Source organism: Mustela erminea, chromosome 8 (genome assembly GCF_009829155.1).
Source record: "Mustela erminea isolate mMusErm1 chromosome 8, mMusErm1.Pri, whole genome shotgun sequence".
Lineage (NCBI taxonomy): Eukaryota > Metazoa > Chordata > Mammalia > Carnivora > Mustelidae > Mustela > Mustela erminea.
In genome coordinates, this window is record NC_045621.1 from 102,334,390 (window position 1) to 102,405,661 (window position 71,272).

Sequence of the window (71,272 nt, forward strand, 5' to 3'; positions counted from 1 at the left end):
ACGCCACCCCCACTGCCCGCTGCCACCCGTCATCAGCCTGCTGCGTCAGCATTCCCGGGCCGCACCCCAGCTCCGCTGTGGCCAGAATCCCCAATGCCCCCTGTTCCCCCAGGAAGGTGCCCAGAGCTGGCTCCAGGTTACAGATGCAACTTGCTTCCCAGAAATGTTCCCTGCTCTAATCACTTTTTTAAACTCCACAAACACAATCTCTGCACCGTGATCAATTATTCAGCAGAAAATGATGCATCGTGTTAGCAACTAGATGGCATTTAATACGCCCCCAGCATTCTAATGATGCGCCATCTCCATAGGCCTCATGCAAAGTCTCCCGGCCCGTGTTTCTGAAGACTTCCCAGTGTGGAGAGGAGCCAAGATTTCTCCGCTCTGGGTGGCCGTCGGACTCAGGCGGCCTCCCGGAATGTAATCAGCCCAGCCGCTGCCACGCCGTGTCCTTGCAACTTATTTGTTTTCTTTCTGCCTCGCAAATTACTCCTTCTGCAAGGCTGTTTGTTCAGTGTCAGGAGGTTATTAAACAAACTTAAGGCTTGGAGCCCTTAGTCAAATCAGCAGGAGTGGAACCAGGGAGGGGTGATTCAATATTTAAAAGGCCACTCCTTCTGCCACGCTGCTCCAGAGCTAGGCGACGGGCTGCTCAGACGCCCTGGGCTGTGGGGACACGTGAACTGCTCAGCCGGCCCCTGAGGACACAAACCGGTGTGATGAGAAAGTTCTGGGCTGCCTCCTATTCTAACACCTGAGCCCTGGGCTGCTCCCCGAACAAGGCATCCGGATGGGCAAGGAGAGACACCAGGATTTCCGTGCCCAGGGTCCTTGGCTCCAGCTGTCCTAAGCGCCTGGTCTCCTGTCTGCACCTGAGCTTGCTGGCTAAGAAAGGCCAAGTGCAGGGCTCTCTGGCAAGCATCAGTCAGGATCCTTGTGTCCCTGGACTCCGACTTCAGAAGGAACTCCTGCTACTTCCATTCAGTCCAGTTTTGTTACCATTTCCTGAGCATTTGCTGTGCACCATATACGCCATTCATAAGTCACAGCGATGACGACCCTATGTTGAATACCTACTGTGGCGGGGGCGGGGCGGGGGGGATGGTGGGTGGGGACCAGCCAAGGGTTGGAGCAGATCAGCAACACCTAGGCCCCTTACTCCCACAGGGCGCTTAGATTCTGTTTCAGTTAACAACAAAGTTCACACGGACTCAACTACACAGCCCAATGACAGAGGCATCCCAATGTTTTATTTAAAAACATGCCTGGGTGGCTCAGTCATTAAGCGTCTGCCTTCAGCTCAGGTCGTGATCCTAGAGTTCCAGGATCCAGTCCCACATCGGGCTCCCTGCTTGGCAGGAAGCCAGCTTCTCCCTCCCTCCCTCCCCCTGCTTGTGTTCCCTCTCTTGCTGCCTCTCTCTGCGTCAAATAAATAAATAAAAATCTTTTAAAAAATAAAAAATAAAATAAAAATGTACATCTTACCCATGTCATTCGCCATTCAGGAAACGTAGATTAAAGCCATTGTGTGTGGGAGGCTGCTACCCAACTACCAGAACAAGCAAGATAAAAATACCAACAGTACCAAGTGCTGGCGAGGAGCTGGAGCCACAGGAACTCTCACACCCGGCTGGGCCGAATGCTACAGCCGTTCCGAGAAGAGTTCAGCAGTTTCTTCCAAAGTCAGGCACACATTTACCATGAGCCTTAGCAATAATGTCACTCCTGGGAAATTTATTCCAGGGAAGTAAAAACATGCGTCCACACGGAGATCTGTACGGGATTGCTAGTACTCACCAACGACTGGAAACACTGTGGCGGTCAACCCATCAACTGATGAGTGGATAAATAGAAGGTGACCTATCCATAGAGTGGATCCGTACTGCTCAAAGCTGATACTGATGCAGGGGCTGGATGGATCTCAGAGGCATGATGCGTCATGAAAGAAACCGGTGCGCGGAGAGACGGCAAGCAGTAGGAGTCCATTTATGAGACTGAGGCTGCCCAGGGAGAAACAGATCAGTGGAGGCAGAGGTTTGCAGGGAGGGTAGAGCACAATGAGGAATGGAAAGTGCAAGGGAATTTTAGGGGGTGATGGAGCTGTTCCGTATCCTGACTGTGATGGCGGTTACACCCAGCAACACATGCGCTAACACCCACAGACCGTCCACCTGAAAGTCAATTTCACTGAATGGTCACTTTGCAAAATATAGTTAATTTTACAAAGAGCAGTATGTCTGACACAAGAAAGACTGCATTAAGTGAAAAAGAAAGTAAGTCTGAGGAAATGACCCATTTATGTTTGTAGAAAACTTCTGTGTGGTGTGAGTTTGCATATGTCCTGTAGCTCATTTGTAATATAGAGAGAAAAGGTCAGGAAAAATTAAAGCCTTGTTTATTGACTGTGGTTACCTCTTGGGGCTGGGAATGGCCAGGAGTAAAGAAGGACTTTCATCTTTTATTCTACATACATTTGTATTTGAGTTTTCTGATACTGGCCAGGCATTATTTTCAATAAACAAACAAGGAAGGAAGGAAAAACACAAGTCAGCACTTGTTAATTGTTTAATGTTTTGAAAAAGGATGTCTTAGAACTCAAGATCTATTGTATTTGTCAGTACAAAGATGGCTGCTGAGAAGGGGCACTGTGGGTGGGTAATGATAGAAACAATGGCCCCAGGGTGGACTTGTTTCCCAAGAGGCTCCCACTGTCCCATTTCACAGACAAGGAGCAAATCAACTCTACCAGCAAGCTGTGCCCTGTCTCTGGGGGAGACTATAGGGGCTTATGCACACCTCCCTCCTGAAAGGACCTGAGACTACTGGTCCTACTGGGAAGACAAGATGAGGGAAGGAAACCCATTAACAGAAGACAGAGAAGCCCAAGAATGGCAGGAGCACTCCAGTTGCCTGGTTACCGTTTACCGAGAGTCCTCCCTGAGACAGGTGTGTTTCTTGTGTCACTTTGTGTACCCCTCTAATGATCCCACAAGGTAACTGGTATTCTCTTTTTTTTTTTTTTTTTTTTTTTTTTTTTTTTAAGATATATTTATTTGGGATGCCTGGGTGGCTCAGTTGGTTAAGCAGCTGCCTTCAGCTCAGGTCATGATCCCAGCATCCTGGGATCGAGTCCCGCATCGGGCTCCTTGCTCAGCAGGGAGCCTGCTTCTCCCTCTGCCTCTGTCTGCCTGTGCTTGCTCTCTCTCTCTGATAAATAAATAAAATCTTAAAAAAAAAATAAAGATATATTTATTTGAGAAGTCCCCAGGTGGCTCAGTTGTTAAGCATCTGCCTTTGGCTCAGGTCATGATCCTGGGGTCCTGGGATCGAGCCCTATATCGGGCTCCCTGATCTCTCTTTCTATTTGCCTGCTGCTCCCCCTGCTTGTGCTCTTTCTCTCTGTCAAATGAATAAATAAAATCTTTTAAAAATTTTTATTTATTTGAGAGAGGGAGAGAGCACACAGAGGCAAGGGAAAGGGAGAAGCAGGCTCCTTGCACAGCAGGGATGCGGGACTCCAACCCAGGACGCTGGGATCATGACCTGAGCCAAAGGCAGAGGCTTAACAGACTGAGCCACCCAGGTGTCCCAACTCCTATTCTGTTTTATACATGAAGAAATGGGGGCTCAGTAGGGTTTAGTGTCCTGCCCTCACAGGATACTAGCATCCTGGTCACAGAGCCGTCAGGAAGAGAGACCTGGATTCCAACCAGAGCCCATTCTCTTTACAAAGATCATTCTGTGACCCTTAACTAGTAGCTGGTCAGCACACACAACCTAGAAGACCAGGACCACCCCCTCCCTCGGTGGATGGAACACAGCTTTCAATGGGATGATTAAAGGAACAAGAACAAAGTCCCAAATCCTCCCCAAAGACCAGCGAATAATTCATCATGAGCATGTGTGGAAAGTAGAGATACATACTTCAAAAAATATAATTTAAGAAGAAGCACACTGCAAAGCTCCATACAGCATAATCATATTAAATATTAGTTATCCAGGGAAAGCCACCTAAGAGACATTCACTTCTTTGTAGATGAGGGGATTGGGCTCAAAGAGGGCAATTGGTTAGTCCCAACCACACAAGAGAGCTGCTGACCCAGCACTGGAGCCAGGCCTCCGGAGGGCCTGGGGACTCCTTGCCCACCACTAGACTACCTGAGAGTAACCAGGGGTCTTCCTTCTCCCTGACCCAGATCTTCCCTCATTAACCCAAGTTGGGAGTCCCCACTTACAATAATAACATCATCTCATTCCTTGACATTTTGTTTAATCACCCTTGTGGTGTAGAGTGGGTGCCCAGCCGAGGCTTCTGATCTCAAAGATGACTTCCAGAAAAGCTGATGTGTTGAATTAATGTAAACTTTTTCAGATAATCTCTTTGAAAAAAAAATTATCCTGGTGCTATGCTATTCATATATTGGCATGAAATCCAGAACCATTGGATATGATTCTGTTCACCTTGACCTCCTCACAGCCCCTCCCTCAGCCAGATGAGATGCCCATCTTTGGGACAGGGATGGAACCCTGTGGTCCCAACTGGGTGTCTATGGGATACTAGAAACAAATCTCTATGACCCTTCTGTCCACAGAAAGGCAGAGAGTGGGAAGAGAGCCTACTTGATGTGGATGTTTGTGGATTGGTTGGATGGAAGTTCCCAGGGACCTCTGATCCCCGCTGAAGCCAGAATGAATAGTATCCTGGGTCTCACTTTGGGTCTGGTCCTCTCCCTCCAGATCCAGTCACAATCCTTGATTCTAAACCCTGGAATTAGGCGAGAGTATGAGAGAGTGTAAGGAAATAGGGAGGATCCCCACATGAGTCCTGGATGGAAGGAGTGGCTGTCCGCCTGAGAACCTCTGAGACATAACCATGGACAAATGCTTCCAAGACTTTTGAGTCTGTTTTGGTTTTGCCCTTTGGCTACCTCCTTAACTGGAAGCCAGTTCCATTTCTTTGGTTCTCTGATGTTCCATGAGAATTCAGCCACCATCATGGCCATCATCAACATCTTCAGCAGCCACATGGTCTCTAAGGATGCTGGCCTTTAGGAGCTGCTAGACCTGCCTTGCTCTGGCCCTGACCACCACTTCTGAGCTACATCGTGACCATGTCCTGTTACTGCTCAACCTCCTCCCAGAGCTGTTGGAAGCTCATAGCATCATAACACATGTCACTGGTTGTATTAGTCATCTCAGATTGCCAGAACAGATTACCACACACAGGGTGGCTTAAACAACAGAAATTCCTCTCTCACAGTGTTGGAGGCTGGAGGTCCCAGAGGGAGGTACCAGCTGATCTTGTGTCTGGTGAGGCTCCCTTTCCTGGCTTGCAGAAGACTGCCTCTTTGCGGAATGCTCACCTGGTAGAGAGTAAGAGAGCAAGCTCTCATGTCTCTTCTTATAAGGACACTAATGCTGTAGGATCGGGTCCCCACCCTTATGGCCTCATTTAATTTTAATTACCTTCATGTAGGCCCTACTCCAATATAGTCACTGGGGTTTGTGGCTTCAACTTTTGCATTTTGAAGGGTCACAATTCAGTCCATAACTCTGATGAAAGAATCTTGGGGACTTCTCTGACACCTCAGTCTCAGGGAAGACAGCATCTTTCTCCAGATGCAACCAGTGGCCTCCTGAATTCTTTTTGATGGGGCCAGATAGGGCTATTAGTTCTTCAGCTGGGATCTGACCAGAAGTGGTTGTTTCTTGGTCCAAGATTACCCCTGGTGGCCCAGACTGGCACCTCTAGTTCCCTTCTCCCCCACCACCCTCCCTCCCTTAGTCCCTAGCCAGGGCAACATGAGACAAGCCAGAGCCCCTCACCCAAGCAGCCTTGGCTGGATTGGCGCCCAGACCACAGCCTTCTCCCCAGGTCCTGAGTCATGTCTCCCCTTGCACTCCAAACACCAGATGACAGCTGAGTACTTGGCTGTATACACAGGCCTGGCACGGGCTCCATGATTCCTGATCCCTGACCCTGGTTTGAGCTGAGGCCCTCCCCCATCCAAGCCTGGAGTGTCTATCACTGGAGAAGTGGATAAGAAGAGGCAAATGCTTTGGGGCGCAACCACCCCAGAAGCCCCCAGGTCTTATCCCACCTGACCCATGGGTGGAGATGATGGGCTGGGTGAAGCTCTCCCCACCCCCTGGAGAACTCATTCAGCATCTTGACAAGAGTCCACTTGTGCTGCTGATTTCTAAAGAGGGCACTAATTTCTGAGTGTTTACTTGATGACTTTAATTGAAAAATAAAACCACTCAAAGCTAAGTAATTAAAACCTCCCCGCCTGGATTTACAGGATTAAGACTTAGAGGTGAAACCCTTCCTCCTCGCTTTCTATCCCTGTGAAGTGTTGGTCTTGGCCTTGGTCCTCTGCACAGTGGCACAAAGGTCCCTCGTGTGACCCCTGGTTTCTCTCGCCCCTCCCACTTCCTGTTCCAATCCTGGGAGCTCCAGCCTATGGGGTGTGCTCACTCATTTATTCACTGCCCCCTGAGCACCTCCTGGGAGATGCCAGGCCCTGAGGAAGCAGCAGTGAATTGGATATTACCCCTGTCATTGAGGAGCTCCTGGTTCTGTTCTGTGACCGTGCTGACCAGGACCTCAGAAAGAATCCCAGGACCACGGATGCCAGAGCCCCATGGGCCGTTCAGCTGTCATCTTACAGAGGCCATGGGGGCAAGGCTGCCCCCAAACTCCACTCCTACTCCCAGAAGCTCTTCCATAGCTAGAGAGCCCCCACCTGAGACTTGGACCCTTGGACCAGAACCTCCTATTCCCTTCCCCTTCCACCCCATGGAGTTAATGATGGCACCAGTCCCGCTGATAACTAACCTTGGGCCTTTCCCTTTATCCCAGGGGGACCCCCCACACTCCCCATCCCCGACCTAAAGCAGTTTTGCTCTGGCCTTGGTGGAAACTGTCAACATCTCCCACGTATCCTGGCTTAAGTTTCTCAAAGTTCCTGAGCTGGGAAACTGCACTGGCTGACTCAAGGGTGACTGATAGAGCCCTGGGGGGACTTCCTAATAGGAACACCCGGGACCTGCCTCCTTGGTCCGCTGTCAGCTCCATCAGACCCTGAGACTCCAGTCTCTCTGTGGAGTTGGAGAAAGAAAGACATGCCTTTGAACTCCCACTCTGCCCTTATTAGCTTTGTGCTCTGTAAGATGAGATCATAGTTACCTTACTGGGTTGTGGTGGGCATTCAATAACACAGTCCACGTAAAGCACTCAGTATGGACCTAGTACAGACCAAGTGCTCAGATCGTGTGAGTTCTTTTCTCTGCCCACCCTGTATGTAGCCCACAGGCCCAGCACAGCCTTTGGTATACAGCAGATGCCCCGTGCTGGTGACTGAGTGGCCCAGCCCAGCTAGGACGGACTACATATAAGCCACGCTGGCTGTTGGAGGAGAGCACAAGGGGCTTCAGGCAGAAGCTTCCCAAGAACACTGCCCTCTTTGGCCAGCACCCTGGGACACTTCCTGCTCACTAGAGCCTCTGGGGCAAACAGGAGAGTAACACCTCCTCATTGGGCCTCTGGCAGCCTAGTGGTACCTGCATTCTTCTCTCCCATGCCCCATCAGCTTTCTGGACTCAGCTCTGTCCCTTCCCCTGCTCCCTCAGCTTTACAAATCATCAGGAGACCACAGGACCTTTGCTCTTCTCCAGGGCAGGCCTGCCCTATATCCTGGGCCCTTATTCTTTCCCAGTGCTTTTGTAACCCCTTAACCCCATCCCTTCCCTTCTTCCCAATCAAGGACCAGCCTCCCTTTAGCCCTGTGGCCAGAAGTAGGGTAAATATTATTTCTAAATCCAAAAGCCATCTCAAGGAAGTACAGTTCAGAAGCAGCAGAACTCAGCGTCACCTGGGTGATTCAGTTGATTAAGCACCCAACTCTTGATTTCAGCTCTGGTCATGATCTCGGGGTCATGAGATCCAGCCCCAAATCAGGCTCCACGTTCGGCGTGGAGTCTGCTTATCTCTCTCTCTCTCCTCCTCCCTGTCCCCTTCCCTTTAAAATAAGTAAATAAAATCTTTGAAGAAGCAGCAGAGCCCGTCAGGGCCAGGGAGAGACCAGGGAAAGCCAGTGTGTTTGGAGACAGTGAGGTCAGAGCTGGTGTCCAGATGGGCCCCAAGGATGAGCCTTCATGAGGTAGGTGATGGGGGATCGAGGGAGGATAGACAGGGCAAGTGTCAGGGGCCTCTCTGTGCGGTGAGCCGGGTACCCATGTGAGGGGGGAAACCGGAAGAAAAGGAACACAGGAGCTTTGTAGACATGTGAGTAAGAGAAGAATGGGGAACCTGGCAGACAGCAACATCTATAAGGATGGAGAGAGATAGATGTGGGGAAGTCTCTAAGAAGGACCACAGACCTGAGGACATGGGAGGTGAAGGTGCTCAGCAGCTGTGGCCCAGCACTGGGGGAGGGGCAGAAGGAGTGGGGGTCCCAGGGGTGGGGGCAGGAACTGGTTTGCAGGGAGGAAAAAGTAAGCAGTGCCAGGCTCTCATGCTTCCCCCAAAGCAACATATTTCCATAGTATCTGAATATTTTCATGGGAACATGTAGGACTTTTACAAGGCATAAAAAAAATAACAAAAACCATTCTCTAATAAAGAGAAAGAAAAAGAATATTCTTGACCCTCATTTGCTTATATATATATTTTATATATAAAATATATAAATATATATAAAATATATATATCCAGTCCTTACCCAAAATAAAAAAGTCCCTACAGGCTTAGGGACGAAAAAGGCAAGATGAAAATGTGTTCTGTCGAATTTGTAAACATTTAGAGGGATGGAAAACAGAACTGGGGAGGCTCCCTCTTCCCCACGGTGGGTCCCCCACTAGGATCAGCAGACCTCCTAGGTCATCCATGCCTGCCCTGCTGTCCTGGAGAGAAGCGACCGAGCTGTACTCACAGAGCATGAGTCACAGGTCCCAGCTGTGGCCAGCTGGACAGCAGCCCCACCAGAGTGGCCAGAGATGCAGGTCAAGTCATAGCTTCATGTTGCTCCAACATCGGGGGTCCCCATCCTGGAGAGCCGGAGCCGCAGACCATGTCCCAGAGCCACACCAGGAGCTGTGATGGCAGTGGTGGAACCCAGCCCCAGGGCTAGCAGGGAAGGCTTCCTGGAGGAAAGGACTCCCTGGTTGGCTTGAGGGACAAGTGGAAGGTGACTGAACAAAGAGGGGGGCACTTTCCAAGCCACAGTGACTGGATGGAGACAAGGGGGCTGAGGCATGAGAGCGTGTGGCATGGGACTCAGGCAAATGTCAGCCGTTTGGCTTGACTACCACGTGGTGGGGAGGACACCCGGAGCCGACGGGGGCAAGGGAAGGACCTGTCTGCCGGCTAAAGACTTCAGGTTACCCAAGTCACGGGAGGCCTTTGGGGCAGTTTATAGGGAATTGAGGGGGTAGGAGAACCATGAATGGTTTTGTATTTCTAGGAGGTCATGGGCCACGGTCCTGAGCAATTTCTCATTCTTAGCGCCATGACCTCCCAGATGGTCAAGAGGGGTTGGGTACGAGGAGCACCTGGGTGGCTCAGTTGGTTAAGCATCTGACTCCTTATTTCAGCTCTGGTCATGATCTCAAGGGTCGTAAGCTCAAGCCCTATGTCAGCCTCTGCATGGAGTGTGCAGCCTGCTTAAGATGCCCCTTCTCCCTCTCCCTTTGCCCCTCCCACTGCTCACACACACCCCCACTCTCTCTCTCTTTCTCCAAAAGTAAATAAATAAATAAAAGAGTTATTGGGTGTGTGCACTAGTTTCCTATTACTGCTGTAAGAACTCACCCATCAATGGCTTAAAGCCACAGATACTAATGCGTTCTCACACAATTCTGGAGGCCAGGAGTCTGAACTGAGGTTTACCTAAGGACCCAAGGAGGGGGAATGGAGGGGCTTATGTCAAGGCGTTGGCAGGGCTGGTTTCCTCTGGCTGCTTCAGGGAGTCTGCCAGCCTCTGGTGGCCACCGGCACTCCTGGGCTTGTGACGGCCTCCCTCCAGTCTCTGTCTCCATGACCTCACGGCCCTCTCCTCTGCCTCCCTCTTTTAAGAACACGTGTCATTACCCTGGACTACCCAGTTAGTCTGGAATCATCTCCGCATCTCACAGTCCTTAACTGAATCCCATCTGCAAAGTCGCTTTTTAAAGTCACTTTCACAGGTTCAGGCTCTCTAAAGATTAGGATCTGGACAGCTCTGGTATACTAGTCAGCCAGCCGAAAAGTATGCCATTTATGAGGGACAGATTGGGTGCCGGGCTCCGGTGGGGAATTCAGCGTGGCACAGGAAAAGCGGTGCCCTCTCTCATGGAGTCCGAGAGCTGAGGCAGGGCCTTAGCTCAGCCTTGTGTGTAGGAGTGGGGTATGTCCATGACGCGTTCCTCTAGATGTTTCCCTGGGCACCTGGGGCGGTGGTGTGCTGTTCCCCTGTCCTGGGAGGGAAGAGTAGCTTGTGGGTATGAGTGAGGGACTGGAAGTAGGAGGGCATATTCAGCCCACTTAGAGACCTGTGGGCATTGACACTGACCAGCCAGAAGAGCCTTGGAGCTGGACCCAACTGTGCCAGTGCTATACCCTCTAGTTGCTACAGTGTGGGGAGGTTTAGGGGTCCTGGGGAAGAGGCCAGGGCCGGTGGGGTGGCTCAGGGCTGTGGTTACCCACCAACCATTATGAAAGTATCTACGTATTTAAGTATCTAAGTAAAAATGTAAATATCTTAACTTACCAGCATGACCCTCCCAGTATCTACCAACTGGCTGGGCGAGGGATTCAGAAGTTTGCTTCACACTTATTGGAATGGAGGTGGCAGTTGAGCAGCTGAGTGAAGCTAGGCAGGAGGCTGGGACCAGAGGCTTCTAGCACCGGGTGGGAGGAGAAGAAGTGTGCACAACGGAGAGGCTAGCATCCCGCACCCAGTCCCCCACCCCGTAGCCCTCCTAATACCTGGAAGAGTGCGTCATTGAAACTGGTTTTTCTTAGGCATTGATGGAGTGTGAACAATTGCATTGCCTTCTTTCCCCAACCCCCTAGCTTTCCCCTAAGCACTCTGTATTTTTCTTAAAAGCCCTTTTATTATAGAATAAAATGTACCTGTCATCTAACTGCATTTTGCTGGAGCCAGCTCTCAGGACTGCTAATCTTCTTGCTCCGGAACCAGCCCCTTTGTCCCTTCTTTGTGGGACCAAGGGGTCTGGAAGGGGGCCTCAAGCACCAGTGCCCACTCTGGTGGGGAGGGAGGTGGGGCAGGTTTCCAGTATCTCCCATTCAGGAGAGCTGAATGCTCAGTAGGTGATAAAGATGCGGGGGAAAGCCAAGGGTGGGAATTCCAGACTGAATTCCCCTGGAAAGAATGACACATAAGTTAGGCTTCATGAACTAAGAAAACCACCCATTTTGGAAGTTTCTACCCACTTTGTTGCTCGGTAAACTGAGTCCAAGTGATACGGATGTGATCAAATATTGCAAGTGTTTATAATGAAGGGTGATCTTCTGGACCATTCGAGGCACAACATTTTTTTGGGCCTTGCATTCATTTGTAAAATACATTTGAGCACATGTGAGCCAGCCTGCCCACTGGATCCCCAGCTCACACAGGTCCCTAGTCCCTTCCTTAACTCTCGGCTCCTGTTGCCCTAAAGAGAGCCCCAGACTGTTGATGGTCTGTGAGTAGAGCTCCTGGGTACTCTGTTGCACTTGGCACGGGGTGATGGCCTGCAAGCCTGTGTCTCCAGCCACCATGAACCAGCTCTTGTGGAAAGAGTGCATCTTCGATCCAGGGGGCACTCTGCATATATTCACTCAACAAATATTTATGAAGTGCCTCTTCATCATAAGATAGGAGGTAAAATGTAGAAGCAAACAAAGCACGGGCCCTTCTGGAACTCACTTTCTTGTCGGGGAGACAGGCAAGGACAAGTGAAGAAGTGGCAGGCATAGGGATAAGAGCTTTCAAGAAAGCTACAACCAGGGATGTCTGGGTGGCTCAGTCAGTTAAGCGTCTGCCTTTGGCTCAGGTCCTGATCCCAAGATGCTGGGATGGAGTCCCACATTGGGCTTGCTCAGCAGAGAGCCTGCTTCTCCCTCTGCCTGCTGCTCTCCTTGCTTGTGCTCTGTCTCTCTGACAAATAAATAAACAAAACCTTAAGAAAGAAAGGAAGGAAGGGAGGAAGGAAGGAAGGAAGCAAGCTACAGCCAGAGAGGGGACGGTTGGGGAGGTCCTGGAAGGCCCCTCTGAGGAGGTGGTGTTTCAGTGGACACCTGAACGGAGTAAGGGAAGGAGCTTTGGTTACCTGGGGGGAACAGTATTCCAGACAGAGGCGCAGCAAGCCAAAGGCCAGGAGCGGGAGGGTACTTGGCCGGCTACAAAGCATGGGGAGGTCAGCATGCCCCAGCCAGCTAGTGAGTGAGGACAGGAGGCCACAGGGGGGCAGTGCCAGATAGCAGTGATGACCCCATGAAGGAAGGAAGGAAGGAAGGAAGGAAGGGGGACTCCGGAGAAGGGAATCTAAATCCAGGCCGTGGGTCACTTACAGGATCCGGCGCAAGTCACTCTAACCCTCTGACTCCCATCCCCCGCATTTAAGAGAAAGAAAATCATCATGGGAGCCCAGCTCATTGCAATGAGAATTATACTCCCAAAAGAGCCAGAGCTAGGGATTGAGAGGACACCGTCCAGAGTCGCAGTGTGGCTGTTTTCTAGCCGGTGACCTTGGACAGATCATTTCACCTCTCTGAGCCTCAGTTTCCTCATCTGTAAATTGGGAATCACGGCCCTGCCCAGCCAACTCAGAGGATTGTACTCTGTAGTCCAACGTCATGGCCCATGTGGGAATGGTTTGTACACCGCACCTGTCACACAAATAGAGGGGCTTGCTGAACACCTGTGAGTGGGTGAAACCTGATGTTCTCACCCTGAGGGCCAAGGTGGACCTCTCCCTTGGGCTCTTTCTGGGACAGCTCTTCCTGTCCCATTCTCACCCTCGGTGTTCTCTAGCTGCTGTTTTTTTCTCCAGCTTTTGTGTCCTGTCCTGCAGAGAGTACCCTATTTGCCCTATAGAAAATGGGGTGCCCTGTCCTGAGGGGAAAAGGGAACCATCTTGCTCTCCTCCATCGACACTATGTCCTGAAGTTCTTTCAACATGGACACCAGACCCCATCTACCCCCTGCTTCCAAGCCTTCCCTGGTTCCCCAGGTCCTCAAACATCTCAGCTTCATCTCAAGTCACACAGCCTCTTGCTAGTATCTGGCTGCGTAGAACCAGTTTTAATTTCTCTAGACAGTATAGGTAATTTTCTTTGCCTGGAATGTCCTCTCCTGTGCCGCTGACTCTTACCCAAATGCCTGGAGAACTCCTGTGCATTCTGCAAAACCCAGTAGATCTGTCTCTTTGAAGTCATGCCTCTTAGAACCTCTGTTCTTTCCTTCACGGATGTCAGCTCTTCCTTCTGCTGTCCTTCCTTCTAGGCCCTTCCTTCTAGACCTTGCCCATGCTTCCCTCATTGTCCTTATGCCATGATGCCCTTTGACATGTCTGTCCTGTCCCTGCGCCAGACCACACACCATTCGGTGGAGATAGCATCCAGGGCTTTCCTGTTACAGGACTTGGCAGTAGTAGATGGTCATGAAACTTGATTGAGAGGAAATGAAATGCACCTAGGGAGGTGCATCCTGGGGGAGACAGTCTCTCTGCCCTGAAACTCGAAGCAATTTAGAGTGATCTCCCCAAATTGTATAGGTGTGTGCTAGGTAGTCTTTTCCTCCCTGCTGTATGTGGCAGCTCCCAAGCGAGGGGAAGGCCAGTCATCTACATTCTGAATTTGGTGAATATTACAAATGACCACATTAGTGAGACAGGCACTGGTATTGACCTAGGTAAGAAAGGCTCTAAATTTAGTGCCCCAAACACAGAGGCTGGTGAATTTGTAGCCTCGCAAACGATCCACGTTGAGTAGGCAGCTGAATTCGATTTGCATGTCAGAGGAGCGTTATCTGGTACCTGATGTAAGACTAATTTTATTATTAAATTACCAACACTGATTTACTGAGAAATACGGTACTGCCGGGAGCTATTTTTAACCTCCCGCCTCAGCCCCGCTCAGCAAACAAATCATCCTTTGAAGGACACTGCATTTGCAAAAGTGAATTAGGTGAATAAATATCCATCTATTCATGAAGTTTCTTTATTGAGAAATAAATAAATAACGGCCCTTGAATGCCTTCATTGTCCCCCTGGCAGGTTTCCACTGGGATGACGGGCGCTGCTCAGCAGCCAGGAAGACCGGAGGGGCAGCGATGGGAGGTGCTGGTCTGGTGGGAGAGTGAGTGGGAGAGGCACAGGTCTGGGGCCTGTGAGTCCTGTGAGGCTCAGGACCTCCCCACCCCCTAGGGGGCCACCCAGCAAAGGCAGTCCTGGGCCACCACCCCTCGCTACCTGCTAGCCGGGAAGGATACGGGCTGGGGTTCTGAAACCAGCCGGTGATGGCTCTGCCACTTACTATCTCTGGCACCTTGGGCAAATTACTTAGCCTTTCTGTGCCTCAGTTTTCTCTGTGTAAATTGAGGATGATTCCTACCTCCTTATTGGGTGTCTGAAGGGATTAAATGAAGTCACAGGTGTAAAGCACTTGGAAGAGTACCTGGGGCATAGCAAGAGCCCAGGAAACTGCACTTACTGGTACAGTCATTGTCATTGTTGGGACAGGGAGGAAAGCAGAGGCAGAAGCATCCCTCAAAAGGGAGTCATATCCCAGCAATCACACTACTGGGTATTTACCTTAAAGATACAAACGTAGTGATGGGAAGGGGCATGTGTACCCCAGTGTTTACAGAATGTCCACAATAGCCAAACTATGGAAAGAACCTAGATGTCCATCAACAGATGAATGGATAAAGAAGATGTGGTGTGTATGTGTGTGTGTGTGTGTGTATAATGAATACTATGCAGCCATCAAAAGAAATGAAATCTTGCCATTTGCAATGGTGTGGATGGAACTAGAGGGTATTATGCTGAGTGAAATAAGTCAATCAGAGAAAGACAATTATCATATGATCTCCCTGATATGAGGAATTTGAGGGGCAGAGTGGGGGATTGTGAGGGATAAGGAAAGAAAAAAACGAAACAAGATGGGGTCAGGAGGGAGACTCTGAATCTGAGGAAACAAATTGAGGGTTGCTGGGGGGTGGGGGGGCCAGGGATAGGGTGGCTGGGTGATGGACATTGGAGAGGGTATGTGCTCTGGTGAATGCTGTGAAATGTGTAAGCCTGATGATTCACAGACCTGTACCCCTGAAGCAAATAATACATCATGTGTTAATCATAATTAATTAATTAAAGAGGGAGTCTTTTGATGTCTTAAAGGAGGCCTTGGAGTCGGATCTGGGCTTCAGTTTCAGACTCCACCCCCACCCAGCTGTGTCACTCCGGGTAAGCTGCTTGCCCTTTCTGTTCTTGGATTCCAAATCCGTGAAAGAAGCGTCATCACGCCACCTCTGCAGGGAAGAAAAAATGACATCAGAAACGTGAAGCATGGTACGGGGCAGTGAGGAAGTGCTCAGTAAACAGGAAGTGCTCAGTAAACAATGGATGGTGAGTGACAGGAGGGTTCTTCATATTAAGATCAGTGCAGTCAATCACTCCACCCTGAAATCTCAGGGCTCCATTTTCCCTCTTCTTGCCTGCCCCTTCCACAACCTGGTGCTCCTCTGGGATAAAACAAGAATAGAGAATCTGCCCTGAAGGAAAAAAGATAAGCTCCATGTCTTGAACTGATGGCACCTTTTTTAAAATTTTGAGATTTTGTTTACCGCGATTGCAATGATTTCGAGATTTTAAATATTGTATTAAAAGTATTTATCTTAATTGGAGGTTTCTCAGCGCCCTCTGACGTTTGTGCCTCATCCTGGTACTGGCCCTGCGTAGAGGCAAGAAAGAGCCTCCGTGTGGGGGAGCAGAGGCTCCATCTGACTACAGTGCGTGGGGAGACGTGGGCTGCGAGGTACATGGCGGGGTCGCACCCCTCCAGCCCACCAGCTGTGGGACCTGGATGTCACCCTGTAAATGCAGGAAGACCTGGGAGGTTTACCAAACAAGGTTGACCACCCTTCGATCACGCTCAGACTCCCTTTGTCCCATCTCCTGGAGTGCGAATATTGGAAAATTATTTAGGGAAACCCGGCCCCCAGCAGCCTCCAGCAAACACTCATGAGCTGGGGTCCCCTCACACAGTGAAAGCAATTATTGGCTGTTTAAGGGTGGGGGCTAACATAGGGTCCCTAACTTGGCAGCCCCGTTATTCCAGTGATAGAAAGGAGGCAGCTGAAAGCAGGCGGGGGGATTTCGTTAGCCAGCTGCCCCAAAACATGCATGTTAGAGACAGGCTGTCATGTTCCTCGGTCCTGGAGCTCAGCTGTGAAAGCGCTTTCCCTCTTGGGCCCCAGACTCGTGTGCACCAGGCTAGGTGCTGGCCTTGCTTCTTTTTTTTTTTTTTTTTTAATTATTTTTTAAAAATATTTTATTTATTTATTTGACAGAGAGAGATCACAAGCAGGCAGAGAGGCAGGCAGAGAGAGAGAGAGAGGAGGAAGCAGGCTCCCTGCTGAGCAGAGAGCCCGATGCAGGACTCGATCCCAGGACCCCGAGATCATGACCAGAGCCGAAGGCAGCGGCTCAACCCACTGAGCCACCCAGGTGCCCTGGCCTTGCTTCTTTATTTCCTCAAGAAGCTCCCCTCTTCAATTAGCAGCTTAACAGCCGAAGACACAGCCCTAAGTTTCTCCTTCAGCAGCCAGACGTCCCAACACAGTCATGACCACAGTGTAGGACTTGTGACATACTCCTCCAGAAATGGGGGGCTCATGCCAACCACGGTCATCACTTCCCACTCGGCAATGGCGGCTAGCTAAGCCAAGGGGACAGCCTGCAGCCACGGGCCAAGCAAGGGCTCCCAGGGTATGTGATGCAACCAAACTCGAGGCATGAGGCATGCCACAGCCCCAGATGCTCACTGTCTTGCAGATGTGGCGGGAAACACCTTGGGTTTTGCCTTAGGAGAGGAGCAGAATCCTTGGCTACCTCATCAATTTGCAGGAGGCTGATCATGCCTCACAATTTTAGCCTCACTGGTGGCTAACAGCTTGTTGTCCGATGCCGGTTGCCTAGGAGTACACCCATCAGAGGTTGCCATGCTTCCTGCTAGGTGGGCTCACTGATGGATGAGCTGGGCAAAGGGCTCTACCTCCTATCTCTCTCAGAAAGGAGCCATTTCAAGGAAGTGAGAAAGGAGTGGATGGAGGCTTCTGGAAGCTCTGCCACTTGACTGGGAGTTCTTTCAGATAGAGATCATCTCACTGAGGCAGGGCCTGGCACACAGGTATGCACATGAATGATGGTTGGATGGATGGATGATGGACAGGTAAGTGGGTAGATGGATGATGGGTGGTTGGTGGGTGGACGGGTGGATAGTTGACCTACTGGTTATACCCAGAAGGTTATGCGAGGGTTGGGATATATGAAAGGGTTCTGCTCTAAATAGCCTGGAACAGGGGTGGGAATCTGCCTTTTTACTCCCTCCTCCCTCATGACTACCACATCCGGACCTCTCCCATTGAGCCAACTGAAGCTCTCAGAGTCTAACAGGACTGACTGGGCGGCTATACCTAGTACAACTACCTATCAGCTGTGTGGCTTTGGAGCCGAGATTCCTTTATCTTAACTTATCTTGTTTATCTTAACCTATCTTCATTACCATATCTTATCTTTTTTTGGTCAATGCCAGGCTCTTTACAGGGATAAAATGTGAAGGAGCTTTCCATAATCTCACCACTGGGTCAGAAACAACACAGGCCAGAGCTGCTAGTGTGCTTCGGGGAGTATCAAGTAAAATCCAAGCCTTAAATTGCTGTTGGGTCTCACCCGGGTATCTGTGACAGTGTTTCCGGGACATCCTGACCTCAGGTCGCTTAGGCACCTCCAGCTGAGTTATCGCTTCTCCCAATCTCCTCCATCCTGCAGTCCTTAGGCTCGGACCCCACCCCACCCCCAATACAAACTCCAAACACACTTCCAAGACAGGTGGCCACAAAGTTGACTACGTGTGTTGGCAGCCAAGGGGAATGACCCAACAGCATAAGAATCTTCCATGTTTCCAATGTGGGGTAGGAAGGGCCCCATAAATGGGTGTTCTGGACCAGATACAGCACCACTGCAATTGATGCTGTTGTCCACCCCCTCCCTATATACAAAAGCACCCACATACACACACACCCCATCCCGCTCACAAGCGTCCTGGCCACAATAAACCTGAAATATTCTATCCCCCAACATAAATCACAACTACTTCAACACACACATTCCGTATGTGCAGTGCATGCACTCACACACAGGGACCGAAAGTCTCCACGAGACCCCTCTCAGTAGCTAGCCCCACTCCGATGTCTTTGCCCATGCTGGTCCCTCCCCACCAGAATAGTACCTCAAGCTCTTTCTAGCCCCGGTCCTCAATCCTGCCTTCCAAGAGATGGAAGACTCCAAGCCTCTTTGTTTCTCTCTCCTGGCCCCATGCTGGGCTCAGGGACTCAGTCTTCCTCGAGGTCTCCTCACTGCCCCCAGCTGACAGGTTCCCTGCCCTGGGCCCCACTCTGGTTCCTCTTCTCCCCTGAGAGTTTCTGTCAGGGAACTGGGTCAAGTCTCAGGACAGTTTGGACCCCAGGCCCACCACAGAGCTCAATGTAGATCAATCAATAAATCTTGAAGAATGAAAACCTAACCAGCAAACCTATAGTGTGAGTCTTTTCTGCTCAAACTCACTGTAGCCTCATAAGGATGATGATATGATTTAGATGGCAAACCCCAACTCAGAGGTCACCACCACCAGGAAGCCCTCTTGATCACTCCAGTCCCTCCCAGGTTCTCTCACTTCCAGATGGAAATCCCCTCTACCAGGGCAGCCATCTGATAAGTCCTTCCCCATGTGGGCATGGTCTCACCACACACCTCAGCATCTCGATGGGGCAGAGGAGGGGCTCTGTTACTAGAGAGATCTGGCTCGAACTCAGGCTCCATGACTCCTTAGCTATGGGTCTGTGTTATGGGTTAGTTAAGTTCTCAGGTCTTAGTACCCTCAGCTGTGAGATGAAAGGAATAACACCCATGTTGCAGGGCCACAGGGTTTTAAATGAGGACAACATTTATGACTGGCACCTTCCAGAAGGTACTGGACAATGGAGGAAGTACTGTTGCTATTGTCATTGACAATCCTTATTCCTATCACCACCCAGACTAAAAGGGTAGCCACAAGGCCCCCTGCCGCAGTGCTGAGCACACAGTAGGTAGGAACTAGGCACATTTTGAATAGAATGGGTGGCAAACTGGTTTTCAAAGTCTGGAGGCCAGTGGATGTCTCCTATCAGACGTCTCCCATTGGACTCTATGCCCTCCAGCGGAGTCTGGGTCTCTGGGGCGTGCATCCTGGAGCTGGGGAAAGAAAGAAGAAATCAACCTTCCAAAGACTTCTAAGGTCCACATGGATCTCCTGGAGGCAGGACAAGACTTGCAGGAGTCCAAGACCTGGGCTGCACGCCCTCCATGTACCCTCTTGAATGGGCTGTGATGAGCCTCTCCCCAGCCCAACCCTGGAAGCTTTAGCGGGGATTAGTGGGTATTCTTACTGGGCATGGCAGGAGGCCCTGTGCCACTGGGCTCTGCCTGTCAATTTCACATCGGGTTGCGATAGAGCTGGGCGTCGATGGGAGTTTGCATATTCATGTAGCAGAGCCTTGAGATTTTTCATGGCTTCAGGCCCAATTATGCAGTGGCTTATTAGCCTGGGAGTCAACAAGGGAGCCCCAACAGGCTCTGCATAGGACCACTGCATACATAACCAACACACAGGGACGAGGCCAGGCACCGTTTACCACGTGGTGCCTCCTCTCTGGGAGGCCAAGCCATGAACCGTGGAAAAGGATCCAGTTTGAATTCTGGCTTTGACGTTATGACTGCTGGAAACGACCTCTCACCCCCGCATCTGTGAAATGGGTGCAATTATCCTTACCTCACAGGCTCACTGAAAGGATTGAAGAGGTGTTTGGGATGCCCTTGGCAGCCCCTAAGACACTGATGCACTCCTAGAAACCAGCTGTTGTCATTGAAATCCTGCCCCTTCTCATTCCAAGCAGCCCTGGTTTGGTGCTTCCTGGAATGTGTCCACTCAGGACAGAAGAGAACAGTCCCTAACATGCCTACCATCCCCAGATCTCAAGCACTTAACTCTGTGCCTCATCCTATGTTATAACATCTCATTAACTCCTCCCGACTATCCATGTGGTAAGAGTACTAGCCCCATTTTCCAGATGGGAAAAGTGAGGCTTAGCCAGTTAAATATCTGTCAAAGTCTAACAGAGCCAGTTTATGGGGAAGGTGAATTTGAATCCAAGTTCAAAGACTATTGTTGAGTTCCACTGAAGAGCAGTGGTTTAGAAAAGTAGCCAGTGGTACAGGTAGAAAGTGACTTGAAGAAAAAAAATGTTTCAATGCGGATATAACTAACTTTTATGGAGCACTTCCCATTAACATAGTTGATGCCCATTAGCTCATTCATTCCCCCATTAGCCTATGAAATCGGTGGCATTTTATGGAAGAGGAAACCGTAGCTCAGAGAGGTTATACACAAGCCTCAGATTACCAGTGGGCCAGTGTGAGAGAAAGGCACTGGATTATAGATTATAGAGCCTTTGAATCAGATGCACCTGAGCTTAAAATCTGAGGCACCACCTTGCTGTGTGATCTTGAGCTAATCACCAACCCTCTCTTGGTGCCTTGGTTTCACGAATCTCCCAGAGTTGTTCTGAACATTTGAGCTGTTTCACTTGCTGAGCCTCACTCCTTCCTTGTCTAGATCAAGACAGATAAAGGGCTCAGCTCAATAAAAAAAAAAATAATGTTTAAAACCACTTTTTTTTTCCCCCCCTGCAGACTCTGTTCCCCATGCAGACTCTGTACCCATGACCTGGTTGCTTTTAAAGGGTTGAGCTATTTTAATGTTCGCAGTTGCTGCCCACTGCTCAGGCTGGTTCCAGAACACACGTCAGATGCCCAGTGTGGCCTGGCATCCCTCTGCCAGGGTCAGTCTCTTTGGCTGGCCCAGAATCCCTACGAATCAGAGAATGATGCTCCACCGGCCCTGCCTCCTTCCCTTACCCAGGAACAGGGAACAGCGGAGAGGCCGCAGCACCCAGCCCTGCACACAGGAACTACAAGGGAGGAAGGCAAAAGAGAAGGGGGCCAGTCTCCAAACCTCAGGCCTGGGGACCTGGGTACACAGCAGAGCAAGCAAATGAGTGCCAAGTCCCTGAAAGCTCTTCGCTCACAAAACCGCACTCGCGAAACTGCAAAAAAGCTGCATCTACCCAAAGTAAGAGATGTCATTTACAAATTCCCCCCAAAGGCCCACGTGGGCCAGCAGACGCACACCATTAAAAAAAATTGCAACTCGGGGTACCTGGGTGGCTCAGTGGGTTAAAGCCTCTGCCTTTGGGATCGAGTCCCACATCGCATCGGGCTCTCTGCTCAGCAGGGAGCCTGCTTCCTCCTCTCTCTCTGCCTGCCTCTCTGCCTACTTGTGATCTCCGTCTGTCAAATAAATTTTCTAAAAAATCTTTAAAAAAAAAAAAAATTGCAGCTCTGCCAACCGGCTGCCCAGAAGTCAAAGCCAAAGGTGATATTCTCTCTAGGAAATCCTCCAGCACCATCTGAGCCCCTGGAGTCCAGTAATGCTGCCTCCACCAACCTTGTCCCTCCCTCCCCTATGTCACATCTCGAGCAAGGTCCAAAGCTGGAAGCAACACAGGTGGCAGCCAAGGACCGTCTTAACTGGAGACCAGGATGCCTGGAGTCAGGCGTCTCCCCCCTGCCCCTGCTCACACACATAGCCCGGAGCATCCTTCCTTCCCCCTGTGCCAGCAGGAGCCAACCAGGGAGGGCTGGAGTTCATCTCTTCCCTCCATTCACGCAGTCCCGGGGGGCGGAGGGGGGGCTGCTAGATTGAGATCATAGGTCAGGAGGTAGCCAGCGGGAACAGGAGGGGAGCACTTGAGTTATCTACAAACTGGATAAAGACCTCGTTTCTATGCTTCAAACCTGAGGCGGGATTTTCCCACACGAGGGTAGAACCTGGAAGAGCAATCGGTTAGCAGAGGCTGTTCCCCCACCGTCCCCCGTCAGAGCAGGAATACCAGAAAGGGCTGATAGGTCTAAGGGAGGCAGATCTGTTATTAGTAACCTGAGTTCATTGTCTGCGGAACAATGGTACGCACCTTGGTCAAAGGAGACAAGAGGCACAGGCTGCACCCCCACCCCCACCCCACCAAGGGCGGCTCTGGAGTGATGGTTCAGGGAAAGAGCAGGTGCAGAATGGTGTTTGAAGTTTTATAGTCTTCATGAACAAAACCACACATACATGCATTTGTAAAGTTGGGAAGGATACAAACCGAGCTGTTAGTAGAAATTACCTCTGGGGAAGGAGATTGCCGCAGGAGAGGGGCAGTTTTTGACTTTCCGTCTCCTATTTCCCTATACTGTTTACATTCTTTGCAAGCGTGTCTTACATCAACAATTTTTCAAATGGGGTTTTTCACTGGGAGAAAATAGACGAATCCTGACAGAAAAGCGCCCACTGAGGGACCCCACTGGAAGAGAGGCTGCTGCGCATGCCGCCCCAGAAGGCTAACAGACATCCTGGAGGTTCTGGGGAGGGACCTTAAAGCAGTCCAAATGCCACAGTGTGTGGCAGTGGTCATAAATTCATGTCAGCTGGAAGGTTCTGCTGATTTCCAGAAGTGTAACCGTGGCCTTGAATGTTGCAGTCAGTGTTCCTTTGCACAGTCTGTCCCATTCATCCAAACCTACAAACCCAGGGCTGGTGCATGGAGGCAGATGGGGACCAACTGGTTGGGAGCTGTATTCAGCTTGCTGGGAAACCTCCTTGATCCCACTATAAAGTCAGACATGCCAGTGGAAGGCTTTTCAAAATCTACGCTCTCAGGATCCTCCAGGGATCCCCCATCCACCCATCCAGCTGGCCAACCAGCCATCTTGCAAATTTTTATTGAGCACCTACTGTGTAACAAGCACCATTTTTTTAAGCGTTTATTTATTTGTTTGTTTGTTTGTTTGTTTATAAAGAGAGATCACAAGTAGGCAGAGAGAAGGGGAAGCAGACTCCCCACTGGGCAGAGCTCAATGCCGGGCTTGATCCCAGGACCCTGAGATCATGACCTGAGCCGAAGGCAGAGGCTTAACCCACTGAGTCACCCCGCACCCCTCAAGTACCATTCTAAGCACTGGGGAGAAGTGGGAGGCTCAGAGGCTATCCACACAGATGATGGTTCTATCCTTGCAAAGCCTATAGTCCATGGGAAAGGCAGAAAACCGAAGGTAAAGTGATGACAGCAGTATGGCCAGCACTAAGGTGGGGAAGGTCCTGGGTCTCTGGACTGTCAGAAAAGGGGAGTAGAGGAAGCCCTCGGGCACAGGGTGAGGCCGGTCTTGTGGACATGACTGGCCAACCGAGCCCCGAAGGAGTGGTGGAAGCCAATTGCAGCTTGAGTGGTGTAGGGAATGGTGAGAAGGGAGAGAATGAGAAATTTTGGATACAAGTTGATGGCAATATCGGGAGGAAAGCAGACATGTAGGGAGCCTCCCCGGAAATGCTCTGACACGGCATCCCTCTCGGAGTGTTTGATGGGGAGGCTTGTTTGTATCAATACGCCCGGAGCGTAGTTTGTCTGTAAGATCTCACCTCCCTGCCCTGTCCATACTCCCCAAAGAGTTTGAGCTCTGGGGTCAAACAGAACATAGCGGCATTCCTGGCCTTACCCTTGGGGAGTCTCAAAAAAAAAAAAAAAAAAAAACAAAAACCTCTGTGAGCCTCAGTTTCCCTGCAAAGTGGGGCTAATGGCCATCCTTACTTCACAGGGGTGTTGTGGGGAAACAACCAAACCCTAGCACCAGTGCCCGGCACGCCGTAAGGTATTCCTAAAGGAGAACTATAGTTCTGCCTGGACAGCTATGATGTGGTGAGTATCAAAGCTCCGTGACAGGCACGTGAGAGCTCCTCGGACTATTCTGTTTTCTTCTGAATATTTTTGAAATTATTATGGTAAAACATATTTTTAAAAACTATTGCTCGTGTTATTTCTGTGATTGCTGCTCTGATCCATGCTCCTCTGGGGAGTTTTCCCATTCACTGAAAGGAATCAGAATATGACAGTTACAAGAGACAATAACCTCCCTCCAAAATTCCTCACGTTCACCTGCCAAGTTCATCCTCCCCAATATTCAGAGGGGCCTGAGCAAGAGCCTGCACCCTGGGCCCATCCTGATCCCATGGCTTGGTTCCGATGCCAACATCAGAGTTTCCAAATCAGGGGTAAAAAGGAAATCCTGAAACTCGAGTTTTATTTATTTTTCATCTAAAAAAAAAGAGAGAGAAATCAAGCATTCCTAATACTTAAAGTAGGGATTGAAGGTATGCATGCAAAGAATTAAAGTGTGCAGCCTTACCTGTGACACATAAAAGAACATATTTTCTTGCCTAAGATTCTGGAAAAATGGCAACTCGAAGGGAAACACATGGGTTAACCCTTGTTTCTTTCTATTCCAGTGAGAGGAGACTTTTTCCCCAAACTTGGTTAGCCAGCTGGAAGAAAGTTACTGACTTGAATATGGAGATCCTTTGATGAATATGAATACAAAAAAATTAGAAATTTTTTTAAAGTATGGATTGACAGTAGTATATGTAAATTATTCACAAGTCAAACACATAGATTGGGTGTGAGTGCTCAAAAAATGTTTGTCCAATGGGACTGCGTGATCAGTGAAGTCTGGAGGAACTGGTCTCTGTAATATGGCCCTTCTACACTCGCATCAGAGCCCCACACAGAGGGCGACCTGGATGCTTTGTCTCAGGTGTCCAAGAGAGCTGTCTGCTCACATAGATGGGAGGAAAATGTAGTGGAAGGCATAACTTCTATCCAAATTTCCAGGCCTGGGTGTGTATCTCATGCACTCAGGCAGTCCTGAAAATAATTAGCCACATAGATGTAAATTTTGGGAATAAAGAAAGTGGCCTCTTGCCAATCAGGGACAGTTGTGCTCACTACACCTGCAAGGTGCGCCCCCCCCCCACCAACAGGGAGAAGGGAGAGCCATTATAAGATAAGGTGGTCAAGAGACCCTAAGGAGAAGGGGCGTGGTAGGTTGCTGATGGAGACAGTTAGGTCTAAATGGAGCATTTGGAATTGGTGACCTAAGGGTCCTATGGGTCCATCAACATGGTCCCCAAGGCCAGCACGTTCAGCCTATTCTCAAGAGTGGAACCCTCCATCTGGGGTGCTCTCTGGACCCCTTGGGTCAAAGAAGCATGACTGGCTCTTCTTTCCTGAACTTTTGAAGGGTGCTGAGACTCCCTGCATCAGAGGATGTAAGAAAGAATAGGAAGTGTTTCCCACCCATTTGATCTCTTCTCAAAGGCCCGTGAACTCTGGGAGGTGGATATGCTTGCTCTGGGCAGCTGGGCAGAGGCCCGGCCTGGAGGTCAAGTCCTGGTTTGATCTTTTAGCTTTGTGAACTTGGGCAAGTCACTGGACCTCTTGGAGCTCTAATTTCCCCACCTCCCAGATGAGCAGAGTAAGAACTTTCCTACTTCCTGGGAGATGCCCGTAGGATAATACCATCCTTAGAACACAGTTAGAAAATGGACCCCAAAGCAATTAGGAAATTAAGACAATACTTTCAAAGTACAACAGGTAATGATACTCAACTAGAGACAAGAGTGTAAGGGTCTGGAGCAAAAGGTTTCTTACATTCCACAAGCACCCCAAGATGGATAGCACACCAAGGTAGCAGTAGGGGGAGGCCTGGTGTCCCCATCCCTCCTTGCCTCCATCTCAGGGCACCCTCCAGAGATCATGGGATCATGGGCTTGAAGGAGTCTGGAGGGGCCTGCCGGGGACACTCAGAGCATGCAGACACAGAGAGAGGTTGTCCTGGGCGGGTGAGCTCCTGCCTCCAGCCGACCACCTCATCAATCTATCAACCTCTTAGCAGCTGACACTTCTGGCAGCTCCTCCAGGCAGCCCAGCTGAATTAGAATTGCAAGGAGCCCGGTTGCATCAGGGAATACCGATGGAGGAATCGCAGATTCAAATTTGTCTAAGTGTCGTGAACAGCCAGACCTCAGCAAGGCATTTCTACTGCCCTGCCACCAAAGGGGAGTGGTGGGGGTTTTATTAGAAGTACAAATTGCTTCTTAATGCAGAGGATAAAGCTGGGCTCGGGCGCCTCCTTAGAAATTCCTCCCGCTCCCAGGAAAGCCACCGCTGCATGTCAATTTTAATTTTTGAAATTTAAACCGAGGGCTTTGTGTCTAAGCTCCATCTCATCGGAGGAAGGGGAGGAATAAGTCAAAAAGGATTAGGGGCCCACTGGGGATTGCAGATTCATAGCAATTAGACTTCATTTGGGTCTCAGACATTTGGTTTTAATCGCATTTCTGGATGATACAATCGACAAAGCATCAGAAATTGATACGTATGCAATAGGAGATGGGCCTCAATTCTGCCTTCCCCAGTTCCAGGGCTCCCCTGGGTTTGGACTCCAAAATCAAGGGGGGTACTCTGGGGCAGAGGTGGGGAACTGGGGTTCCCTTTGGGTCTGGAACTGGAGAGGTGGTGGGGTGTGTATGTGTGTGCACATGTGTCACTTGGATAAGTGATGACAGCCATAACATTATATCTGCATGATGGCTGCGGTTGCGTTTTTACAGCTTTACCCAGGTCCACGCACTCTGGGCTCGCCTCTGTGCACACATTCACATTTCCCTTCAAACAACCACTCAAAACGAGCTCAGTAGGCACTAACAGGTTGCTAGCTGGTTATTTTGTAGATAACTTACTGTTGATCGGAACTCTGTGATTTAAAAGCGAAACAAATGAGTAAAAAGAAAAAAAAAATCAAAGCCACATGGGGTGTTTTCCTAACTCCTGCGTGTGGAATGGCAAAGGGAAGTAAAGAGGGGAGACCCAAAAAGCACTTACATTCAGAACTCATACTACCATGCAAATGGAAGGGAAGGCCCTAGAAAAGTGCTGTCCCTCCTGCATAGTGCCTATCTCAACGCGGGGTTCACAGTGAATTTGGGGAACTGATGGTTCACAGAATTATCTCCATTTACCAGCTATTCTGAGATATGGATCTACCTGGTTTGCTAGCAAACGGACCTGTGCTGAGTGTACTATGTGCCTGAGTGGGTGTATCTCTGGAGGACTTCTGCGTTTCCCTTTAGGGGTTAAACATCTCAGAGACCACCTGCTGAAGAGTGATTCATTCATCCCTCCCATTTGCAGAAGAGCATGCCTCCTCTTCCCCTCCCTTCCCTTTGACCTCCTCCCATAAAGCTATCCTCTCCAGGGGCCTCTAACTTTCCCCCACCTTCCTCTGGGCTCTTCAGGTTCTGGGGGTCCTATAACCCAGGGGTGGGAGGCTGCCATCCCATCTCCCCATGTCTCTTCGCCCACCCCAGGTGGCAGGGTCTGGGTGGCTGGCAAGCAGGGTGTAGGTGATGCTACTCAGGGCCCAGTTAAGGTCTTTATGCCAAGAAGAATGTCTGGAGCCGCCACCCCCATTCCCCCCCACCGCCCAGTCCTGGGGCCACGTTAAGAGAGAGTCGGAGACCATAGTCTAAAAACATAATTTAATGCATCAAGGTGGGTCTGACTCGGGAATGCAGTGGAGAGGAGAATTTTCCATTTGCTGGGATTCTGCTGTGGGTGGTTTCTGGCTGATGGACAGGGAAATTTGCACAGGTATTTTGGGTCACAAAGAAGGATGCCCCAAGGAGCTCCTGCTCACTTTGGCCTACCTCCATGACCAGGGCTGGGAGCCCTCCCTCTCGGGGCACTCCGAGGAGGAGGAGGGGGACTGGAAGGGCAGGCCTCCCGCCAGGCCTGTCCAGTCCAATCAGGTTTGTGAAGTCTGAACTGAGCTGCCTCCACCTTGGGGTCGGGGTCACACTCACCTCACCACTTGGGCATCCCCTTCAATCTCCCCAGGTAGGGGACAGGGACCAGGAGGACAGCCCAGAGTGGAGCCAGATGAGTCGCAGACACACTAAGGTCAGAGCGGGTCAGGGAGGACAGCAGGGATGCGTCTTTTCCGTTGATGTCAGGAAGTGTCACGAAGCAGAGTGGTCCTCTCCACCCACGGAGCAGTTCTTGGCCACGGGGGCGGGGCGGCCTGAAGCCACTCTGCCCGCTCCCAGCGCGGCTAATCCGGGTACAGAAGAAAGCCCGAGAATGTGCTGTATTTGTTGTTGTTGCCTCCGTGCGCCTTCCCACCGTCCAGCTTCACGTACACCTCGTCCCCTGAATCGAGGTGCAGCACCACGCTGTTACTGGCATAGTCGTAGTTCTGGTCGGCGTCCTGAGCGATGGCACTGGCCCGGACCTGGGGACGAGCCGCCAGAGCAGGTGGGTCCTGGCACCCCCGCCTGGGGCTTGCCCAACACCCACATGGCGACCCTCAACCCCCCGCAGGCCTTCTGTCCCAGGCTCCAGGGTCCACACTCTCACCCAGGCTCGCTCGCGCGCTCTCTCTCTCTCTCTCTCTCACTCTCTCCTCTCTCCTCCCTTTCCAACTTGGCCAGCTCCTTTCCGGTCCCCTCCTCTCGGCAGCCGGCAAGTCAAGTCCCGGAAGGAAGGGGAGAGGGGGCTTCATAAACCCTGACCCAGCGGGAAAGGGGTAGAACTAGGGGGACCAGGGCGGAGAAGAAAGAACACCGGAGGGCAAAGGGGCGACGGGGGCGCAAAGGGAGAGGTAAAGAAAGATGAGGTTCCCAAGGAGTCCGCGGGGCTGCTGGCGAGGGCGCTAGTAGCTGGAAAGTGCCGGTGGCGGGGTCTCTGGGCGCTTGGGGCACAGCCAGCCGCGCTACACTCGGACAAACGCGACCGGGGCGCACCGGGACGCTGGATGCTGCGGCGCGCTCCCTCCCGGGGCTCGCCGGGCGCTCGCGAGTGGGGAGAAAGGAGTCTGGTCTCCCAGGCGGTCTGGGGCGCGGGATGGGGAGGAGAGTCTGCGGGGATTTGCGGGGGCCGGCGGTGAAGGGGAACTGACCTGCCCGTTCTTGCAGAGGTCCGCCCACATGCTGGTGCCGTCGCCGCCGCGCATGAGAATGTGGTAGGTGAAGAAGTAGATACCGCGCACCTGGCAGCTGAACTTGCCGGTAGTGGGGTCGTAGTGATTGCCGAGATTGGTGACCACGTCGTCGAACTTGAGCACCTCGTAGCCTTCGTGGGGGCTCTTAAGACCCACATAGAAGGCGATCTTCGGACCGCTGAAGGCGGCGCTCAGCGCGCCGGTCACTTCGCCTTCGGAGTCGCCGCCACCCCCAGTTCCGCCACCTACCACCCCGACACCGCCAGTCGCGCCCGCCGTCAGCTGCAGTCCGGGCAGCCCGGGTCGCCCCGAATCGCCTTTCTCCCCCGGGGGACCCCTGGGTCCAGGCGGGCCCGGCTCTCCAGGGGGCCCCCGTGGCCCCGGCTTGCCGGGTCGCCCCGGGTCGCCCTTGGGTCCCTGGATGAAAGGGGGCGGAGGGTTGGCGCTCAGGTCCTGCATGACTTCCAGCGCGGCAGTGCTGGGTCCGGGCGGCGGCGCCTTGGCGCCGGCGGGCCCCCCGCCGGGTGCGGCGCCGTACGGGTCGCAGATCATGCGGCAGGTGCCCATCATCTCGTAGTGTGCCGCGCCGGGGGGCGCCGCCTGCAGCAGCAATGGCACGGCGATGAGCAGCCCAAGCGCCATGGCCAGGAGCACGCCGACGGCCGCCAGGCAGGCGCGCCGCCGCCGCTGCCACAGCCGGGAGGCGACCGCCACCAGCTCCTCTTTGCCACCCGGGGAGGTAATGGTGGGGCGGCGCGGGCGGCCCCGCTCCCCGCTCTCGGGGGCCGACTCCGCGGATCCCGGCCGCGTCCCCGACGTGGCGACCCCCTGCTCCGGAATCCCGACCTAGTTCTAGCGAGAGGCGCCTCGGCCCAGGTGCCGGTGCCCACCGCTCTGGGGCTGTTCGGGGAAGCCGCGGAGCCCGGCGCGCATGGCGGGGGACGCCCAGGCTGAGCCCGGCGCCCCAGGGGTCCGGGCGGCGACCGCTGGCGAGCGCCGGGTGCTGCTGCCGCGTCCCGCGCGGGCTTGGCGGCACTGCCTCCTCCCCGGCTCAGCGGGGCTCGGCGGGGCTCGGCGGGGCTCGGCGGGGCTCGGCGGGGCTCGGCGGGGCTCGGCGGGGCTCCGCGCGCAGTGAGGGCGCCCCGGCTCCGCGGCGCGCTCCGCTCTGCTCTCCCGCTGCTCGCTGGCTCCCGCGCGGAGGGGGGACCCAGCTACCCTGACGTAAGGAGTCCGGGGCTGAGCGGCGGAGGCGGCGAGGCAGCGCGCACTGCCATCACTCGGGAGACGGCGCCCTCATGTCATCAGCCTTCGGTCCTCCTCCTATCCCGCGGCGTCCTCGGCAGAGGCGGCAAAGGCGCGGTTCCTCCTCGGCTCCCAGGAGCCACAAGTGGGCGCAGCGGGCGCATCCCCGGCCTCGGCGCCTCTGACACACCCACCGGCGGCCACCCTCGCGCGCCTCCCACTCACCACACACACACGCCCACGCGCGTACTCAGGCGTGGACCGGCACCGCCGCCAGGTCTCGAAGGTTCCCGGAATCTCAGTGCGGGCCAGGTCTTTGGCGGGGTGCGGGGCGAATGGGGTTGGGGAGGACCTAATCCATCCCCCTTGCCTGCAAGAGGGACCAGACTTCAACCCACCAAGTCCAGGAAAAGCTCAGGCCCTTGAGTCCCTGGAACGAAGGACTCTGAAAGCCCTCCTGATTTACTTCCGAATGAAATAAATCTTGCTTCTGGAAGGTGTTTCTCACACCTAGTCCGAGAACGTCAAGCTGTTAAATGAGCTCCAGAAGACCACCCCACCGTCTCTTTCATTCTTTGAAAATCCCAAAGCCATGATAGAAGAGTTTATTAGCCTCGGCCCCTTTCTTCCACCAAATCATTGGCTCTTATCATCTGTATAAAGATCATTTAAATGCAAATCCTCGACACCCCGCACTTGGTGGTAACCTTGGGACCCTCAGCTCCCACTCCCCGCCCACCACTACCAGGCAGATCCACAGTTTTCTTTGAACATGCCTGGCTCCCTCCTACTGAGGTGGGTTTAGTTAAGTATTTAAAGAAAAAATAGGGGCTTCTGGGTGGCTCGGTGTGCTAAGCCTTTGCCTTCAGCTCAGGTCATGGTCTCAGGGTCATGGGATGGAGCCTCCCCCCACCGCCACCCCCTCTGCTCGGGGGAGCCTGCTTCCCCCTCCTTCTCTGCCTGCCTTTCTGCCTACTTGTGATCTCTGTCTCTCTCTCTGTCAAATAAATAAATAAAATCTTTTTTAAAAATAAAGAAAAAATAGACCTAAGCCATTCTGAGCCAACGTTTTTGAATAAGCGGTGACTGTGGATTTAGAGAAGAATTACCCACCTCCAGTGCAGCATGTGAGGATAAAGGAGGGATGGGGCCCGCTCCTGGGTACTGGACTTCTGGTTCTGCTCTCACCCTGAGGAGCTGTGTGACTTTGGGCATTGCCTTCTCTGAGACTATCTTCCTAAAGCTCTAGTGGTCCCCCAGCCTGACATGGGAATGCACCCAGAGAAACCTGGGAAGAAAGTCCAAGTGTTGATATCGGTACTCAGCAACTGTCAGAATCTCTGGAACAACCGTGTGCCCTCCTGAGGCTGTTGCTTTGAGAAGAATGTACATTTTTCAGGTATGGTGTTCTCATGGGTTACTTAAAAATCCATTTTGCTTCTCTGGTCACCCTGGGTCCTTTCCCTACCCCACCCCATGATGCTCCCGCTTCTTCCTTCATGGGCGTATTTCCCAGGGCATAGCATAAGATCTGTCATCTGGTACCTATAGGCCCTCCGTACATATCTGCGGAAAAGATGGCTAGCTTGAAGCAAACTGCACCCAGGGGAGAAGGGGGAGAAGGAGCTCATTTATTGGACACCCACTTTGATGCATCAGGCGTTTCACATGTGCTCCTTCACCTTCTCCCAGTATCCCTATGGATTAGCAATTACTCTTCAGTTATACAGATGAGAAAACAGAGGTTTTGAAAGTGTATGGTGCTGCCCAGTGTCCCCCATCCACATGATAGAGCTCAACTCCTCAATCCCTGACCAGGGGCTCTGAGAACTTAAAGTGAACTCTGTTATTAGCTAGCTTCCTGGCCTCATTCTCCATTGGTTTGTGGAGTCTTGGGAGCCCTCTGTTCCCTTTCCTAGGGCCACCCCTAAAACTCATGAGCCAACGTGAATCTAGGAGCCACACCGTCTGGTCCCAGTCCCAGATCTGTAGCTTTGTATCTGTATGACTTTGGGCAATTGCTTCACCTCTCAGCCTCAGTCTCCACCTGTGAAGAATGGGAATGCCTAAAGTACCTGTCTCAGACTTGTTAAGAGACTAAAGGAGTAGAAGAGTCGCTGGTTCAGTAAAGGTTATCTTTATTATTATTACCTATTGATACCGTAGACCCCCCATGATCAAGACCACTAAGATGAGACAGGTGGGTATTAAGCAATGTGGGGGTGGATTGGTGAATTAAAAAAGAGAGAGACCCAAGACCACCCACATGCTCTGTACTTCCCCAAAGGAGAGAAGGGAGACAGGACCACCCCCCACCCCACAGGCTACCCTGCTCTGCCAAAGCTGTCCAGAGTGTTTCCCATCCCCCAGGTCCACCTGGAAAAAACTGTTTTCCAGGCAGACAATCACTCAGTTTGAATGCCCCAGCCCTGTAGACCACCATCTTCAAATCTCCCTGTTTTCACCCCTGCAGAATCTGGGCAGGGAAGAAGCAAGGAGGGGCAAATATTTGAGACCCAGGCTTTCACCCTCGCAGACTCAGGCAAAGCAAACTTCCTGGGGATCAGCCTTCCCGGGAGCACCGATGGCCTTGCAGGGAAGAGGGCTTCTTCCTAAAGTCAGCCCTCTACCACGAGCCGGGACAGCGGCAGCTAGAACAGGTGGAGAGAGGGCAGCCTCCTGCCCCAGACCACATAAAGTCATCCGGTCCTTTCCCTGCCCCCGCCCCTCACCACGGCGGAGCCAGACAGAGTGGCCTGTTGGAGCACTTAACATACCTCCCCATCATCCTGGCTTCTGCTCTCCCTGAGTGAGTCTCATCATCGGTGACTGTCTTCTCATTAATATTAATTACGACCTTTCTTACTATATTGCCTTCCATTTAGACCATGGCTTTACATTTTAAGGCCCCGTAGTGATTCAAATCTGTGTCAAATTGCCGCCAGCAAGCCAGCCTGAATTTCTTGCACCAACACCTCTACCTTCTCACAAAGTCCTTGTGGTCTGTGATATATAGTTTGATAGTTGGTCACATATTGTCTTATCTGACACTCTAATGGCCCCCATCAAGAGAGAGCCCACTTTTCATCTGTACTCCAGTGTCTTCAACCTGGGATACCAGTCCCTGCTCATCTCTCTGGACTCATCCCTAAGTATCCTTCAAGTTCCAGCAAAGTCTCCCTTCTTTATCTGCAGTCTTCCTGACCTGTCTCTAAGCAAAGCTGACATTTCCTGCCCATGTACCCTTAAAGCACCTTGAATGGGGATGCCTGAGTGTTTCAGTTGGTTAAGTGTCATCCTGTTGATTTTGGCTCAGGTCACAATCTCAGAGCCGTGAGGTCGAACCCCAGATCAGCCCCACGATGAATGTGGAGCCTGCTTAAGATTCTCTCCCTCTCCCTCTGCCCTCTCCCACACTGCTCATACACACACACACACACACTCTCTCTCTCTCTCCAAAGAAAAAGAAATACCTTGAATATACATGGCCCTGCCATCATATAGCATATGACCAAATATTTGTTTACTTATTAGCCTCCCCCACCAATCTGTGAGCTCTACTAAGTCAGGAATCATGGCATTCATTTGTTCCACAAAATTTTTTTTAAAGATTTTATTTATTTGACAGAGAGAGAGATCACAAGTAGGCAGAGAGGCAGACAGAGAAGGGGGGAAGCAGGCTCCCTGCTGAGCAGAGAGCCCCATGCAGGGCTTGATCCAAGGACCCTGCGATCATGACCCGAGCCGAAGGCAGAGGCTTTAACCCACTGAGCCACCCAGACGCCCCTATTCCACAAATACTATTCATCCCTACGGTCTGCCTCTCTCCTGTATCCCAAATGCACCCAGCACAGTGGTGCTGTTCAGTGCAGGCCCTGACCACTCTAGCTATCCTGTAAGTCTCCCTATACTTCTTTCTACTCACATCACTTGGGTTTATATTTAAATAGTGACTACCTGGCATGGCTGTTTGCCAGCATGCTTTCTTGGAATTGGATCTGTGCCCCCCAAGCAGACTGTAAGCTCTTTGGAGACATCATCTTGAATACATTGGCTGATCTTCTACCTCCATCCCCAAGAGGAAGAGCAGCATGAGGTAAAGTCAGGAGTCACACTACACAAGGTCTTGTGGTCCAGGTTAAAAGGTGTGGATTTTATGCTGAGTGTTGTTGAGAGCCCCTAAAGGAGTTTAAGTAGCACAAGGTTGTCTCCATTTTGCAAACAACAGCCTCATTGCTATGTGGTGAATGGTGTGAGCGAGGGAATAGAAATAAGGAATCCAGTTTGGCCGCTGTTGCGTAATCCAGGCAAAAGGTAATGGTGTCTTGGAGTGGAATTGTAGGAGAGGAGGAGGTGAATTTTAGATGCATTTTGAACATGGAATTCATGGGTCTTGCTGATGGATTCAAGATGGAAGTTAAGAAAGGGGAGGAAGAGGATGATAAACCAAGTTCACTTCCTAAGATATGGCTTTAGCAGCTGGGTAAATGGACACGGGAAAAGGGAAATTTGGGGAAGGATGATCTGTTGTCGGAGATGGGAGGTAGGAGGTAGAAAGAATTGTGAGGTCAGTTTGGTAATGTTAAGTTTGAGATATTGGTGAAATATTTGATGAAGACATCACCTGGGCAATGCACGAGTCTAGTGCTCAGAGGTGAGGTCAAAAATGCAGATATACACCAGAAAGTCCTCAGGTTACAGATTATTTGTAGCCTCAAGAGTGCAGAATGGAGAACGAGGGACAGAGAGAGAGAGGGAGAACCCAGTCTCAGGATGAACAAGCTCTCTACCCCCAGGCATTCTGAAGCTGGGTAGAGGAGAAGGGGAAATCTGCAACAGAGATTGAGAAGACTTAGCCAGAAGAAGGAGGAAAACAAAGAGGACGGCTTACAGGGAAAAGCATTTCAAGAGGGAAGATATGATCAGTTATTGGAAAGCTGCTCAAAGAGTCAGATGAAGACCAAAAGTATCCAGTAGCTGTAGCAGCATTGAAGTTCCTGGGGGCTGTAGGAAGGATAATGGCATGTCCTCATGAAACCACTTCTCTTTCCTCTTGGGCACAGCCAAACTGCATTTGTCAGCTTCCCCTGAAGACTGGTGAGGACATTGGCTGGAACTCGGGCCAAGAGAATGTGAGCAGAAGTGATAATAAGCCATTTTCAGGCCTGGCTGCTGTATTTTCCCATGCAATCTTCCAAGCTCTTTCCCCCTTTATCTGGCGGCTAGTTCCAGAGGCTTCTGAGGTGAGGTGCCCTGGAGTGCAGAGCCACCAGAGAGACAGAGTCTGAGTCTCAGAGTTACTGAATGGACCAGAGTCCCCTCTCCCCTCTTGCCCATGCCACATCACAGTGAACCATGAACTGAGTGAGAAATAAATCTGGATTGGGTTAAGTTACTAAAATTTGGGGGATATCTGTTACAGCAGTTTGCCTTGCCTGACTACAGGCAAGGACTTTACAAGACTTTAATAAGATCCTTCCCAGTCGGGAGAAGGGGGAAAACACTGGATTGCAGGGAAACAAAGATGTGTGCTAGACAAGAAAAGGGAAACTGCACAGACTACTCTTGAGAAGCTTGAGAAGGAAGGGGATGGGGGCCTGGGGTGGCAGCCACATGCCGCTGTGGGATCCAGGATGTGAGGTTAAGGATGGGAGGAAGACGGGCCTGTTTATTTGCTAGTGAAAACGATAAAATATGAAGGAGGAAATCAACAGTCAAGAGAGAGCCAGGATAATCCAGTGCCTGAAGTTCTTAGTAACCCAACTCAGAACAGAAATGCAATAGAAGTTTGATATCTTTAGTAATAATAACAATAGGCAATGTTTACTGAGCTCTGACTACCAACAGGGACTACCCCAAGAGTTTTAGATACATTAATTCTTTTAATGTTCTGTGGGATGCGTGCCTGCTTTACAGATGAAGAAATGGAGATAAATTTATATATTTACAAATATCATTGTTGTAGGTAATTTTCCCAATAGTTGTTCCATATCCCATTGGGATTCCAGCCACTAGGTCATTCTCCCTGAAGATTTTGTGTGTGCTGCTTTTATCTCTCAGCTAAATGTAAGCCTAAGGGCAGGAACTATCATAAGAACACGGTAAGAAGCGCCTGGGTGGCTCAGTTGGTTAAGCGTCAGACTCTTGGTTTTGGCTCAGGTCATGGTCTCAGGGGCTCAGGGTTCTGGGATTGAGCTCCACGTGGGGCTCTGCACTCAGTGGGGAGTCTGCTTAAGGATTCTGTCTCTCCCTTTACCTCTCCCCCTTCTCATGGGTTCTCTCTCTTTCAAATAAATGAATCTTTAAAAAAATAAGAATATGGTAAGTGTTTAATAAATAAATATTTATAGCTCTTGACTGTTGTATATTGCTTGAAAATTTCCCTTATCTCATGTCATGGTTTGCTCAAAAAGACACTTTTTATGGTGGAAGAGTAAGAAAGAAGAGCAAGGAGGGGACACTAAGTTTACCAGCCATGCAGCTTCTTGCCAGGCTTTGCAAAAACCATTTTTTCATTCTCTCCCTCCCTCCTCTCCCCTCCCTTTTCATTATTTTTTTTCCTTCTTTATGCATTCATTTATTCGCTTATTCATTCTCTCAGTAAGGATTTTATTGAGTACCTACCATATGCAGAACACTGCTGTGCAGGGATGGGGTGGGGTGGGTAGGAACAGGTGAGTGAGGATTCAAGAATGATGAATTTTGTGCCTGGGTGGCTCAGTTGGTTAAGCTTCTGCCTTCAGCTCAGGTCATAATTTCCTGGGTGCTGGGATCGAGTCCCACTTCAGGCTCCTGGCTCAGCGGAGAGTCTGCATCTCCCTCTAACCCTCCCCCCTGCTTGTGATCTCTATGTCTCTCACTCTCTTTCTCAAATAAATAAAAACTTAAAAAAAAAAAGAATGATGACCTTGCTAAAGAGCTTATAGTCCAGTTGGAGGGACAAGACTAAAATATAGAAAGCACCCAAGCAGCCATGTAAGGTGTCTATTCAGGTGGTGTAGACAAGGGATATAGACAGGAAGAGGCTGCCAAAAACAAGTCACGGTGGCCATGGCATTCAGGAGGCTCACCCAAAGACAAAGAGACAAAGCATAACCTTAAAGGACAGGTAAGATTTGAATTGATAAGAGATCTGGGTGGACAGCAGAGTTGCAGCCCTCCAAGGGGTGACTGAGGCACAGTGAAGAGACTGGTCTATACAGCAAAGGGATCTGCGTTGGGCTGGTATAGACTGTATGTTGCATGTACCACTTTTCCTATCAAACTTCCTGTCCCTGCAACAATTAATCACTATGCCCTTCAATTTCTTTTTTTAAAAAGATTTTATTTATTTATTTATTTATTTATTTATTTATTTATTTGAGAGAGAGAGAGAGACAGACAGAGTGCACACAAGTCAGAGGGTGGGAAGGGCAGGGGTCAGAAGAGTGAGAGAAGCAGGCTCCCTGCTAAGCACAGAGCCAGGGTGGGGCTTAATCCCGGGACCCCAAGATCATGACCGGAGCCAAAATCAGACACTTGTGCTGTACATCCAGCCCCAGCTCCTTAGTCTTCCAGTGTGTTTACTGGGTGATCAATCTGAAAGGAAGATGCTGGGCACTAGAGCAGGCATTTTTCGGGGTATGGATACCAATATCCAGTCCTCTGAAGCAGGAACAAGTGCCCTGCAGTTGAGGACCAGAGGGCAGTAAGGCTGAGTACACAAGCTCCTGCCGTTCTGGGAGGCTGGGCCACCGTGACCCCAGGGCTCCTTCTCATTTCCAACTCTAGCTCCTGAGATGCTGACAGCTGAAAGGGGGTGGGGGAAGATCCCTCCAGCTTGAGTCCCTGAAGATATCCAGACAGCTCTACTCAGTGACCAATGAGGAAGCGCCCACCAGCCCATTAGCCCAGAGGCAGCAGCAACACATTTGAGTCAAGAGGGTCAGCCAGCCCTGAAAGCCCTCGCCCGGCCCTCTCAGAGATTTGACGGGGGCCTTAATTATCCTTCTCCTGAGGAGCTCACCCAGGCTGGGTCTTTACAGAGCTGTGGATCTGTAGCTGTGCCTGGTCTGCTTTCTCCAGAGCCCAAGGGCCCCGCAAGTTCCCCAGCTGCCAAAGACAGCTCTCTCAGACAGAAACCCCAGGGGATCGTGAGTCAAGCTGGGGGGTCCCTCCACTGAGCCAGCCACTTTCCCACCACATGCCGGCCAGTCCTCTAGCAGGCGAGGTGCTGCCGTTCAATTATTCATCCATGAAGCAACTATTTATTGAGTGCCTACTGTGTGCAAGATAAGGGAGAAATCCAGCCGAAAACAGAAACATGCTGCTCCTTGCTGGTTGAGTAATCCTCTGCAGATTACCTTTCCATCCTCCTCTTTTTGCTTCCCTGAAAACATCCACCAAAAAGGACCTGCCTCACCCAAGCCACTTAAGGTCCAGGACTGGGGTGACACATGGGGCAAGTGCCAACCCCAGAGCATTATCCTGCTTTCTCTGAATGATGTTCCCCCTTTAGAAGGCTGTATGTTCTTCAAGAAAAGACCCTGCCATTTTGGTCTCTTCATCTCCACGGCACTAGACTTGGGACTGAACTCTCAACACGCTTTTAGGAGATGGAGCAGAAGGAGACAGGGAAGGCCAGTGCTGGGTGGTTGTTTTTTGTTTGTTTGTTTCTTCCCCTGGGCAGCACAACAAGCTTGCAGGAGCTCCAGAGGCCACCAGAGTCTTACTTGTTTTTTTCCTTGCAAGCTTGTGCTCCTTTTGTGCTGTTAATAAAGTTTCCATGTCCTGAAAACACACTTATTGATTACAGAGGGAAGCAGGCTTTTGATTCAAAGGTTCATCTGAGACTGTAAGGATTTCCCCTAGAGGGAGACTCAGCCCTTTCTTGGGCAGATGTAGAACTTAGCCCTGGATCAGGACCCTCTACCACTGCCCCATTAATGGGAAGCTACACCAGGCTATGCCCTGAAGATACAGACAAGGCAGGGACCCCAATACAGTACCACAGTGCTCCTGGGACCCCAGCCATTTCTGTGCACCCTTGGAGCACCTGGATATATCATCTGGTTCCATCACCCTCCCTTTGGTACTGTCTTCTGGGTCCCTGGCCAGCATTTGTTTTCCTTTGGGACCCTGTGTCCATTTGATGACATAGGAGCAGAGGGGGGCTTACAGACGACAGTGAGTCCTGCTAAGATCCCATCTATGTAGTGCAAAAATATCCTAGAATTCTCTCAAAACCCACTCCTCCCCGTGTCTGTTCTTAAGCACCAAGTCCAGGCCTTCCCCAGGGCTCACCTGGCAGGCGGCGCTGTCCATGGTGCTAATGGCTGCGGCTGCCAGACTTCCTTTGGCAGGAAGGAATCCGGTTTCAGAAATCCAAGAACTAACTCATGTTCCCCGGCTTTAATGTGAGGCCACAGCTCTCTGTGGAAACACCGAACACTCTACATAAGCCCTCCCTCTCCCAGCCTCACTCCTGCTCAAGAGACTTCTCCTGCTGGCTGAGCCAGAGGTTGGGTAGGAGAACTGTTCTTCCCTCTCTGCCTCTCACCTTTCCTTCCTCTTGGCTTCTTGCTCTGTGTTGTGCTCACCCTGCCACACACACATACACCATGAAACTCAGCTGTAATGAGGCAACCACTAACCCTCTCCAACAACAACTCCTCCTCCCAGTCAGGAGAGAGAGAAATCAAGCACAAGGCTAAAAGTGCAGCTGTGATGACACCAAAAAGGCTTCATTCAGACTCTAATGCCTTTTGTTTCTCTGCATTGCAAAGTGTGTGAAGGAGTGCATGATCATGGCAGATTCTGTTAGGAAGGGCTGCAGCTCTGGATGAAGATGGCACCCAGCAGGCCTGCTTGGAGATCATCAGGAACTAGAGAAATCCTTCAGCCTCCAAACAAGGGGTCTAGGCTGTATCAGAGTCACTCTCAGGGACAAGGCTGCAATTCTCATAGTGTTTTTCCATGTGCTCATTCTTGAAAGAAAAAAAAATGTATGTCTAAATAAAATTGGTTTGGAAAACTCTTGGCCAAAACATCTGCATGTGTGTGTTTGTTTTACTGATCTATTTTCCAGAACCTTTACTAGTCCAATAGTCATTGTGCTGTTTTTCTGACATTATTGGCCAGATTTTATGTACTGAGTGGAGCATGGATTCTAGAACATTCTTGCTTGAGTTCCAATCTTGGCTCTGCTGTCAACTAGCTGTCTTGCCTTGAGCAAAATCCTTAGCCTCTCTGTGCTACTGTCTCCTCCTCTGTGAAATGGGGATAACAGTAGTGCCTACCTCAGAGGGTTGCAGTGAAAATTAAATGAGTGAATACATTGAGAGCTTGTAAAAGAGTGCCTGGCTTTGAGGAAGCCCTGCCATTTCCTGGCATTATTATTTGCAGGGGCACTAGTATTTGTGAAACCCAATCTGGAAAGTTCTGGATTAAGGCATTGTCTCTCGAAGGCTCCCACAGAAATGCCACGTGGTCTTTGCACAAGCTGTTTCATTATTTTTCATGTGGAACATTCCTCTTACTACTTCAAACTCCTGATGAACTCCTTTCAGCCTTCAAAACCCAATTCAGAAGTCTCCTCTAGCAGTAGACTTCTGTGAATCTCTGAAGCAGAAGCTAGTTGCTCTAAAATCTTGGAGCAATATCTTGACTTGTCATCACCTTTGATTAGGGAATTTGCCACAGTCAATTGCAATCATTAGGTTATATGCCTCTCTCCCCCAAAATACTAAGAGCTCTTTGAGAGCAAGAATAAGAGTCTTAAAAAAAAAGAAAGAAAGAAAAAGAAAAAGAGTCTATTTATCCCTAGCACCCCAGTGCATAGCATAACACCTGGGACACCCATGGCGCTCATTGAGGTCATAACTAATGAACTAATTCACTGTGCATGCTTGCATGTTGCCAGGGAGAGTGACCCATGAAGTCCTCTGCCATTCACCAGCATGATGAGATGCAAAGCATGAATGGCTCATGCCTCTTCCCTCCACATACCAGCTGTGTGACCTTGAGCAAGTCCCTTCTCTTCCCCGAACCTCTGTCTCATCTTAAAAGGATGGCAATGCTCCTTACCTCTGGGGTTTAAGAGAGGTTTAGAGGTAAATGTCAACCTTGCCCATACTCCTCTCCTACACACACACACGCGCGCGCGCCCGCGTGCTTGTTGAGCTTTTCTAGGTGAAGAAAAGCAAGAAAAAGAAAAGCAGGATCGAGGGATATCCATGAGGAGGTGTAGGGAGGGGCGGGGATGGTTAACAGCCCAATTTCAAGTGCCCTGAGAGCGGCCTCCTAAGCACACCTAACCTAACTGGTCAGCTGACTTCATGCAAGATTCTGGAGCATGCCCTGAGAGGAGGGAACCTCCCAGAAGCTTGTGCCTCACAAAAATGAAGGCAAGAATTCACAATGCCATGGCTGGACCTTCACTTAGGATAAGTGAAATAATGCAGATGAAGACAAACTCCATCCGATTTCATTCACGTGTGGAATCTAAAAAAGCAAAACAAACAAACAAATAAAACCAGAAAGACTCTTAAATACTGAGAGCAAGCTAGTAATTGCCAGAGGGGAGGTGGGGTGGGGTGGGGCTGGGCAAAATAGGTGAAGGGGATTAAGAGGTACAGATTTCCAGTTATAAGATAAATAAGTCATGGGGATGAAAAGTACAGCACAGGGAATATAGTCAATAATATTGTAATAATCTTGCGTGGTGACAGATGGTGACTACAATGATCATGGCAAGCATTGCATAATGTATAGAACTGTCAAATCAATATGTTGGGCACTTAAAACTAATATAACATTGTATGGCAATGATACTCCAATTAAAAAAAAAATGAGGGCAAGGAATTAGTGTCACCAGAGGAAGCCCCCTCCCTGCCACTGTCCTCCCTCCTGCAAGTCCAGGCTCTACCAAGAGTCTATAGTCATTCTCCTGGCTTCAGATTCCCCCTCCGTCAGATGGTGTAATCACAAGCCCTGTTTAACTCCGAGATGGGAGAAGGCAAGTAGTGGAGTGAGCATCTCCCTGGACAGGCTCTGGGAGGCTGACCAGGAGCAGGGACATTCTCTCTGGGCCATAGCTCCTGTCCCCCTGTCACTCAACCAGTCCCCAAGTCATGGAGTAGAGATACCTCCCCTGCTCTTTCCTCCTCTTCCTTCAGTGAGAGCAAAAATGGAATCATAGCTCTAGGCTAGAGTTCACTGGCCCCTCCCAGGAGAAAGGGGCTCCCCCAGAGGCCAGTGCAGCTCACTCACCAGGCTCTGTGGCTAGAAGGGTCGGGGGGGACCAGTGAGGACAGCTCTGTGAAAATAGTGTTTCAAGTGGAGTTGGGCATGGTGCTGTCCCCCACCCCAGCTACCAACACTGGTCTCCAAGCTTTCAGCTCCCACCCACCCCAACTCGGGCCTCAGACCTTTCTTGTTCCCCAAGACCCCAAATAATCCTGTCCAGCCCCAGTATCATTCTGTGAGAGTGAGCATATCTCCCTGAAAACGCAAGTACCCTGTGGGAGAGTAACCCAATGTGTCCCTCACACTTTAGTCTGAATTAGTAGGCTAGAGAATTTCCAAATGAGGAAACACCTGTGCAGCCTGAGAGCTGGGTATCAGGGATGGGTAAAAGCTGACTAGAGGAGAGCAGCATGTGAGGTGGAAGAGAACGGATCCTGGTGCTGGTGGTGGGTTTAGATCCTGGCCTCTCACCATGGGGAGACGCTCTCTCCGAGCAGAACTTCCTCACCTATCAAATCTGTGTCATAGCAGCCCTTCACAGGTGTGACGAGGAGCAGATGAGATCATGTATTCAAAGTGCCTGGCCCATAATGAGCACTGGGGGCATTTTAGTTCCCTTTCCTTCTCCCAGTGAGAGAAGTGACCATGAAGCAGGGGATGGGGTAGAAGTGGGAGCTAAGCCGAGTCCAAAATCATGTGGTCAGGCTGGGATATTTATTTTTCATCAGTCCTGGCCTGGTGGTTTCCCGGGGAGGGAGGGAGGTGTGGGATGTTAAGGGCCTCTGCCTGCTGTTCATGAGGCTCCCTCTCCAGCAGGGAGAGGGAAAGTGGGCTCCCTACCTGCCGCGCTTGATCCCTTCCTTGCTCTCTGCCTGGAAACGTGCTGCCTGGCCCTTCTCAGCCACCAGTCCGCCAAGCTACTCTGCATGCAAGAGGCTAAGCCAGCTGGATGAGTGTGGCCCATGTTGACACAAACACAGAAAGGGTCTGCAAGAAACACGGGTGGCCACGGCCTCTGTCTCCAAGAGGAACAGAGAGGGAGCTTCAGGGCCCGACGTCCCCATGACACCACGGACGTGTGGGGAATGCAAGCAGGCCCAGGCCTGGGGCCACCAGCGCCAGAGCAAGGGTGAGCTGGCCCTCAGGGCTTATAGAGCCTGGGCTTGGCACCGGAGTCATTACAGCAGACTGTGTCATCTGATGGGACCCTCGGTCCTCATGCCTCCCTGAGTCCCAGCACGGAGAAAGGGGAAGATGTCTCTGTTTTGTGCCTGCTGTCTGCCCAGGCTTCACTTGTGTCCATGAACTTGTTCCATAAAAATCCCTGCCAAACAGGCACCCAGGGGGTGGTAAAGGCTGTCTTCCAATATGAGATTATTAAGGGATCTGGGAACTTCGATGGGGGAAGAAACACATCCTTATTATCGCTCTACTAGAAATGTAGCATTTTCTTCCATTCGGAAGGTAAGCAAGGAACCACAGGTAGAGATAGCAGACTTGTGACTTTGTCACCAAGAGGAATCAGAGACATTCCCATGGCACAGAACAGAAATTACAGATAGGATGACATGGGCCCACAGGACACATAGGCCCTCCCCAGTCTAGTGAACGGAAGACATTAATAGAAAAGGTCCCTCAGCATCACATCATAAATTTGTGCTTAAACATAGTTTGATCATTAAAAAAATTGTTGGGGTGCCTGGGTGGCTCAGTGGGTTTAAGTTTCTGCCTTCAGCTCAGGTCATGATACCAGGGTCCTGGAATTGAGCCCCACATCGGGCTCTCTGCTCCTCGGAGTCTGCTTCCTCCTCTCTCTTTCTGCCTGCCTCTCTGCCTATTTGCGATCTCTGTCAAATAAATAAATAAAAATCTTTTAAAAAATTGTTTCCTTTTTAACTTGAGCGTTTTTACTTTGTGCATAGGAAAGAATCTTTCAGAGGAGGGCTCCACAGCCTTACCAGGTTGCAAAAGGAGTCTTTAGTACAAAAAGAGGTTAGGAACCTGTCCTCTGGAGTTAGGAATTCCCCATTTTGGCCTGCACTGTGCTGTGTGACCTTGAGCCCATAATTTAAGTCCTCTGTGCCCCAGGTGCCTGTCTGTAAAATGGGGATAATACTAGTACTTGGGACATATGTTGCTTGGAGGATTCAATGCACTCAAAGTCTTAGCATACCACCTGCTCTAAGTGGGTACCCTGATGGCAAGAGTTTATTACCCTGATTCATCATCCTTCCCTGGCAAAGGGAGCCTGCCCGGCCCTTCTTTTTTTTTTTTTAAGATTTTATTTATTTATTTAACAGAGAGAGAGAGAGAGAGAGAGAGATCACAAGTAGGCAGAGAGGCAGGCGGGGGGGGGGGGAGCAGGCTCCCTGTTGAACAGAGAGCCTGTTGTGGGGCTCGATCCCAGGACCCTGAGATCATGACCTAAGCCGAAGACAGAGGCTTAACCCACTGAGCCACCCAGGTGCCCCCTGCCCAGCCCTTCTACAACAGGTATGATTCCACCAGGGAAACAGAACCAATGGGACATCTATATTAAGGGATTTGTTGCAAGGAATTGGCTTAAGTGACGACGGAAGCAGTTAGGCAAATCTGAAATTTATAGAGTAGACCACCAGGAAGGGCAGGCTGGAACTTTCTGGCACAGGCTGAAGCTGCTGTCTGTCCACAGTGGAATTTCTTCTCAGGGAAGGCTTAGCTCCACTCTTGAGGTCTTTCAACTGTTTGAATCAGGCCCACCCAGATGATGGAGGTAATCTCTTTCAAGTCAACTGATTAGAGACACTAATCACATCCACCAAATACTTTCACGGCAACCCTAGATTAGTATCTGAGGAACAGAAGCCTCCCCAAGTTGACACATGAGACTGACCATCACACCACCCAAGGAGAAGTCAGAGAGGTCCCGGGGAGTTTCACGCATAGGGAGGGGAACCGGTTGGGGGTTAAGTGGGGACCCGCTCCGTTAACTCCCAGGACTCCATGAGGCTTTTCATCTGGATCCTTGCTCAGGGTGCTGCCCGCCTCCTCTTTTCTGTGGGGGACATCTGGGACCCTCCAGCGTGCCCACAGACAATGGAGGGGGGGGCAAGACATCCCAGGAGGCATTTACAGGATGGGAACTTGGGCCAGGCCTCACCCCAGACACTAGCATGAACCAGATGTGGTTTCTAGGGCCCCTGCCTGGAGGGGATAACAGACAGGTAGGGGACAAAAGCCCCTCCAGAAGTACACAGCGGGTACAGCCTGCCCCCAGAGAGATAAGAACCTCCTCAGGGTGGAATCTGGGAAAGGGTCTCCTGGGCTGGTGTGACCCATTCTGGACAAGAGTCTTGATTCTAACTGCCAGATAGACTTTACTCTTGGCCCCACAGCCACGGGCTTTATGAAGAAGCAAAATGTATTTGAAGCATCACTGATCCAACCTCGGCTGAGAACCCTAGATGAGCTCCCGACTGGGTACGTTTCTGTCTCAGCCTTCCTTCAGGGAAGGGCGGTGGGAAGCCCTGAGTCTTTCTCAGTTATTCCGTGAACCGCGACAGATGCTGGTGGCGCTCCTGTCTCTCTGAGGACAGGCCTCTATACATCCTTGTCCCTGCGGTCCCGGTGTCCTATGCACACTGAAGCAAGGGTCACTTCCTTCCCGGTGTCCAAAATGGAAGGAGACCCAGAGGTGAGCTTCCCCTTTGCTCTCTCTGTCTGGATGCCTCCTGGTGGCAAAAGGCAGTTATTACCGTCTAGTCTCCGGCTTAGGTTCATCTAGATTGGGCTGCTAAAGCAGGAAGGACCCGTTGGTTCTGTCTGGTGAGCCCAGGGAAGGGTTTTCAGAGAAAGAGGGACAATCGATCTGGGTTTTAGAAGCCAGAGGATAAGAGAAGAAGGACTTTCGGGGCCACATGCAAAAGCAAGGGCCATTAACAAGAGGGGATCTTGAACTCCACCACCTGGTAAGATTTGGGCAGGCAGAGAGAGGAGGGGGTTACTTCCTATTGGTAGAAATAAATAGGAAAGAGGAGGGGCATGAGAGAGACTGTCGGCCAAGTCTGAAAGCAGGGACCAACCTTTGCCAGATCCTGGGTCAATCTGGGCCCTCATTAATTTGGAAACTGGAGAGTCAGATCCTCTAAAGATAGTGGAAATTTTTGTTCTAAAGATCCCCCGTGAAGTCCCTTTTTATGTGACTCATAAAGTGGCCTTCCGGCAGAAAGAAACAGCTCACTAGTAACAGGAGGGCTCCTGGGACTGGAAGGGAACTGGGCGGGGACCCACCAGCCACATCAAACACAGGCCCAAACCCTGCGATGTGGAGGCCTGCACCCCCACGAGCTCTACCCCTAGCGAAGAACCAGAGAGTTTAAACGTCACACCTTTCAACAAAATCATGACAAAGTTTGAAGGGGAGAAGCGGAGCAGGGTGCAAGGCATGCATACAGCCCTTGGTCACCCGTGTTCTCACATAATCCTCATACCTTCTCCTCTAGCAATATGCCATTAGCCCCATTTTATAGATGAGGAAGCTGAAAGTCTGAGAGGTTAAGTAATTTCCCCAAGGTCACCCTACAATTCAGTAACACAAATGGTATTTGAACCCCTTCACATCTTTTTTGCTGCCTTCCATGAAGCTTTGGACATTAGAAGCTGGTTGGCAAAGGCCATTGCAGGCCTCTGTCACAAGCCCCCTGGACTGGTGGATGGCACTGCCCTCTGGGCTATGATCCTAGGTATCATGAGCTCCATCTGACACATGGTAAGACTGGGGCCTCAGAAAGAGATCCTAGCAGAGCTGTCAGCAGCTGGGGGACCCTGGACAAGTGACTTCTATGAGCCTGAGTTTCAACATCTGGACCATGAGACTAAGACACCCGGGGTCAATGCACCCTCTGTGCACGCGGGCCGCCCTTCCAAACGCTGGGACCTGCATCTCCGTGCCTGAGGTGCAGAAAATGCTGAGTGGCTGCCAAACCTGCTCCCCTCCTTTTCCTGGGAGGAGAGGAGAAGCCTGGAATCAGAGCAGCGCATACCCAGCAGATGGTGGGAGCTGGTATAAAAACCCTCCTTCTAGAGGGACAGCGCTGAACGCATGGGACACACGTCTCCCAGCCCAGCCCCATCTGCTTCTCCACTCCCCACTGGCATCTTCTGTCCTCACCTACCAAAAGAACCTGGCCCTTGCGCTCTGGTCTCAGGCTCTGCTCCCTTGCGGCATACCAGCGGACGTGAGATGGTGCATGCGCACTTGCGGCTTGCGGCTTGGTGCGTGGGAACAGGAAGAGTAAGCTGCGAATACTTGAGGATCAAGAGTCTATCTCCTCTGTCTTCTGATCCCCAAGACTATGGCATGTTCCTGGCTTCTTCCTCCCTCTCTTGAAGCCCTCAGAAATGTCTCGGGCTCCAGAGTGCCCCCAGCAGAGTGTCTGTGACTCCGCTGAATGACCAGGAGCAGAACCCCAGCCCTCGCCCAGCAATCCAGTCTGTCACTGGCCCCTGTGAGGCGGGGAGCAGAGAAATGGCCGGCCCTGGCCCTGTACGGGGGGTTCCGTTCACATCTCAGCTGCCCAGACCTGCAGTCTGACACCTGGAAAGACCCAGAGATGAGTTCTTCCATGGCCCTTTATCTCCCTTTTAGCAGTCTGGAAAACCAGATGGGCTGACAATGATGACAGTGCGGGGCACAAGCCTGCCTTCCCTTCCCAACAGCCTCATCTGCAGCAGCAGGACTCTGCTCCCTACGTTCAGCCCAGACCCTTGTTCACCCCCCTACCCCACCCCACCCGACATCCACAGTCTGCCATTCCTGCGCAGAAAAGATGAGCTTCCACAAATATCCAGAATTTGCCAATTTCTTTTTTTTTAAGATTTTTATTTATTGATTTGACAGAGAGAGATCACAAATGGGCAGAGAGGCAGGCAGAGAAAGAGGAAGTGAAGCAGGCTCCCTGCTGAGCAGAGAGCCTGATGCAGAGGCTCGATTCCAGGACCCTGAGATCATGACCTGAGAGCTGAAGGCAGAGGCTTAACCCACTGAGCCAGCGAGGTGCCCCAGAATTTGCCGATTTCTTAATGAAGCTGGAGAGAGAGCAATGCTTAAGCGAAGGGGGGCAAGCCACAAAAGGTGAGCTTCCCCAGCATGGGCAACAGGACACCAGAGTGTGTCATTCAGATGCCGAAGGGACAGTATTTTGCCCCCAAAGGCAGGTAGGCCTATGGGTAAGCAGGTCAGACTTGCATGGAGAGCCCACGATTGTCTTGCAAATTCCAGACAACCCTTCTCTTCCAGACTTATTCCTCCCCCGGTTCAAACGTAGGCTAGTCTGAGTCCAAAAACCATGAGCTTTCCCCCAAAAGAGATAGGGATGAGAGCAGAAGAAAACAAAGCAGGCCGCTCTCCCTAACCATTCTCTGCTTTCGCCTTGGCATTGGGAGAAGCCAGAGCCAGGGACCCCTCTGTCCCTCTACCAGCTCCAGCTCTGTCCCCTGGGCCAGATCCTGTTCTGCCAGGCCTACTGGGGCTCCCCTGTGTCCTTCCGTGGCCAGCAGGGCCCAGGGGGTCAGAGAATCCAGACAGACCCAGCCAGCCCCTTGGCCACCCTGGGCCCTGCTCAGAGGACGAGGCTGAACTGATTCTGTCAGGAAGGGTTAGACTTGTCTCCCAGGCTGGCTGGATTCGGGGGGATGAGACAAATGCATTTGGACAGCCCAGATCCAGAGTGCTATCTGTCAGACGTGCTGCCCATCTCTCCAGCAGGCAACACGCTCCCCAGAACGATCAGGCAGACTCCCATCCATCCTGTCTCGAGAAGACTGATGTCAGGCCCTGAGGTTCCAGGGAGGGGACAGGAGGAAGCAGGTGCCTCCAAGCCGGTGATCCTTGCAGGCGAGGTGTCAGTCAGAACAGCCCTATCTAGGCCCCAGTGGAGAGGCCAAAAGCCAGCACCTTCTTCACTCTGCTCCAGGTGGACACTGATGGGGTCTGATTCCAGGATGTGATTAAAGCAGTGTGAGCCCCCCTGGACTTTTGCCCCACCTGAGCTGCTGCCCCTGACTGGGTGGGCTTAGGGCTCTAGCTCCCTTCCTGAGGAGACTCCTACCCTCTCCACCCCCTCTCAGACTCCCACATGCTTCCCACACACAGCAGCGTGGCTGAGGGAGCAAGCGCTCTGGATGGGGGAGGCAGGAAGGATGTCCACACACCTCCGAGCCCTTCCCCAGGGCGAGTCGCAGTCGGCAATTCCACAAAGCTGAGCCCCTCGTGAGTCCTTGGCCTGTCGGTGGCCCCATGATGGCTACTCCCCCATCCCAGACCTTCCATGGCCTTCTCCTGATAAAGGCAGGAACCAAAGCCTTCACTGAGGTGACGGAGTCCCACTAATAGGAATTTCCACACGTCGGGTCATTTTGAGGGCACAAAAAATCTGAGCATCACACCCCCGCTTTGGGCAAAGCAGATTGCTTGGCAATTAGATTAGCTCGCAGCAACATGGTGGCGTCAGGGTCCAAATGACACAGGCAGGAGTTGTGGACGGAACGTGTCCCCTAGATTCAGGAGTCGGTTTGATGGGATTAGGAGGCAGGGCCTTCGGGAGGTGACTGGGAGGGGGGATGGACCCCCAGGAATGGGATGAACAGGCTCTTGGCGGAGTCACAGGAGAACTTGCTTCCTGTCTGCTCTCTGCCACATGGGGATCCAAGGAGAAATTGGCCATTCACAACCCAGAAGAGCTCTTACAGGACACCAGACCTGCGAGCGCCCTGCTGGCTTCTCTAAAGCTGTGAGAAATACATTTTGGTGCCTATAAGCTGCTCAGTTTGTGGTGTTTTGTTATTATAGTCTGAGTCTGGACAACAGGTTAGAGCAGGAAAATGAGGTTATCATTAGACTCATTCTTGGGGGGTGCCTGGGTGGTTCACTTGGCTGAGCGTCTGTCTTTGGCTCTGGTCATGATTCTGGGGTCCTGGGATTGAGCCCCGCATCAGGCTGTTTGCGTGGCAAGGAGGCCACGTCTCCCTCTCCCTCTGCCCGCTGCTCCCCCGTTTGTGTGTGCGCACGCTCTCTCTGACAAATAAATAAATAAAATCTTGAAAAAATTATTTCTGGCCATGATTCCTGGACTGGCCTCTAACCAGCTGTGTGACCTTGGGCAGATGTTCGAGCCTCTCTGAGACCCATCTGCCTCTTATTTGTCTGTTTTGCCCAAAAGATGACTGGGGAGCAGCTGTCACCAACCTTCCTAACAGCATCTCCTAGGCACTCGTGTAATAAATGACCACCAGGCCTGTGCCTGGTGTGCACCTGGGTTCTTGGAATACACTGAACAAGGCCGACAAAAGTTCCTGTCACGTGGGGATGATCCTCGGAACTCTTCCTCTCCCGCAAGCGCGCGCAGGCCAAGTGACGATAGCCGGCCGTGTACTGACTCGTGAAAGAGCCAGGTGGTGTGAAAGGGCCTGGAGGTGGGTGCAGATGATGGGCCCGCCCTCAGGCCAGCAGCAGGACAGGCTGGTTAGACCCCTTAGTTGTGTGTTTAGGTCCTGCACCTGCCGCGAACCTGTGGGCACTAGAGAGACTCGGGACCTTTCTTGGGCCCTTTTAAGAAGTTCTTCCTCCAGATACAAACCTTCCAAGGCTGGCCTGTGAGCAGCTCAGAGTTGGTGGGGGGGTCCCCATGCCAAGGCCTTCCATCCTTTCCTCTGGTTGGCTTTCTTGATACCAGCAACCCCCAACCTTGCCCCATGACGCCTGAAGGACTGCTTCCTCCACAAAAACTGGCCAAACAGTGGGTTCTGGACATTTTCCTCAAATCTCCACCCTCATAACATGAGACAGCAACCCAAGGAGCTTGCAGCAAGATCTGAGAAAGACCTGCGGGCCTAGAAAGGGGGGTTAAGGAACCCTGGGCCCTTATAATCCAGCCACAAAAATGTGACTTCCTTCCTGTCCCCTTCTTGGCCACCTCAAGGACCCTTCTTGGTCACCCAGCACCACCCCTGGGCACTGACAGAGCCCCCACACCAAGTCTACCGGATGCCACCAAGTGCAGACTCCAGAAGAGAGAGCCAGCCCCTTCTCCTCTCACTGCCTGAGGCCCCCACATGTATGGCTCACTGGTAGGGAACCCTGCGGGGGACAGCTCCCTTCCAGAAGCCCCGGCTCCCATCAACAGGTGGAGAGCCTCACTACTGAGCCACAACAGAGAGATAGCATCTTAGTGCAACACAACAACCCCAAACCCACTCAGAGGAACAGAGGGAGCCGGGCCCCGGGGCGCGGGCGCGGGTGCGGAGCCGCCCTCCTTCAGTGGAGAAGGCGCAGCGGGGCGGTGAGCAAGGTTAATCAGATGGTTCCACAAAGCTGAATGGAACCTCAGCCTAAAACTTCTCCACCTGGGCCACCCACCTGCGCTGCTCAGAGAGTTCAGCTTCCCCCAAGGGCCCCCCGAACCCCCCGGAAGGAAGCTTTAGCAGCTGTTTCCGAATGAAGCCAAATGTGTGTGCAATGTTTCCTAATGAATGCAAAGGCTGTCGGAGGCACTCCAGCCCCCTCATTTAGCTCTGAGGTGTAATTAATACATAAATTAAGCTCCTGCAGACTCACAAATGCCCAGGAAAAAAAAGAAAACTATAATTAGTTTGCCCATATGACTCCATCTGTCAGCTCTGAGCGCAACGCCACATAGCAAATCCTGAGGGCTTCGGCCGCCTTGGCCGTGCCAGGCGCTGCTCCTGCCCCGCTCTGGGGAAGTGGGCTCCCTGTGGCAGCTGTAGGGGCCCCGGGGGCTCTGGTCCTGAGCGTCCTGGTGAGCGGAAGGCTCCAGAGTACATGCACCGCTTGCTGGCAGCATCCAGAGACCTGCCGGTGTGGCCCCAGGGGTGAGGTGAGCGGTGGCCAGAGCACCCACCGGGTCTCTGCATTGGTGCTTTCCAGCTGTGTCCTTCTCCGGGCGGAACGTGAAGCTGGGGGAACAGGGAGCTAAGAACAGCAACGGGTCTAAAACTCGTCCTCCTCCAAACTGTCGTCTCTGTCACGTCTCATCTATGAGAGGAAACAGGCTGGAAAGGGTAACAGGAACTGGAAGGGAAGGAGACAAGAAGGCACAGGGGGCTCAGAGGCAGACAAAAATAATGGTAGCGATCGAATTGAAAAAAAACCTACACACATGGGACACACTACGAAAAAATGTACATGAGAAAATGAAAGCTATACTACCATATTTATGTAATATAAATGGTATCTACTATGCCAAGAGCTTTCACGGAGAGCCGATCACCAGATTTTCAGAATTTTGGGAAAAAGACAAACAGGGTTTCTTTTTCTTCCAAAAATTATTTATGTCACATGTTGGCTTAAAAACATTTAAGTGAGAGTATGGAGTAAAACAAAACAAAACAAAACAAAACAAAACACCCCATCCCCAAATATTTCTGTCCTTCAGTCCCCAGGGGATGATATCATTAATAGTTGACCTTTTTATTGTGTCTCCTTTTGGTTTTTCAAGATTTATTTATTTATTTTACAGAGAGAGAGAGAGAGAAAGAGAAGAGCACGCCTGTGTGTGAGCAGGGGGAGGGGCAGAGGGAGAGAATCTCCAGCAGACTCCCCACTGAGCGCAGAGCCCGACGCAGGACCCCATCAAGTGACTTTGAGCTCACCACCTGAGCCTGGGCTGAAGCCGAGTCAGAGGGTTAATTAACTGAGCCACCCAAGTGCCCCGTATTGTGTATTCTTTTTCAGTGCATTAATATTCAAGACAATGATTATTTTAAAAAGGGCGATGGTACCGTGGGTGTGGTCCAGCCACTTAAATGTGCTCTCACTCACGTGCACCATCGCAGATGTGTGTTTCCACATTTATGTTTTAAGCAGATGCATAGTACTCCCGCATATGACTTGGTTTATACATGTTTTGGTTATATTTACCACTTAATTTATGGAATCTTCTATTGATAGATTTGGGGCTTACTTCAAAAAATCAACTCTTGTAAATGAAGATGTGGAGACATTTAGGGCTGGTATTATTTCCCTTGCTTATTTTTTAAGACTTCATTTGCTAGAACAGGTTTTTTTTTAAATTAACATATGATGTATTATTTGCTTCAGGGGTACAGATCTGTGAGTCATCAGTCTTACACAATTCCCAGCACTCACCAAGGCACATACCCTCCCCAGTGTCCATCACCCAGGCACCCCAACCCTCTCCCACCCCCCCACTCCAGCCTCCCTCTGTGTTTCCTGAGATTAAGTGTCTTGTGGTCTGTCTCCCTCTCTGGTTTCAAGAGAAGCTTTAAGTTCACAGCAAAATTGAGATTTCTCATATGTTCTCTGTCCCCCACATACACAGCCCTCCTCCGTTTACACCCCCTGCCAGAATGGTACATTTGTTATAATCAATGAATGTGCATTGGCACAACATTGTCACCCAAAGTCTAGAGTTTACGTTAGGGTTTACTGTTGGTGTCATACATTCCATGGATTTGGACAGATGTTTAAAGACCTGTATCCATTGTTACAGTATCATACAAAGTATTCTCATTGCCCTAAAAATCCTCCATGCTCTGACTATATTTTTATTTTTATTTTTTTAAAAGATTTTATTTATTTATTTGACAGACAGAAATCAAAGTAGGCAGAGATGGGGGCAGAGAGAGAGGAGGAAGCAGGCTCCCCGCTGAGCAGAGAGCCCGATGTGGGGCTCGATCCCAAGACCCTGAGATCATGACCCGAGCCGAAGGCAGAGGCCCAACACTCTGAGCCACCCAGGCGCCCCCTATTTTTTATTTTTTTTATTTTTATTTTTTTTTAATTTTATTTATTTGACAGAGAGATCACAAGCAGGCAGAGAGGCAGACAGAGAGAGAGTGAGAAGCAGGCTCCCCGCTGAGCAGAGAGCCCGATGCGGGGCTCGATCCCAGGACCCTGAGATCATGACCCGAGCCGAAGGCAGTGGCCTAACCCACTGAGCCACCCAGGCGCCCCCCTATTTTTTATTTTTTAAAGATTTTTATTTATTTATTGGAGAGAGCGAGCAGAACGAGAGAGAGAGAGAAAGAGAGCACAAGCAGGGAGAGGGGCAGAGGGAGAGGGAGAAGCAGGCTCCCCGCTGAGCAGGGAACCTTGGAATCATGATTTGAGTCGAAGGCAGACACTTAATCGACTGAGTCACCCAGGCATCCCTATTTTTCTTATTTTTAAAGACAGAAATAAAACAAGATCTAGGAAGATCAAGTGATTCACCTGAGAGCTGCACAACTAGGACGTGGCAAATACTACCTGTAGGAGAGGGGAGAGGGGAGGAAGGTTCAAGAAAAGAGGCAAAGAAAATTGGGGGTGGGATGGGGAGGGCCAAGGACTGGGTAGTAAGAAGGTCCATGAATAATTATCTTTAAAAAGTTTAAAATGTTTTTAAATACACGTTTGTTAAAGCAGTTCCTTGCAACCTTATACATAATTATGAGAACCTGGACCCAGGTAAGTGTCCAGTCATCTTGGAGAGGCTGGACATCTAAATACGTGACTGATGGTCTACTCCTCTTAGACTGGGGACAAGGGCCCTCTGTGAGGCTCCTGGTGGGCTACTCTTCTGCCACCCCCAGCTCGGCCCTTACCTGCTGTCTTCCCAACCTGACACTCACTTCAGACTCACACAGAGTCAGGGCTGGTCTTGTCTTCACCTCCTGCTCTGGCCTCAGCCCATGATGTGGCTCCTGCCCCGTGACCTGTAGTGACAGCGCCCACTTACTTGCAGGTAAAGCAAGCCCACTGCGCACATCCAGATTCTCCAGATCTCTGGAGGGCACTCCCACCTGTCCCATGTCACGGCACACCAGGATCAAACGATAAGACTGATCTCTCCTGGAGGTGACCTGCCCGGCTCCTCCTCCAAGGACATGGGACCAACATCTCACCCACCAGGGTCTATCAGCACCACGGGGGTCCCAGTGGTTAGCTCTGCTCCGCGACGTTCCAGATACCCACCTCCACCCTTAAAGTGCTTCTCTTTGGTATGGTGGTGGTTGTGTGCTTCCCCTTGTTCCAAGGAGGCAGAGCGATGTCACGAGCCCCCCCCCACCGCCTTCACGATGATGCACATTTCCAGTGACCCCCAAGATATGTGTACTTACATATTTTTTCTATATAGGAACTAGATCATTGATAAATACATAGATACGTTATAAAGCACATGCAGAATTATAAATGAAAATATAAATAAATGAAAATATAAAATATAAATAAATATAAATATAAATGAAAATATAAATAAAATAAACTTGTTCATGAAAATGTTTTCATTTTACTCATTAATAGTACTCAGTAAAAGCCCTTTCATGTTCTCACTAAAAGATATTAGTAATAAGACTGTGAGAGCAAGTGATTGAAAATGTCAGATCTGATTAGCTGGTTACCTCTTTCTCCGCTTCTGTGTCTGACAGAGTTCCTCCCAGGAGCAGGATGTCAATTCTGCCACCTTCTTTTTGCTCATGTGTGTGCTCCTGATCAGAACCTTGGTCAGTTCTTGGTGACTTTGCAGATATCTTTCTAAGTTTATGCTGACCTTGGGAAGTTTGTTTGGTGAATGTACCCAGGAGCGTGTGAAACTGCACGCATTCTGAATGGCTAGAAAGGGTTCTCCTATTTTAGTTAAAAAATATATAGACTTATTTCATTCAGCCTAATACCCTCTAGGTCCATCCATGTCTCCAATAGCAAGATCTTGTCTTTTTTATGGCTGCATAATATTCCACTATGTATACAATGTACCACATCTTCCTTATCTACTCATCTATCTATAGACGCTTTGGCTGCTTCAATATCTTGGCTATTGTAAATAATACCACAATAAACATAGAAGTGTGTCTACCTTTTTGAATTAGTGTTTTTGTTTTCTTTAGGTCAATATCCAGTAGTGGAATTGTTGGATCATATGGTAATTCTATTTTTAACTATTTGGGGATCCTCCACACTGTTTTCCACAGTGACTGCACTAGTTTACATTCCTACCAGCAATGCACAAAGATTCCCCTTTCTCCACATCCTCACCAACACCTGTTGTTTCTTGTGTTGTTGATTTAAGCCATTCTTACAGGGGGGAGGTGATATCTCATTGTGGTTTTGATTTATGATGAGTGATGTTAAGCATCTTTTCGTGTGCCTGTTGGTGATCTAGACATCTTCTTTAAGAAAATGTCTATTCAGTTCTTCTGCCCATTTTTAAAATCAGACTGTTTGGGGGGTTTTGGTGTTGAGCTGTATGTATTTCTGTATTTGGGATACTAACTCTTCATCAGATATGTCATTTGCAAACATCTTCTCCCATTCCATAGATTGCCTTTTTGTTTTGTGGATGGTTCCTTTCTCCGCACAAAAACGTTTTATTTTGATGTAGCCCTGATGGTTTATTTTTGCTTTCATTTCCCTTGCCTCAGGAGACACATCTAGAAAAATGTTGCTATGGCCAATGTCGGAGAAATTACTGCCTGTGCTCTCTTCTAGGATTTTTATGGTTTCAGGTCTCACATTTAGGTCTTTCATCCATTCTGGGCTTATTTTTGTGTCTGGTTATGAAATGAATAAGTCATGGGAATGAAAGGCAAGCATAGGGAATACAGTCAATGGTATTGTAATGGCGTTGTATGGTGACAGATGGTGGCTACACTCGTGGTGAACACAGCACAATGTCTACAGAAGTTGAATCACCATGTTGTGCACCTAAAACTAATGTGACCTTGTGTGTCAACCACGTTCATATCCAAAACGTTGCATATATATATATATATACAATATGGCTGACAAGTGGGTGCTGGCTATGGCCTCGGGGAGGGGTCTTGTTTCCTCACCACAGGCTGTTTGAGAGAACTTAGGGTACGGTGATGGCTCTCCCCGGAGCAGGTGATGCAAGAGGACAAGTGGAAACAGAAAGGCCTGTCCTGACCTAGTCCGGGAGGTCACACACCATCACTTCTGCCACACTCCTTGAGCCACGTGGGCCAGCTCTGGGAAGAGACCCAGGGCAAGAGGTGAGGGTCGGTGGGGCGCTCTAGGAGCCTGGGGCAGCACTCATTGCCTGTGTGAGCTCAGCGAGGTGTCTGTGCGGCTCTGTGCTCTGTTGCCTTGTCTAGAAAATGAAGGAGATGACACCTGGAGCTAGTTTACTGAACAGGCTACACTGCACTAAAGCATAACCTGGCCTTATTTTCTCCCTCCCTGTCACTTGTCACCTGGTCGCTGTCCCTGAAGGACATTCAAGGCCAGTGTCCCGTCCAGTCTTCTTTGTAACTTCACTCTCATCTCCAGTCAACCACTTGCTTCCTCTGCCATTAGCCAGGCCAGGCCAGGCCTCTGAGCCCTGCAGCAAGGCTGGGGGTGTGTGTGTGGATATTGGATCTGCCTGTCACTTCCTGACCTCCCCTCTGCTACATTCCTTTTTCCCTCAGGTGGTTGGGCTGGGAGGAGGGGGTGGGCAGAGGAGTGATCCCATCTGCATGGCTGATACCCTAAACACACTCTCTGGGGCATGAGCGGACCCTTTGACCTGGCCACAGTGTCCTCTAACATGGGTAATCCCCTCCACGGACCCCCTTCTGCCATTCCTCCCACACACCATCCCAGAGGGAACACCAGCCTTTCCACAGCACTCTGGCCAGGCCACCTCCTGGCCAGCTCCTTTCCACCCACCTATCTCCTGCCAGGAATGAGGAGCCAGCCCGCCCTGCTTGCAGGCACCCCAGGGGCCAAGAGGCCTTCTTCTGGGTCCCTCCTTGACATCAGAGACGCCAGGACTCACTTCCCTGCTGCAGGAGGGCAGGGACAGCTGCTGGGGACATTTGTCCCCAGGCCAGCCACTCACCCCCTGTCCTGTCTCTAGCTCCATCTCTGTTGGCAGACTCTGGGTTTGCCACCTTGTTAATAAACCCTGGACAGGTTCTGGTTCCCCCATTGTTTTGTTATGGTTGGTTTTTTTTTTGTTTTTGTTTTTTTTTTATTTGTTTGAGAGAGAGCAACCGAGCACAGGGAGGGGCAGAGGGAGAAGAAGAGAAGCAGAAGCTGCTGAGCGCAGAGCTCAGTGACACTGAGATCAAGACCAGAGCCGAAATCAAGAGTCGGATGCTTCACCAACTGAGCCACCCAGGCACCCCTGATTCCCCCATGGTTTTCTGCTCTGTGTACAGTAGCTTCTGTTCACAGGAGTCCCATTTCTGAGGTGACGGGGAGACTTCCACTGCCTCTCCCCAGGTCCTGGTCTGCAGAAAGATCAGTGGGAGGAAGCTCTTGCCCTGTGACTGCTTGATTTTGCTGTCCCCGGGGCCTTTGCACTCTTCCCTCTCTACCCACAAGGATCAGCTCTTCTGTTCACACCCTCACGCACTGACGCTCCTTTCCCATGTGCCTTCCAGAATGATTTTACAAAAAGGGACTCTGACCCTGCCACACTTGGGCTTAAAATGGTGCCCCTCAGGTTAAGTGCCAACTGCCAGGGTTGGACCTCAGGGGCCTTCGTGTGAGGGCAGAGGACAGGGTTAGCCTCCAATGACCCTAACGGCTCTCTGGGTCACCCAGCAAGGACTGCAGGTGCCTCCACCCCAGAGTGTGGTCTCAACTGACCTCCCGGGTCTTGATACAAATCACTCTACAAAGAGGAGAGCCAAGGGGTTGGGATCCCCTCCTGGAGCCCGGCCCTGTTGTGGGTACAGCTGCATGGAGTTTGCGCAGCAAGCGTCTCCCCAGGGTGTTCAGAGAGCACCCCAGTCCCTGAGTCTGAACCTGCCACCCGGCTTGCACCGTGGTTTGTCTGGGTCCATGGCTCAGAGCCTGGGGTTATCTCCCAGAGTGTGCTCCCTCTCTTCCCCTCCATGAGAGACACTTCCTCACCGCCTGCCCTCCAGCCCCAGGAGCCGCCCTGCTCACGCTGTGCCTTGAGCAGAGCGTGCCTCCGTGTGTCTTCCCCACAACCACCCCCTCACCATCAGTGCCTAGGGTCACCTCCTCTGCTCCCCTGAGACTTGAGCCCAACTGCAGGGAAGCACTCTTCACTGGGCAATAGATGCAGGACCACAGAGAACACTGGGCCCCTGCCCCAAGGAGCTCCCGCTTAGCTGATGACACGCAGTGGGACGATGGAAACACAGAGCGTGCACAGGCCGCAAGAAAGAGTACTGGATTCTGTTGATCTGTAGAGGGGAGGCTCCTGCTGAGAAAGGGCAGCTGGACTTGGCCACCCCAAGCTGTAGTCGGCTCTTCCTTCCCTGCACCCCCCATGATTCCTGCTGACAAGACCACGTGGCAAAGGTGTGGGGGTGGAGTGCTTTCCTCTGACACAGTGACCCAAGCTGGAATGCAGCCACCTTCCTATACCGGTGACATAGTTAAGTAAGGCTAGGCATTGAGCATGTAAAGAAGTCTCCACTGAAATCTCCCAGAGAAGCAAAATAACAACAACTCAGCTAACCTTGGTTGACAAGTTACACGCACTTCCGTGTGCTTTCTAAATATTAACTTACTGAATTTTCACCAATAACCCAACCATATCTTATGGATGAGAAAACTGAAGTTCAAAAAGGTTAAGAAAGTTGTCCCAAATCACATGATTGGCATGGCAGAAGCAGGAGATGAACCTGGGTGTGAGTTTGGTTCCCAAGCTCACCCCTTTTAAATTTCTTAACTTTTCTAGAGTAAAAAAATACAAATATAAACAAAAATGGAACAATATAATAAAACCTCCTGTACCCTTTCCTCGGCTTCGACGATGATCAGCCCATGGTCAATTTTGTTTCACATGTATGGGCACCCACTTTATTCTTCCTTTATTTCGAAGTAAATTGCAGACATTGTATTATTTCATTTGTGAATATGTTAGGAACATTTCCTAAAAGATAAGAACTCTTTTAAAAAAGTATAGTCAGGATACCATTATCTTGCCTTAAAAAATTAACCATGATTACTAAATGTCATCTGCTTAAATTCCCAATTGTCTCACAAATGCCATATTATTATCACAGTATGTTTGCGTCAAAATAGAAATTAGATCCATGGGGGCACCTGAGTGGCTCAGTCATTGAGCGTCTGCCTTTGGCTCGGGTCATGACCTCAGGGTTTTGGGATCCAGCCTTTGCATCGGGTTCCCTGCTCTGTTGAGAGTTTGCTTTCCTGTCTCCCATTCCCCATGCTGTGATCCTTCTCTCTCTGTGTCTCGCTCTATCAAATAAATTAATAAAATCTTAAAAAAAAGAAAGAAATTAGATCCATGCACAGCCACCAGATCTATATTTTTTAAGCTTCTTTTAGTCTATGGATTCCCCCAACTCTCAATTCTCTCTATCTCTCTGTCTCTGTCTCTCTCCCTTTCTCAGTGCTGTGATTTATCTGCTGAAAAAACTTCATTGATTTTCCTCTTAAATTTCCCACAGTCTGGATTTTGTTATGGCAACCCCCCCCCCCCCGGTGAAGATTACTCATGCCTCCGTCTTCTGTATTTCAGTAAATTAGCAGTTGGATCTTAATCAGGTTGGGGTTGGAATTCTTGGCAAGACTTCTTCAAAGGTGGCGTGGTGTTCTCCCACAGGAAGTCACGTTGTACCTAACTGCGGTGATGGGGGTGCTTGATGCTCAGTGCTTCTAATTCACCAGAGATTGCAATATGGTGACAGTCCAATTCTACCATTTCTTCCTCACGTGCTTTTATAGAGAGTCACTTTCTCAAGTCTAGCATTTGGTCTCAAGACTAGTATTGGTCACCAGGGGCTATGATGCATATGGGAGAGGCAGAATGGTTCATGGCCACCCTGCATTTACCGGTTTCCAATACAATGTATTTTTTTTTAAAATAAAGATTTTATTTATTTATTTATTTGACAGACAGAGATCACAAGTAGGCAGAGAGGCAGGCAGAGAGAGAGAGAGGAGGAAGCAGGCTTCCCGCGGAGCAGAGAGCCTGATGCGGGGCTTGATCCCAGGACCCTAGGATGATGACCTGAGCCAAAGGCAGAGGCCTAAACCCACTGAGCCACCCAGGCGCCTCTCCAATACAATGTATTTTTCATTTACCCTGTAGTGATCAAATAGATCTGGGTTTCTTGGGAGTTTGGTGAAATATCATTTTGTTTTGTTTTGATTTGTTTTTAATTTTTTAAAAAGATTTTATTTATTTATTTGACGAAGAGAGAGAGATTGAGAGAATGGGTGGGAGGATGGGTAGAGGGAGAAGCAGACTCCCTGCAGAGCAGGGAGCCTGACACAGGACTCGATCCCAGGAACCTGGATCAAGACCTGAGCTGAAGGCAGACACTAAAATGCCTGAGCCACCCAGGTGCCTCTGAAATATCATCTTGAACATGTGGATTTAACTCTATCTGGTGATTTTCAACTTACTGTAGTTATTAGGATTAATTATGCTCAGCTCCCGTCTCTGGCCAGGGGAGCTCTAAGATAGCCGTCAGGACAGGGTCCAGTAGCGTTAGAAAATGCCCTTGTTTTGTGACGTGACAAGATGTTGCAGGCCCCCAGACATCTCTTATAACCCCTACAAACAAAGATTAGTGATAGTGTCCACATATCTCTCTGGACATGTAAGTATCCAGTGGGTCTCAATTGTTCACCTCATAGCGGAGCGTGAGGGAGCATCATGCGTTGGGATCTGGTCTGCTCACTTTCTCAGAGGCAGAGACTGCCTTTCCCTGCCTCTGAGCCCCCACCTGCATGCCCACACTATGCCTCCATCTGCCACACCTAGAGCAGAGATTTCCTAAGCCCACTGGATTATTGGGCCCACAAGCCAACTGACAGGATCTCCACTCTTTCCTTTTTCCAAATTCCTACCCCTGTTACGGGGCTGCCCATCTCACCGTCTCTTTGAGCCACCATCAGCCTCTGTCCACTCCTCACACAAATGCCAGCTCCACTGCCCCCTACATTGCTGATCTATGTTCTGGCCCATCCAGTGAGAGGGCTATTCAGCAGTGACCCCCACACTCCACCCTGCTTTTGGGCTCCTACCCTCTGTTTGGTTGCCCCCGCTGGGGTCTCCCTGTCTGCTGGCCTCTGGGCTGTCCACCTTATCACCCCATCATTTGTTGGGTCCAGCTATTGTCTCTCTGAGAACTGTGCTCTTGCTCAGTGGTATGATCTCTAACCTTGGCCTCTGACACCCGTTAAATCTTATCTCCCACCACCATTACCCAGATGATGTCTTCAGACCCTGACCACCTGACTTTCATCTTTCTTTCTCTTGTTCTACTCCTCGACAGGGGACCCACTGTCCTTCCCAGATCTCTGCTGGGGCAGAAGAACACCCAGAAAAGGCTGAGCTGAGCCACTGTTCCAGGGAGGAAACTGACCAAGGCAATTCCTCCCCTCGAAGCTGCCTGGGGAAGTGCTGAAGGATAGGAGGGCTGAGGCAGCAGGTAACCTGCTCACGTGATTTGAGAGCATTCTCCAGGTCTGAGAAAAGTTGGATCAGGGGGCGCTGCCTGCCAGGATGTGACCAACACCTGACTTTCCCACTTGGGCAGGAGTCAGCACACACCAAACTGCCTACCTATGGCAGCAGGCTCCCATCCCCAGCCTGTCAGTCAAAAACATTCCGAGCACCACGTAGGCAGCAGGTGCTGGAGACACTGCTAGACAGTGGGGGGTGGGAGGGACCCATACAGATCGTTCTATGCTTCCTCCCCACCAGCTCCTGGATCAGGAGCTTGTCCTTGTACTTGCCCTTGAAGCAGGACAAGTAAGCCTATTGTAGAGAAAGCTGGAATAGAAAAGAATCCCACACCCACCCTCTGCCCCGTTTTTGGTCCATTTGGGGGTCACAAGCAGAACTGTGATACCCTCTTGGTCCCACAAGCTGGGTTGCCCACTCCCTCCAAGATGGCTTTTGAGCAAAGACACGTCACCATGGGCACACATGTTGGGGGACCAGCAACCCACAATACCACCCATCACACCACCCTTGAGAGACTACATTGAATAGCTGAACTCCCTGTCCTGGATTAGAAGACTTCATATTGACATTACCTAGTATTAGCAGTAATATTAGCACTAATATTAATATTAGATTTTAATGTTAGAAAAAGCTCAAACAACCAAAGTGATCCAAACATTCAGTGTAATCCTTACTGAAATCTCAATGGCATTCTATACAGAAATTTTTTAAAATCCTAGAGTTCATAGGGAATCTAAAGGGACACCAAATAGTGAAACAGCCCTGGAGATCTCATACTTCATACTGCAAAGCAGTGTGTCCCTGACATCAAGAGAGACATGTGCACCAATGGAACAGGATAGAAAGTCCAGAAATAAGCCCCGGCATATACGGTCCGATCACCTTCAACAAGGGGGCCAAGACCAGACAATGAAGAAAGGACAGTCTCTTTAACAAAGGATATGGGGGAAACTGGATATCCACATGCAAAAGAACGAAGTTGGACCTTTACCCCTGTCATATATAGAAATTAACTCAAACTGGATTCAAGCCTAAATGCTGGGTGCCTGGGTGGCTCAGTCATTAAGCATCTGCCTTTAGTTTAGGTCCTGATCCCAGGGTTCTGGGATTGAGCCCTGTGTCAGGTTCCCTTCTCAGCAGGAAACCTACTTCTCCCTCTCCTACTCCCCCTGCTTATGTTCCTTCTCTCGGTCTCTCTCTCTGTGAAATAAATAAATAAAATCTTTTTTTAAAAAAAGGATCTAAATGTTACACCAAAAATTATAAAACTCCTAGGAGAAGACACAGAAGAAAAGTTCCAGGAGACGGGGTTTGGCAATGGTTTCTTGACTACAACACGAAAAGCAGAAGCAAAGGGATGCCTGGGTGGCTCAGTCAGTTAAGTGTCAGTCTCTTGATCTCAGCTCAGGTTTTGATCTCAGGCTTGTGAGTTCAAGCCCCACACTGGGTTCCATACTTGGTGCAGAGCCTACTTTAAAAAAAAAGAGAGAGAGAGAGGCAAGCAAAAATAGATAAGCAGAACTGCATCAAACTTTAAAAGCTTCTGCACAGGGTGCCTGGGTGGCTCAATCCATTAAGCATTTGCCCTTGGCTGGGGTCATGACCCTAGGGTCCTGGGATGGGGCCCCTAGTTGGATTCCTCCCTCACTGGGGAGCCTGTTTCTCCCTATTCCTCTGCAGCTCCCCCTGCTTGTGCTCTCTCTCCTGTATTCTCTCACTTTCTCAAATAAATAAATGAAATCTTTTTTTTTTTTAATAGAAAGAATTTTTAAAAAGCTTCTGTGTAGCAAAGCAAACAATCAACAAAATGAAAAGATAACCTACAGTTTAGGGGGAAATACTTATAAATCAGGTATGTGATGAGGTGTTAATATCCAAAATATATAAAGAACACATACAACTAAATATCAAAAATATTTACCATCTGATTTAAAAATTGGCAGAGAGGGCACCTGAGTGGCTCAGTAAGTTGAGCCTCGGCCTTCAGCTCAGCTCGTGATCTCAGTGTCCTGGGATCGAGCCCCGCATGGGGCTCTCTGCTCAGCAGGGAGCCTGCTTCCTCCTCTCTCTGTGCCTGCCTCTCTGCCTGCTTGTGATCTCTGTCTGTCAAATAAATAAATAAAATCTTTAAAAAGATAAAAAATAAAAATTGGCAGAGAGACTGAAAAGACATTTTTTCTAAAGGAGACAGGCAGGTGGGCAACAGGTACATGAAAAGATGCTCAACATCATTCATCATCAGGGAAACGCAAATCCAAACCACGAGATATCGCCTCACACCTGTTCGGATGTCTACTATCAGAAAGACAAGCAAAAACAAGGGTTGACAAGGATGCAGAGAAAAGGGAACTCTGGTGCTCTGCTGGTGGGAATGGAAATTGGTGCGGCCACTCTGGAAAACAGTGTGGAGAGTCGTCAAAAAGTGAAAAATAGCGCTACTACATGATCCAGCAATGCTTCGTCTGGGTATATATTTAAAGGACACGAAATCAGTCCCCTGAAGAGGTATCTGTATTCCCATGCTCACTGAGGCATTGTTTACAATAGTCAAGACCTAGAAACGACACGTCTGTCAATGAATAAGTGGATAAAGAAAATGTGAGATGGGTAGATAGAAAGATCGATCGATTGATCAATAGATAGAATATTATTCTACTTTAAAAAAAAAAAGAAAGAGATGGCCGTTTGCGACAACATTGATGAAAGGGGAAGACATTTGTGCTAAGCAAAATAAGCTGGACACAAAAAGAGAAATACTGTATGATTCCACTTACATACGGCACCTTGAGTGGTCAAAATCCTAGAAACAGAAAGTGGAAGGTTGGTTGCCAGGGGCTGAGGGAGGAGGGATGAAGCCTTATTATTTAATGGGTCCCGAGTTTCAGTGTTGCGAGATGAAGAGTTTTGGAGATCGGTTGCGTAACAAGGTGTATGTACTTAAGACCCCTGAATGGTACACTTAAAAATAGGCAAGATGGTAAACTTCATGGCGTGTGTGTGTGTGTGTGTGTGTGTGTGTGTGACCACAACAATGACAACAACAGAAGTTGAACACTCTCGGGCACCGTCGTGCCCTGTGAATTCTCTAGGGCCCGTACCCTTTCCCTGGGACCCTGCCACAGGTGGTAACTAAGCCAGTTCCGCCTGCCCCTGGGATCTGCCCCCAGGGCATGGTCCCTGGATTTGGAGGAGAAGGGGAAGGTGTGGGCCAGGGCCACTGTCCCATCACCAACTGGGCCCTTGGACTTCCCCGACTAATGCTGCCTGTGTTCTAAGATGGTCTATAGAGCCTCTGGTGACCAGCCTCAGCAGCCTGCCTATGTCCCCTACCTCTTGTGGCTGGCCCCATCTTCCCAGAGCCCCAGAGAGGAGGCCAGGGCAGTCTCCTAGCAGAGGGTTGAAATGGTTGGCAAGAGAGAAAATGGAGATAGATGTTTCAGGGGATGTGGTGGGTTAGGGAAGGACTGAGAGCAACGGCAGTAAGCCAAGCAAAATGTGTTGCTTGAATTTAAAGTAGGAGGGAAGAGGGGACAGGGGAGGAGTCTACGGAGAGCCACAGAGGGGGACGCTGAGGCTGTGAAGGGTGAAGCAGCGCCTCGCCCAGGGTTCTCTCCACAGCCACCTTCCCCCTGCAGACCCTCTGGGTGCCTCAGGTGAGGGTAGAGGCCCCCACAGGAGGCTGTTGGTTCCAGGCTGTCTGATGCCCCCAACTATAGCATTGCCACCTTCCCCCTCTGTCAAGAAGCTTAACTTCATATTCTTAAAAGCCCTGAATTATATTTTTTATAAAGGGCATTGCATACTTCAATTTTGGAAGTAAGATGACAGCATAAGAAAATACATACAAGTCAAAATGGGTTGAAGGAATTATCTACACAGAGTTTTCCACTTTCCCATGCCAAGAACACTTCCCTAATTAGCCTCCTTGTAGGGAAATACCAGATACTTGTTTTCTTAATTCTGTAATCATTTGACAAGAAAAAGAAAAAGAAGGGAAGGACCTACAATAGAAGATGATACATTTGAAAATGAAGTGTGCTTGTGTATGCACAGAGTATTTCTGGAAGGGTAGGCAAGAAGTGGTAATTAGTGTTGTCCGACCCCCTCCACCAAAAGAGCTGAGCTAGCTGGTGGAGGGGGCTGGGCAGCGGGGAGCCGGGCAGAAGGAGGCAGACATTTCATTACCAACACTTTCACTGTGTTTTCCTTCTCTACGTGCATGATTACTTTCTTCCTCTGGAAGCTTGTTGTTTGTTTGTTTTGTTCTGTCTGAGGAAGCGAATTTTATCAATTAATAAAATGACAATGACACTGGGTCACAGTGCCACCTCCTATCAACTGATTTATACTTGAGTTAAATGTAAATGAGGGGGGTGGCCCTAGGGCTCGGTTATTGAGTAGCTCAACAATAGGACCAAAAACCAGGTCCTCTCCGTCCCTCTGCTCTGTCGTCTCAGTGTGTAGACTCTGTCCTCAGGCTTTCTAACCTCCTGGTGACAAGAGTCAGGCAAATGATAAAATAGGACAGTGCCCAGAGGTGGAAAAGAGGCTATTTCTTCCTTGGGTCTATTTTTGGGAGTAAAGAAGCCTTTCCCCAAAGCCCTTCTACAGATGTAGCCCACATCATCTACCCTGGCCAGAATTATGACATGTCCGTGTCCGACCCAGGCACTGGCAGGGGAAGGGACCAGTCTGGGCCTCTTAAAGCAAGCAGTGCTTCTCAACCCATCAGACCCAACTAGCCCTCTTGAAACCAATGATTCTTAAAACAACCCCTTCGATCCAGAAACAAAATTCATAGATGACATAATTTACCTATAAATAACACATTTCAGACAAGCATCAAAGGATGCTCTAACTGTCCCATAAAACAGAAATGAAAACTAATTTATAATAAATGAATATACCTTTGGATAAGCAAGTGCCCAGACAGCATAGCCCATGGGCGGGACGGAGCAATGAGATCCTCGCAGCTACGCACGGAAATGCCAAGGCCGTGACAGCCACAAATGCAGACAGATGCAAGAGATGACTCAGCTAGCACAAGGCCATTGCCACAGAACAGCATGATTTTCCAGAACGGTGAAGAACCTCTTGAGAAAGTTTCAAGCAAAACACTGTGCAATCTTCCCTTGATTTATATGGCCATTACGTTCCTAGGGAAGTCAGAGCGTACCAAAAACATGGCAAAAATGTATTTGGAGTTTAATGTCAAATGCAATGAAGTTCTAGGCTTCGAAATGATATTTGTTTTTGTTTTTATTTTTGTTTTTTAAACCTGTATGAACGTCTCGTGGGACATCAGAAAAGGTCTCATGGGACATGGGACCATTTTCTCAAGAAGGACCGTCCCACACACTGCAGAATATTTAACATTCTTAGACCCTTCTCATTTAGCACGTGGAGCAAGTGCCCTCCCCGCAAAGGTTCCACCTTTCCAGAACACACTTAGGGAACGGCAGCCCCTTTGAGAACTGCGGGATTAGACCACCCAGTGCTGCTGACCCATATGACTTCCTAGGGCTGGGTGCCTGAACAAAACTGGGTTTTTATAGGAAAGGCTCAAGGCAATTGAAGTTAAATGCACAATCAGCAGTCTGTTAATCATAGGTAACATTTGGATGTATTTGCTTCTAGAGTTTTCTACCGTATACCTACATTAAATACAAATAAGTGGGGCACCTGGGTGGCTCAGTTGTTTAAGTGTCTGCCTTCGGCTCAGGTCATGATCAGCTCAAGTCACCATCGTAGGGTCCTGGGATGGAGTCCTGCATGGCTCCCTGCTCAGTGGGGAGTCTGCCACTCCCTCTCCCCCTCCCCTCCCCATCCTAAGCCCCTCCCACCCCCTGCCAGCTCCTGCTCTCTCCCTGGCTCGCTCATTCTCCCACAAATAAAATAAATAAAATCCTTAAAAATCCAAAAACAAAATACAAATAAGAATATCTCATTGAGTGGGCAGAATTCATCAGGAATAAATGAGAAATGGCTCTGTTTCTAATCGCTTTACTATTCTTTGGTTTGGTTCTGTGCAGGTTCCTCTCCTAGTCCCATATGACAGCTTGGGCAGTCCTGTAGCTTTTCAGTCACTTTGAGCTATCCTAACCCCAGGGGTATTTTCAAGCAATGATAACCCAGGGAGACTGGGTCTGCCCTAAGCTGCTTCCTCCCTTCTGCTGGGACCTACCCTGGCACAGAAGGAGGGTGGGCCTGATCCAGAAGTACCAGAGTGTGAGTGATAACACTGATCTTTTGTGACACCCCCTCTCTGGGCCCACTGGTTCACCCTTCACAGCCTTTCCCCTGGGGACTTTCTCCCCCACGGCAGGCAGTTCTCTTGAGTGGGTTTTCAAGATAGCTTCTCGGGGGTGGAGGCCACTTTGGTTCCTAGAAGATGTACACATCTTTGCCTTCCCTAAGAGGCGAAGCCCATCTTCCCAGCAAATGACTCTCCCTCGTCACCTGACATCACAGCTCCAGGTCTGTCTCCCACCTTGAGAGTTCTCCAGAGAGGAGCAAAAGCCCTTCTCCGCTCATCTTCAGTCCCAAACTGTCTGGACCCTTGTCCTGCAGCCCCCCAAATTTCGTCACCATCCGGCCACTTAGGCATCCCGGAGCAAGCATGCCACTAAGGGAGAAATGCCATTCTCTTCCTCCTGGAGGAACCCCACAGTCCACAAGATTTTCTCTTGGAGCCTCATTTCTTGTCTAGGGCAGGAATGCCCATCTTATCCTGCACCAAGAAAGGAGGCAAACAGACAGACTCCATAAATTAACTTCAGTGAATCTCTCTTTGAGTTTCTAATCTTTAGTTTTTAAAGCTTGGGAAAGAAACAAAAGTTAGACAATTACGGAAAAACCTAACATTGTCTTAGATGACCCCCACTCTGACCCCAGATCTCTTCTCTTGCAATCTGGTGTGTATAAATCCAACACTTTTTGATCAATTTATGTGTGTGTGCTTAGAAAATATAGGGGTGCCTGGGTGGCTCAGTCGGTTAAGCATCTGACTCTTGATTTTCGCTCAGGTCATGATCTCAGGGTCATGGGATCAAGCCCCATGTCAGGCGCCACCATCAGCATGGAGTCTGCTTGTCCCTCTCCCTCTGCCTCTCCCCTCTCCCTGTTCATGTGCACATGTTCTCTCTCTCTCTTTCTCCCTCTCAAATAAAAATAAATAAAATCTTTTTTAAAAAGAAAATGTACACTATTACACGGGTCGTTTTGTTACTTACCTAGATGATGTCTTGCTGTATCTATTATTTTGCAACTTGGTCTCCCCCCTACTGCCCCCACATCATGTGTTGGACATCTTTTAGACTGCATCTCGCATTCTCCTGGCCTGTCTTTTGCACACAGTTGCTGTGGCAACCAACTGTTCCTGGGTGGAGCCTGACAGCTTCACCTCAGCTGCACCTCCTGTCTTCCTTCCCTCCCCAGGCATCCTGGTCCTTGGTAAACCCAGAAGTCATCCTTGACCGATGGGAGATGGGAACCCGTGAATCAGTAGATTCCACACTTCCGGGTCTCAGGCACCCAGTCCTATGGTGTGTTCTACATAGTTTCTCCAGGCTCCCGAATTAAACCGAGTCCCAGCTGCTCATAGCAATTATTGCCTTAATAACACACCCCCCAACTGGCTTTCCCTGACTCCCCATTTTGTTCTTCTCAGTCCTCCAATGCCTGATCCCAGAAATCACTTCCCAAAACACATGATCTGAATGCAATCCCTTGTGTCAGGCCTTTGGTGGAACCCAAGCTCAAATACTAAATAAAAAATATTGTTAAAAACGAATCTATATTGATCTACTTGAGTGTGTCTTAAAAATGTGATCTGGGGACTTAGTGCCTGAGACTGTTTCTGGGGCCAAACCATTTCCATAATCACAGTGAAGTTATAGTCCTTTTCGCGTTTACTCCCTCACAAGTCTATAGTGGAGTTTTCAAGAAACTACATTCTATGTGGGAGCGCAACGGTCTGAATGCAGAAGCAGATGTGAGAATTTAGCTGTCTTCTAGCAAGCCAGAAATTTAAAAAATTTGCAAAAAAAATGCAAAATACTGTTCTCTTCACTAAAATATTTTTGCTTTGGAAAGGAGGTATTTTTTCATTAAAATATTATTTGCATAGTATAAGTATTATGTTAATATGT

At 50.1% G+C, this 71,272-nt stretch overlaps 1 protein-coding gene across 1 annotated transcript; it reads right to left on the reverse strand.

Annotated features, from left to right (window-relative positions):
* Positions 1–27,765: 27,765 nt before the first annotated feature.
* Positions 27,766–30,158, reverse strand: C1QL2 (complement C1q like 2). Its single transcript, XM_032354312.1, has 2 exons — positions 29,188–30,158; positions 27,766–28,521 (listed from the first exon to the last, which is right to left on the reverse strand). Exons 1-2 carry the CDS (start codon positions 29,869–29,871, stop codon positions 28,342–28,344), a joined length of 864 nt encoding a protein of 287 aa, XP_032210203.1. The 5' UTR covers positions 29,872–30,158; the 3' UTR covers positions 27,766–28,341.
* Between the last annotated feature and the right edge of the window lie 41,114 nt (positions 30,159–71,272).

Coding starts and splice junctions, on each gene's coding strand:
- C1QL2 (XM_032354312.1), bottom strand. CDS start 29,871: ATGGCGCTTGGGCTGCTCATCGCCGTGCCATTGCTGCTGCAGGCGGCG. Junction 28,522..29,187: donor ACCTCTGCAAGAACGGGCAG/GTCAGTTCCCCT, acceptor GCTCGTCCCCAG/GTCCGGGCCAGTGCCATCGC.